Source organism: Onychostoma macrolepis, chromosome 09 (genome assembly GCF_012432095.1).
Source record: "Onychostoma macrolepis isolate SWU-2019 chromosome 09, ASM1243209v1, whole genome shotgun sequence".
Classification (NCBI taxonomy): Eukaryota; Metazoa; Chordata; class Actinopteri; order Cypriniformes; family Cyprinidae; genus Onychostoma; species Onychostoma macrolepis.
The window spans coordinates 26,860,960-26,921,907 of NC_081163.1; the positions used below are offsets into that span (position 1 = coordinate 26,860,960).

The 60,948-nt window shown below is 36.5% G+C and overlaps 2 protein-coding genes across 2 annotated transcripts; one reads left to right on the plus strand and one right to left on the minus strand.

The window, feature by feature from the left end:
• The first annotated feature begins 33,819 nt into the window (after window positions 1-33,819).
• On the plus strand, window positions 33,820-44,850 carry hnrnpa3 (heterogeneous nuclear ribonucleoprotein A3). The gene is made up of 11 exons (XM_058786466.1): window positions 33,820-33,910; window positions 35,069-35,191; window positions 37,437-37,583; window positions 38,186-38,396; window positions 38,812-38,901; window positions 39,051-39,128; window positions 39,256-39,309; window positions 39,419-39,550; window positions 40,810-40,950; window positions 41,032-41,102; window positions 41,186-44,850. The coding sequence occupies exons 1-10, from the start codon at window positions 33,905-33,907 to the stop codon at window positions 41,082-41,084; spliced, it is 1,035 nt and encodes a 344-aa protein (XP_058642449.1). The 5' UTR covers window positions 33,820-33,904; the 3' UTR covers window positions 41,085-41,102; window positions 41,186-44,850.
• Window positions 44,851-44,992: 142 nt separating this feature from the next.
• nfe2l2a (nfe2 like bZIP transcription factor 2a) lies at window positions 44,993-60,443 on the minus strand. Its single transcript, XM_058786465.1, has 5 exons — window positions 60,248-60,443; window positions 51,481-51,741; window positions 49,459-49,554; window positions 49,196-49,342; window positions 44,993-46,917 (listed from the first exon to the last, which is right to left on the minus strand). The coding sequence occupies exons 1-5, from the start codon at window positions 60,287-60,289 to the stop codon at window positions 45,694-45,696; spliced, it is 1,770 nt and encodes a 589-aa protein (XP_058642448.1). The 5' UTR covers window positions 60,290-60,443; the 3' UTR covers window positions 44,993-45,693.
• Between the last annotated feature and the right edge of the window lie 505 nt (window positions 60,444-60,948).

Here is a 60,948-nt window from a genome sequence, read left to right on the forward strand (position 1 = left end):
AAGAGGTGATTGCATAGTCCCTTTAAGAAAAAGTGTATTTAGTCAAAGAGTGTTTTCAGTTAGGGCTGCCCGTGAGTGGAACTCCATCCCAACTTACATTACAAATTTTAATACTTATGCCTCTTTTAAGTATCACTTAAAAAGTGGTTAATTGAAAGTCAGTATTGTCAACATTAATTTTGCAAATTAAATTCTACTGCCTTCTTGTCTTGTCTGTTTTAGTAGTTAAGATTATTATGTTATATACATAAGGTTGTTTGGTTGAGTACTGATTGAATGATTACTGCTACTGTTACTTATCTGTATGCTTACATTGTCTTTACCTACATATTGATATTATGGATTAGTGATACATTCGTTATTTTGTCTGACAGTTGGATTGTGTATGTGTTTGAGTGAGCTGGTATTGATCTGTTGGTTCTAGGTATAGTATCATTTTTATGCTGATGTTAATTTGTTTTTTAGGAATTGTGTACATTTTTATATGTATTTTGAAGCATGTGTTAATTATGTTTTGATTAATTGTTTTATATTTTTAGGGTGACAATTTTACCATCAGTCCAGGGACTGCAGATGCAAAATAGCCTTCTGGCTAATTCTGGCACATTGTACATTCATGTATTATTGATGTGCATTGTCCCTGTCAAATAAACCTGAAAATAAATAAATAAATAAGATTAACCATACTGCCCCAGTGACAAGCTGTTGTAGTCCTAAATGTAAAATTTCTGCATGTTTTTTTGACAGTAGTTCCCCTGCTGGGAAAAAGAAGAAAAAAGTCCTTAACCAGCCAAAGTTAATCTGTAAACAATTGAAAACACATCTTTTTCTCTACATTTTGGCATTCCATCCACATTGAGACTGATTTTGTCCTGTATAAAACTGAGCATTTTGAAGATGCTCTCCCAAGAGCACATTATATACATGTATGTTATATGTGTTTGTATAATCTTTGTTACATTCCTGTAAAGATGAAAGACGGAAAATCACAGCTGTCCTGTGGCAAAACATGACGGCAGATGCATTTTAGATCATACAACGAGTACAACCTGGACACATCAGTAAGTGGTGAGATGTTTTCTAATAAAATGATCGTGCCAAAAGAATACATACATACTACATAGAACATACTTTTTTAATAGTATTCAAGTATTAATTACTTAATTTTATTTTTATTACTCTTTTAATCAATTAAAAAGCACATTTACAGTGGCATTCATTCAAAAATGTAATTAATGAAGCAACAGCAGTGAAAGACTGTTGCAGAATGCGTAAGGTACAGTGTGTGAAGGAGAGATGTATCCATGTGTGTGTATGAGAGAGTGATGTATTTGTAAGTGATGTTAATGGCACGGCCCTTGGGTCCTGCTGAGAGCTCTATGGAGCCGGTGTGGAGTAAGATAAGCAAATTGCGGGCTGGATCACACTGACTTGTCAAGGTTAAGCAGAGAGACACAGCAGCAGGCTGCAGCTCTGATTGCTGAATTACACACACAGACTCCCTACCTCTCATTCTCTCGCTTTCTTCTCACATACACTGACAGAGAATGGTTCGGCACGGCAATCCACGGGAGCCTAATCTTCACTGGTGGGTGTTATCATTAAAATGAATGTGATTTAGTTGTTCAGGATGTGACGGGGTGCTCAGCGCCTCTGAAATCTCTGCCAGTATATTGAGAGAGAAGTACAATAAAACACACATGTGTGATTAGTGTCAGCAAAGGACTTTATAAAGCTTCATCACACATACCCTTGATAACATTTCATAATACACACACAGACACACAGTAGAGAATTAAACCGGTGCCAGTATTACACTGCAAGAACAGGGTGGATGAAATAATAGAAATACATAAAACCAGGGTAGTCAACAAACTCCAATAATTTAGAATAGAATTTGCTAAAACTGGCCTCCTAATCCACAATATGTAATATATAATATAATAGTTTTCAATCTATGGTACATTTCGTTGTAATGCATTCACTTCGCCTTTATAATGAAAGAAAATTAAATATGCCCACAACAGTCTAACGCCTTTCCCATTATTGGTGTTTTACACGTACATTCATTTTCATACTTTAGCTCTGAATATAAATTCAAACTGCAAATGGCTTTACTTTTGGCAAAAGCCCCATCTGCCAGCCCCATCTGATTTATAAATTTGCTGATGAGAACAGTTTTTCCATTGTTTACTGTTAGGTAGATTCATGTATTAAGTATAATAATACAATTAAGTTAATTATATATATACAGTTGGCTGAGACTGTTGCTACTGCGTGTTTTGAGCTTGAGCTCCGTCAAGTTAATTCCTTATCGTCTATTTTCTATCTTAAGATCAGTTTTATACACTATCATTTTCGTTTCTATAACGTGTGATTATATCCCCTATAGCATTCTACAACAAAAGCAATCAGAGTGCCTTCTTATCACTAGTTTTATTTTGATTTCCTGAGTCTGCTATTAGCTTATAGCCAGTTAGCATCACCGGCGTGGTTGCTGCTAATCTCGCTTACATTGCTAATACTCTATTACACACATTACCATTGTTTCACTGTTACTTGCTTAAATGGCGGATTTGTGTCTACCTCTGAGTGCAGGTGAGGACACGTTCGAGCTGCATTCGGTGCAGCTGAAGCTGGAGGCCGTGGAGAAGCAGATCCGCGACCTGGTGGAGAAGCAGGCCGAGCTGAGAGAGCGGAGAGCGGAGAGCAGATGCTGGAAACATCCCGGGCTGACGCTCATAAGTCCGGGGTAAGTATACAGTGCGCTGCTAACACTCCGATCACCTCTACTCCGTGTGTTTCTCTGCACAGGCCCTGTGCACCCAGGTCGCGATCTTCCCAGGTGTCCTTCACTCCGGCGCCGGGACACCACAGACCCTGGGTGCACCAGCAGCGGAAGACGCGAACCAGGCCCCGGGTGATGACCTCTCCCCCTCCACCGCCTCCAGTCTTCGAGATCTCCACCCGGAACCGCTTCGCTCCCCTCCGCGAGACGGAACGCGACGCTGTGATCGTCGGAGACTCCATCGTCCGGCACATCCGTTCTACGTTAGCTGAAGGTAAAGTGCACACTCACTGTTTCCCCGGTGCTTGTGTTCTCGATGTTTCTGCGCAGATACCCGTGATCCTGAAGGGCGACGAGAGCATCGGCGCTGTCGTGCTGCACGCGAGGGTTAACGACACCAAGCTGCGGCAGACGGAGACACTGAAGAGGGACTTCAGGAGCATGATCGAGACGGTACGCAGTACATCGCCCGCGACGACAATCATCGTGTCAGGTCAACATATAAATTCAATGTAGGATCTAGAAAAAATCTGATCGTGATTAAACCTGAAAAATGCAAAATAAATGAACAAAAACTATTTCTAAAGCTTGGGCTCCTAAACATTAGATCACTCGCACCCAAAGCAGTTATTGTAAATGAAATGATCACAGATAATAGTTTTGATGTACTTTGTTTGACTGAAACCTGGCTTAAACCAAATGATTATATTGGTCTAAATGAGTCTACTCCACCAAGCTACTGTTATAAACATGAGCCCCGTCAGACTGGTCGTGGCGGTGGTGTCGCTACAATATATAGTGATTTTCTCAATGTTACTCAGAAAACAGGATACAGGTTTAACTCATTCGAAATACTTCTACTTAATGTTACACTGTCAGATATGCAAAAGAAATCTCTCCTATCTCTTGCTCTGGCTACTGTGTATAGACCGCCAGGGCCATATACAGAATTCCTAAAAGAATTTGCAGATTTCCTCTCAGATCTATTGGTTAATGTTGATAAAGCGCTAATTGTCGGAGATTTTAACATTCACGTTGATAATACAAATGATGCGTTAGGACTTGCGTTTACTGACCTAATAAACTCTTTTGGAGTCAAGCAAAACGTCACCGGGCCCACTCATCGTTTCAATCATATACTAGATTTAATTACATCGCATGGAATTGATCTTACTGATATAGATATCGTAACTCAAAGTGATGATGTTACTGATCATTTCCTTGTATCGTGCATGCTGCATATTACCGATATTAACTATATGGCTCCGCGTTATCGTCTGGGCAGAACTATTGTTCCAGCCACCAAAGACAGATTCACAAATAACCTGCCTGATTTATCTCAACTGCTCTGTGTACCCATAAATACACGTGAACTAGACGAAATGACTAGGAACATGGGCACTATCTTCTCTAATACATTAGAAGCTGTTGCCCCCCTCAATATGAAAAAGGTTAGAGAAAAACGTACTGCGCCATGGTACAACAGTTATACCCATTCTCTCAAGAAAGAAACTCATAATCTTGAGCGCAAATGGAGAAAAACTAACTTGGAAGCTTTTAGAATTGCGTGGAAAAACTACGGTGGCCGGGAAGTGCAAAACAACATTACAAAGTGTGAAACACTTTTACGAAGCCCGAGACAAATTTACATTTTGGAAAACATTTTTACCTATCATAAAACACAATTACATGGGAAAAACACTTTTACCAAGGACGAAACAAATTTACATTTTAGAAAACAAATTAACAAGACGCAAAACACTTTTACCAGTCCCGAAACAAATTTACAATGACAGATTCTTCACGGAAAGGAATGTACCACACACGGAAGTGACGCGGTGAAAGGTGTTGTTGTTGGTGGCCTTGATAAATTCGTGTTGTGGTTGTGGAGTAAATGCCGTAAATAAAGTTTATGGTGACCGAAAATGGACTGCGGCCAAGGGATGTTTTGTCCGTTTTGTGGCAAACACATGAGCAGCTTAAGGCGGTTTTGCTGTACGTGTGGTCGGTGTTTGGAGTTTCTAAAGGACGCGAACCAGACGGAAACACAGGGGACGTCTCGACAGCCGGACAGTGTTGTGATGTGATGTGTCGTTCGACACCGAGGCTTCGAAGCCTGTATCAAAAAAACGAAGCATCTGGCAGTGAAGCACTGTACCGGAGCTTGATTCATTTTGCCAAAACCACATGATCTGTTACGTCCGATGCTTAGTTTTCGCACACAACCACGTGACTGCTTCGTATTCTGTTTCAAATAACGCGAACCACTTGGGCAGTTTGAAGTGTCACTCACTTCTTTGATAAGAATGAATCAATATACGAATAAATATATGCATGTGTAGTTTTGTGCATGTTCATTTTGTATTAATTCCCGCTTCACAATCACTTCAGCTGACCATTCTGATAATCTTCTTTTATTTTGATCATTGATGCATATCATATATTCTTGCCTATTTTTTCCACAAATTTATTCACTCATTTATTTATATATTGTGTAAAACAATGACTGACATGTAAAAGATTAATTTATATAGCGTTAATACTTTCTTTGTTTTATTTTCATAGCACAAACTGATTTATTATCTGAAACAATCCAAAAATGGCTGGGTTGTCTGAGACGCAAAGGCAGCTATTTCCACCTTTTGACCACAAGTTGTCGTTAGTGTGCATCGTTTTGAAAAGCTTCGAGTAATGAACCTTTTTACGAAACAGTTGAGGGCAAGCCTTGGTGCTTCGCAAAGCTTCATTTTTACATCACTACAAAACGGGCAAAACATCCCTCGTCCGCAGTCCATGTTCGGTCACCATAAACTTTATTTACGGCATTTACTCCACAACCACAACACGAATTTACTGCGCTCACCAACAACAACACCTTTCACCGCGTCACTTCTGGTGTGTGGTACATTCCCTTTCCGTGAAGAATCTGTCATTGTAAATTTGTTTCGGGACTGGTAAAAGTGTTTTGCGTCTTGTAAATTTGTTTCGTCCTTGGTAAAAGTGTTTTTCCCATGTAATTGTGTTTTATGATAGGTAAAAATGTTTTCCAAAATGTAAATTTGTCTCGAGCTTCGTAAAAGTGTTTCACACTTTGTAATGTTGTTTTGCACTTCCCGGCCACCGTAAAAAACAGTATGTCCAGCTATAGACAGGCTCTAAAAGCTGCCAGGGCAGAGCATATCCACAAACTCATAGATAATAACCAAAACAATCCAAGGTTTTTATTTAGCACAGTGGCTAGACTAACAAATAAACAGACGCCACTCAATCTAAATATTCCCTCACAGTTTAATAGTAATGACTTTATGAATTTCTTCACTGATAAAATAGATAACATTAGAAATACAATAACAAATGTAGGTTCTACACCGTCTAGTACTTCAGTTTCATTCACCGCTCCCAAAGAAAAACTGCAGTGCTTTACAACTATAGGACAGGAAGAACTAAATAAACTTATCACTGCATCTAAACCAACAACATGTTTATTAGATCCTGTACCCACTAAACTACTGAAAGAGTTGTTACCTGTAGCAGAAGAACCGCTTCTCAATATTATTAATTCATCGTTATCTTTAGGTCACGTCCCAAAACCATTCAAGCTGGCGGTTATTAAGCCTCTTATTAAGAAACCACAACTAGATTCTAGTGAACCGGCAAATTACAGACCCATTTCAAATCTGCCGTTTATGTCTAAAATTTTAGAAAAAGTTGTGTCTGCTCAATTGTGCTGCTTCTTGCAAAAGAATCTCTATGAAGAATTTCAGTCAGGTTTCAGGCCTCACCATAGCACAGAAACTGCACTTGTTAAAATTACAAATGACTTGCTTCTTGCATCAGACCAAGGCTGCACCTCATTGCTAGTTTTACTTGATCTTAGTGCTGCGTTCAACACTATAGACCAGGGTTCCTCAAATCTTACCCTGGAGGTCCAATCCACTGCAGAGTTTAGCTCCAACCCTGATCAAACTCACCTGTCTGTTATTTTCTAATGATCCTGAAGACATTGATTAGCATGTTCAGGTGTGTTTGATTCGGGTTACAGCTAAACTCTGCAGGAAAGTGGATCTCGAGGTCCAGATTTGAGGAGCCCTGCTATAGACCATGACATACTCATAGATCGATTACAAAACTATACGGGTATTCAAGGGCAGGCTTTAAGATGGTTCAGATCCTACCTATCCGATCGCTACCACTTTGTTTTTCTAAACGGGGAGTCATCTCAACTATCACCAGTAAAGTATGGAGTACCACAAGGATCTGTCCTAGGTCCTCTGCTATTTTCAATATACATGTTGCCCCTTGGTGATATTATTAGAAAATACGGGATTAGTTATCATTGTTATGCTGATGATACTCAACTATATATCTCAACAAGACCAGATGAAACTTCTGAACTATCTAAGCTAATAGATTGTGTTAAAAATGTAAAAGATTGGATGACCAATAATTTCCTCCTATTAAATTCAGATAAGACCGAGATATTACTTATTGGTCCAAAAAACAGTACTCAGAATCTCTTGGATTACAATTTGCAACTAGACGGATGTACTGTTACGTCCTCTAAAGTCAAAAATCTGGGTGTTATATTAGACAGCAACCTGTCCTTTGAAAATCATATTTCCCATGTTACAAAAACAGCATTCTTCCATCTTAGAAACATTGCCAAGCTTCGAAACATGCTACCTGTTTCAGATGCAGAAAAGCTAGTTCATGCATTCATGACCTCTAGACTGGACTATTGTAATGCACTGCTAGCTGGTTGTCCTGCATCTTCAATAAACAAGCTACAGATAGTCCAAAATGCAGCGGCTAGAGTCCTTACCAGGTCAAGAAAATATGATCATATTACCCCAATTTTACAGTCTCTGCACTGGCTACCTATTAAGTTCGGATCAATTACAAAATATTATTACTTGCCTATAAGGCACTAAATGGTTTATCTCCTGCGTACCTAACTAGTCTTCTACCACGCTACAATCCAACCCGCTCCCTAAGGTCGCAAAATTCTGGACTTTTGGTAGTACCTAGGATAGCAAAGTCCACTAAAGGAGGTAGAGCTTTTTCACATTTGGCACCCAAACTCTGGAATAGCCTTCCTGATAACGTTCGGGGTTCAGACACACTCTCTCTGTTTAAATCTAGATTAAAGACACATCTCTTTAGCCAAGCATTCACATAATGCATCTTATAATCTTGTACTGCATCTGATCAAATGTACATTATAATTCTTTAGATTGGGTTGAACAAATCATTTTTGCTTGAATAGAACAGCAGCTACGCTAATTATGTCTCTATCTGTTTCTCTGATTCTGGCACGGGATTAACATCCCGTGGTAACTAGGAATTACTGAAGCGTCAGTCTGGATCCAACCCTTAAAAAGATCCGAGATGACCAAACACCTGAGAAGAGATGATGGCAACACCTCAGAGGACCACGGAGGATGCCAACCCTCAGACAACACATAATTACCAAGTTAAGTCTGTCATAACTTAAATATATAGGGTTTCTTCTGTGTGTATGTGTATGTATATATATAGTAGAAACTTAATTTCCTGTAAAGCTGCTTTGCAACGATTGTATCGTAAAAAGCGCTATACAAATAAACTTGAATTGAATTGAATTGAACAGTTCATTTTGTCTGTTGCCTTTCTTGCTATCCTATTATAAACAGAGAAGTAAATAAATAAAAACCCTAATAAAGAGTATGCCATTCTTTGTCTTCTAAAACAGATATTGTGTTTGTTAAATCTGTTCAGCTATGCCTGGCAATTTGAATATAGTAAACTCATTGTCATGTTCAAGAAACCAGTTTGAGATGATTTGAGCTTTGTGACATGCTGTGTTATCCTGCTGGAAGTAGCCATCACAAGATGGGTAAACTGTGGTCATAAAGGGATGGACATGGTCAGCAACGATACTCAGGTAGCCTGTGGTGTTTAAACGATGTCCAGTTGGTACTAAGAGTCCCAAAGTGTGCAGAAAAATCCCCTCATTACACCACCAGCAGCAGCCTGAATTATTGATAACAGGCAGGATAGATCCATGCTTTCGATGTTTGCTCCAAATTCTGAATGTTGCAGCAGAAATTGAGACTCATGAGAGCAGGCAACCTTTTCAATCTTCTATTGTCCAGTTTTTGCAAGCCTGAGCCTCAGTTTCCTATTCTTAGCTGGCAGGAGTGGCACCCGGTGTGCTCTTCTGCTGCTGTAGCTCATCTGTTTCAAAGTTTGATGTGTCATGCATTCAGAGATGCTTTTCTGCATACCTTGATTGTAATGAGTGGTTATTTGAGTTACTGTTGCCTTTCTATCAGCTCAAACCAGTCTGGTCATTCTCCTCTGACCACTTTCATGGGATTTTCGCCCACAGCTCACTGGATACTTTTCTCTATTTTGGAGCATTTTCTGTAAATCCTAGAGATGGTTGTGAGTGAAAAGCCCAGTTTCTGAAATACTCAGTCCAGCCCATCTGGCACTAACAACCAAGTCACTTAAACCAATTTTCTTTCCCATCCTGATGCTTTGAACTTCAGCAGATTGTCTTGACCATGTTTATGTGCCTAAATGCATTGAGTTGCTGCCATGTGATTGGTTGATTAGTTATATGCATTAACAAGCCGTTGAAGAGTTTTATCTAATAAGTGGCCAGAGTGTATAGATTCATATGTGCCATATGTTGCGCTGTTTATTATTCCCTTTTACAGCTTAAATCCCATCAAGACACTGTGAATTATTAAAAAAGAACCATTTCAAAAGAATGATCTACTCATGGATTGGGCATTACTATTACAGAAGAAATAATCACATTTACGTTTATCCATTTAGCATATACTTTCATCCAAAGCGACTTAAAGTGATAATAAGAAGAACAAAAGCAATTCAAGGAGCCAACACTATCCATAATATAAAATGCCAGGTTTATTAGACAACTAGATTAGAAATCAAGCTGTAAACTACTCGTTTATTTATTCAGCAGACAGTAAAGGGGCATAATTGTTATGAGGAAATCATGCAAGCACCTCATTCTGTAAAGCAGACTCATATTCCCCAGCCGCTCTGACCATGCGGGGCAATCATCAAACCAAACGGCTCTCATGAGGCGGCTGCCAATAGAGTATGGATTCCCAACCAACTGAAACAGTTACCAACCCATTATTGGTGACTGTATTTTTCCAATCAATGCTGTAAAAAAGCAACTACATATATTTCAGTTTATGGGACCTTTTACTAAAAATATGAATTACTTGAAACTTCATAAAAATCAGGTTAGACCAATGGAATCCCCCCAATGTTGTCCCAACTAGTCAAATATTTAGTATCAAACTGACTAATATTGTTGAAATGTTAAGGGTTTGTGAGTTCCCAGTCTACACTGCAGGTTGAATATACTGTAATAGGATTATTGTATTGCTATTTGCTGACTTTGTTGTTGTTGTTGTTTTGGCATTATTGTTAATTATTTGTGTTGTGATGCTAAGAGGTCATCTTTTACAGTTGTTAATTGTCATTCTTCTTCATGCTTGTGTGTTGAGGTCAATGGTCTCCATAAACTACATCCCAAAAATCTTTGCTTTGTAAGGGGATTGTGCATACACTGTAAAAAAAAATAAAAAATTGAGCCAACTTAAAATTTTAAGGCAACCAGCTTCAGCAGATTTTTGACTTATTTTGACTTTGATTTTAAACTTATTTTTGTGGGAGATTCTCAAATTTTTGTTGTATAAACTTAAAACGTCAAGTTGAGAACTAAAAAATCTGCTGAAGCTGGTTGCCTTAAAAGTTGGCTCAACTTTTTTTTTTTTTTTTACAGTGTAGTTAACTTCACATATCCTATAAAACTATATATACATATGTAACTACATAAACTACCAAAATTATGCATCAATTTATTGCGTTAACTGAAAATTTGCTAAACAAGAAATCTGTAGTTGCCTTGATGAATTTATTGGCTGAATGAGGAATTTTGCATTGAGTAAACAAACTCATTCAAACTGACAAAGTTGTTTTACTATTTAGGACGATTCTTAAGACAGAAAAATTTAAAACCCAATAGCCCTGATATACTTCAAGCAAAATCAAAGAACGAACTGGTGTGACATAATTTCAAGCAAGTCAGGCCAAAACAAAGTTTGCTTGGAATTTGTTTCGTAAGTTCAACACGAAAAAGTTTGGTCCCGGCTGCTAAACACCTTCAAACTACCATTGACTAAAAATAAAGATCCTTTATTGGCATATATGGTTCCATTAAGAACCTTTAGCACCCATTAAACCTTACCAAGGTTCTTAAAAATGATAAAGGGGTTCTTTAGATTTTTTAAATGTTCTCCACACCAATTAAAAAATGGTCTTTTAAGCATGAAAGGTTCTTCGAGGAACCTAAAATGGTTCTTCTATGGCATCCTCTATTTTTAAGATTGTTGGTCTATCAATTACTCTGCTTCATTTCTTCTGTTCAGGCCGTTGAGGTCAGACATCCAGGTCAAAACATGAAAACACTGGAGAGCTGCTTTTTAGTAGAAATTAAAGCTATAATTCTAATTGAAAGCAACATTGAAAGCAACACTGACACTGTTTTTCTTGTTTAATAATGTATAGCTAATTGCTTTAAAGAAATGTGTTGTATAAAGTGTTATATATATTGCAGAGCTTCTGAAAACATATTGACTTGCAACAGCATAAAATAAGATGTTAGGAGTATTATTCTTTCAAGCAGACACAACGCAAATTAAAGGTTTTCTGTGCAAGTGAGAAAAAATGCAAAGGATACTATATGCACATGCATCCTTCCTTCCTCTGTTTTTGTCTCTCTCTGCCCTCTCCCAACCCCTCCCTAGCTCTCCCTCTCTCTCACTCTCCCTAGTGTTATCAGTCTCTTCTCCAGCAGCACAGCTGTGTGCTGATTTAAAAGGTTAACAGACTAGTCAGCAATTACACTGCACTGTGCAGTAAAACACAATTACATTACAGCTGAGGACAAATGCCAGGCACTCCGTTCAGAAGAGAGAGAGAGAGAGAGAAGATGCAGACAGTCTACAATGCCACTAAACCACAATACTTCTTTGTGTTTCTGCCGAGACTCAATTTTTCGCATCTATACATTGTGTATCTACAATCTAAAATGATTTATTTGTTTTGGTAAGTTTTGTCAGAGATTCAGCTTTCTAAAATCTGAAGAATCTGAAGAACATCTTAATTTTAATTTGTTACATTTATATAGAGCTTTTTCTGGGTACTCAAAGCGCTTTACATGAAAACCAACTTAAGGTATTACCTGGTCACCTAGTCTGGCCAACGCTTGGAAAAGAAAAGAACTACTCTTGCTAAAAGTATACAGGGAAGCTGGTTTGGCTGGTCTGTTTAAAATGGTTTATAGGGTCTGGAGCATTTGTTAGACCAGAAGGCCTACTGCCTAAACAAGAAAACCACCGTAAGCTGGTTTAAGTGGTATTTTAAGCAGGATGGGGGTACAACAAAATGTGTCGCAAGTGTGTTCAGATTGGATTGCAGATTCAATATTTCATTATATTGTTTGTTGATGCTTGAAATCCAATAAAAAATCTAAATCCTGAAGCAAAACCAGTTGAGAACCACTAATCTAAAGCTTGTCACGCACACAGCATTCACCTCTAACCACTAACACTCAACAAATCACAACTCAGACAAGCAGCTTCAGAGCTTCAGAGTCCTGCATGCGTGTTCAGCGTTGTATTAAAGCGTGTGTAATTTACTAGACCAGTGGGCACCAGGATGGAACAAGCACGGCACGGCGATCTGGAGTGTGTCTGCTGAAGGTCTGTGTGGTTTCAAAGATCGTTCATGAAAGAGGAGAGAGGCTGTTCATTAGGGAATCTTTCCTGTGTGAGAGCTGCGGTCTCAGCGGCTGATTTATGATTCGCCACGGCTCTGCTCATGCTAAGCTAACAATGCTCATTAAAAAGAGGATGTCATCACTCTGCGACACCGCGGGAGTCATACGTGTCACATGCATCCTCAATACAGCGAACTGCTGACCAATACCGTCCACAACATCCTGTAAATCTGTCATCACGGCCACAGCCACGGAAACACACTCACTCACACACACACACACACACAGGGAGAGACTATAGAGGATCACAGGTTAATGTGGAGCTGTTTGCTGGTGTTTAGTTTAGTATTAGAGGATTTTATGTGTTCACAGTTATTTGTATGTGTGTCTGAATTATTGTTTTTGGTACTTTAACTGTGTGTGTGTGGCATGGATGTAATCAAATTCTCAAGATTTATAGGATCAAATGCAAAACAAAAAGGGATAATATAGAAATGGAAATTATGTCATCATTTACTTCCCTCATATCTTTCCAAACCTGTATGACTTTATTTTAACTTATGGGCAAAAACAATAAAAATATTCGTCATATCTTCTTTTCTGCTCTACATAAGAAAAAGGTTTGGAACAACAGTACACTTCAGCATACATCTTTAAAAAGAGTACTAATCATGGAAATGATATACTTCAAAATAATACTTAGGTACTTAAGTCATTGTAATGTCAATTACAAAATTAATTGTGTTTTAGTGATTTTTGACCCAGACTTAACATCTTTTTTATGTCATTTCATTATTATGTCTATTGTCTTTGAAATATGGTTAAAAAAATTTTTTAAAAGTAATGTAATTGTAATTTCGAATAGCGCATTTCAGTTAAAATTATAATCAAGTACTTTGCATCCGCTTTAATAAGTTAGCACATCAAAATAAGTGTACTTAAGTGTACTTATAAGTGTACTTCATGACAAAAGGTTATTAAAGGATAATGATTTAACTTTTAATTTTACATTATAACAAAATGCACTTTTTAAAATTGTACTTAAGTGTGTTAAGAAACCTAGTCATGAAAGTGATCTCTTCACTTAAGTGGCATTTTAGTTCATTAATGTTATTTATTGTATAGCTACTTTTAAGACCTGATACAAGTGTACATTCAGTACAACTAAGTGCACTTTTTTAACAAGAAAAAGAAGTAAACCCCATTTTAACAGACCACTGTTCTAAATATTGTCTAGTGGTTATGGCTCTGATGTGTGGGTTGAATTTTGGGGACAAAATTGTAATGTTTCCTTATAGCAATAATGTTAAAAGAAAACAAGTAGTATTAGAGTTTGGGTTAGTCTGTGGTAATTAAAATGAGTGTTATTTGGAAAGACTAACTGTATGCCTTCATCTAGACAGCTAAGTGATCGTGTGTGAGTGTTTGGTTTCTCTCTTGTTCATGGTTGGAGGTTTGGGCTCTGGGCTCTGAGCAGACCTGCTGCTGTACACTCAACAGATAAGCAGCACAGGACAAGATAAGAGAGCACTGCCAGCCCACTCACACACACTCACTCACACACACTGAAAAACGAGACCCGACAGACAGGCTAAACCCTTTCTGCCCCTTCAAGAACTGGGCTGTGTTTCCCAAAAGTAAGCCTAAGTAGATCATTGAACCGTTGCCACCAATGATCTCTACGATCAACTTAGCTCACGATGCTTTTGTGAAACGCCGCACTGGTCTAATCCTCCGAACAGGTTCATCATCTGGTGGAAATCAGCTCAACAAACCAAGGCCAAAACCACATATTTCAGATTGGTAATAATCGTTCATAGAAAAACATTTTCTGCAAATAAATTTTCTTTTAAGTTTACAGACATTTTCTTTAACCCTAAAACACAATGCAAGACGGAATTCAAAATACAAGCCCTATTTTTATGGACTTTGCTTGGAGTATGCGGTGAGAACACACATTTTCAGCTTGTATTTTTGCCAGCTTCATGTCATTCTAAACCAGTATGATTTTATTTTTTCGATGAAACAATATTTGACAAGGTCTTCTTACCAAGTTATAAAGGTGAAAACTGACACATAACTGCTGCAATTATGTTGCAATCGGTAACAAAAGAGAGAGAGAACCACATGGCCATTGTGTCAGATGAACCGCTTTTATGGCACTGTTAAGAGGTCACTGTCTGTAGCTACATGTTCATACAATGTATGGAAACAAAAGTCATGCAGAGTGATTAAATAAAGGTGAGTAAATGATGACAATTTCATTTTTGGATGAACTATTCAAAACTGCTTACACCAGAACTCCTGAATTGTACACCATAGAGAGAATATTACACTGCAAACCACAGACTAACTGAAGCTATAAATTATAATGTTCTACACAACAAGGTCTAAATAAAAGTAAAACAGAATAAATAACCATGGACACCCATTTTGCATACCAATGACAAGCTTTGGCTTTATAGTCATTGTTTTGTTTTGTTTTTTCTTCTAAACCTGCACTTCTTCTTCTTCTTTCTCTGTAGTTGCTTAGGAATCCAGAAAAAAAGAAACAGAAAGAAAGAGAAAAGTTGAGCGAGCCCCAGCCACATGTGTTGTGTGCTGGATGAGAATTGGGGGGGAAATCAATTCAGATGCTAATGAGAGCGTCTCTAATTTATTAGCTGCTGAGGAATGCGTGTTACATTAATTTCAACTGTAAACAATTATTTCACCTGAAGATTTATGAGTATGTGGGGCGGCAGCGATGCACACACAAAGCAGCTTTTCATAACGCCTTCAAAGCGTGTTACTTTTAGATAAGATTAGCTTCCCATTTTCAATAAGCCTCAAAGGTTTTTGAGCGTAATATTGGAGTCCATCTATTACTGTCAAACACTCGGACTCTACGAGTCTGTTCAAACCAATGTGTATTTCCTCGTGTCTACTATTGCAGGCGAACCTCTGAGGTACAATAAGACTTTCATGAATGAAAAATTGATTCTTAATTTCATGTGCAATGGTAAGCTTCTTAAACGATAGAGATGCATTCTCTTCGTACTGTAAGCTCTGGCCACCCGTGTTTTGTGGAGCTGGTGTGAACACGCTGCCCTCCACTGATTACCACAGGAACTGCATTTCCACAAAACACAATTGAGCACGCCATTTTGATCGGTATCACCTTTCGGGGATGTCTAATGAAGGATTATAATTATGGCTTGACATGATCGTAAATCTCTCTATTCGGCCAGCTAAGAATGAAGATGATTAGAAATTTACATAAGTGAATATTTCTCCTAGTAGGTTTACGGTAGAAAGTCCATTTCTGGATGGGCACATAGAAAAATCTTATATTTCCGTTTGGGGGAATAAATTTATTAACTAATTTAAAAAAAAAAAATAAAAACTTCATTCAAAAGCAGGGCATTGCCACACAAAATGGAGTTTCAGTAGTAAACACAGATTTGAGAATAATGTTTTAAAATCAAATCTGCATTCAAAATGTAGCTCTAGACTATTTAAGGGTTTGGTTACACTTTATTTTAAGGTGTCCTTGTTACAGTGTAATTATACATTTAAGTAGGCCTACTGAGTAATAGACCTATTAATTAACTACATGTAGCCTACTTACTATATGGTTAGGGTTAGGATTAGAGTTTGATTTAGGGTTACTTAGACTACATGTAATTATGCATAATTTATTATCATAATGTACAGTACATGTAACATGTGTAACAAGGGCACCTTAAAATAAAGTGCTGTCAAGGGTTTTTCTGTGAAATTTAAATGTTAAAGCGATTATAGAACAAAAAATTGTCATTTGAAATAGCCCAGTACGAGGTTTTCATCTGTTTACAACCAAGTATTTGTGTAATTGGACTTTTGACTCAAAACTTGTGTCAACTACTCTGTATGGTTTAATTAATCTTACATATGGATTAATATTGTGTTTTATTTGTGTTTTGATTTGCTGCATAGCCATGATCTACTTCTATCTGAATGCGATGCAGATGACTAATGACATTTGTTTAGGTGAAACATGATGACTCAGTAAGTGTCAGTGGGACGGTGTTAAACGGCTGCTCGCTGTTAGCTTGTGTAATGTGTAGATTTTAGGAATCTGAGAGGAGGCAGGTGTTTGTGCTTTATAAAGAAGCTTTGCTGAAGAGGCTGTTTGCTCCGCGTGACACGGTGGGTCCACAGAACCATTTCCTAAACCAAGCAGTCTCCTTCCCTTTACTGCCCTCATCAGTCCTGCTCGAGCACGAGGCTGCAGCCTCCCCTGCCGTCGCTAAAAGATGAATGTCTGTTATTGTTTGTGTGATGACAGAGTGTTTCAATCAGGTCCTGTGTAGGGCTAGAGCGCTGAGTCAGTTCCTCTTCCATCGATCCATCACATGGCCTGCAGCCGGCAGGTGTAGTTGCTTTCTCCCTGGGGACGCAGGAAACACCTGCCCTGCCCAGATCTCCTCGCCATGATGATCGCTAGAGCTCTGCGCTCCTGTTCAACGGCACAGCGGCCGCAAACTGTCAGGACAGCACTTTCCTACTCATTTGTTGTGCTTGTACAGGTATTAAGAGAGTGAGGCGGGATCAGGTAATTTCAGACTGAGCTGCCCGGCCCTCGCCTGGGGACCCTCAATCTAGCTCCACCATGCAGCTTTATAGGGGTCCTTCCTTTCTATTATGCAGTACCTTTTGAACTCTGTAGTGTTTTAAAAAATTAATAGGTCTATGCTTCTGCAAGGAAGTGTATCAATTTAGTGGTATATTTAAATTTTACCAAATTTTCCTAATTTTATCAAACTGTTTAAAAGTGAGTATAAACCAACTAACACCAAAGAACTCATAAAATCGATTGTCAATACTTACTGGATTATCTACAAGGTTGGGCAGTAACTAGTGTTGTGGCAATTTGTCAATAAAATTTCAACAAAGACATGAGGCAAAAAGTATTTTGAAGATTTATTTTCTTGCAAGAGAATAGATTGGCTGCACAGAGTATGACAAAGAGAGATATGTTGACTCAAATCTGGATGCTTCCAATCATGCTGCATATTCACAAATGTGTCCATTTAATGTATCTACAGTAACTATGTCCCCTAGATGCATACCTAAGTATTTAATGCAAATTATCCTCTAAGAAGCTAGGTCCAAAATAACTTTTCACACTTGTCTTGCACACACTCACACATCAATTAGATGTCCTGTTATCTCTCAGCTCATGGAAAACTCAAGCAGGTTAATCAAGCATTTAGAAAGGCCAAGAACACTCTTTGGTAGAGCAAATAAAGCTAATAATAATAATTAATATAAAAAATTAAATTTCCTCCACACTAGTTACAGTAATAACATAACTTTTCGCAGTAACTAGTAGAGTTACTAATTACTTATAAGATTTCAGTAATAATATTACAGTTACTGTTGCTTAGTTACTTTCGATGCCTCAACCCCTACTGATTTAAAGTCCAACAATCCAATAATTCCTAGATTTATTTTCATAATTTTCACAACTTGCACAGGCACATGAAGTCACCGGTGCAGCAGGCATATGGAATATGAAAAAGCTTACATTCATCGGATGAAAATATTGCCATTGCATTGATTTTGTCAGGAGAAAAGATGATCTTTAAGTTGTGGCATTATTTTACTCTGGCAGTACATGGCTTGCCCACCCATATCCCTCTGATCCCGATATAAATTGTATAGAAACTTTTTTTAGAGAATGAAACATTTTCTTATGAACTATATGATTTCTTTTGATAAAATACATCATGATAAAATACAATTAGCTTCAAGCGAAACATGACAATTAATGAGATTAATACAACACTTTTACTTAAACGTCACTATAAATCACCACTGAGTGTTTGCAATAACTTCTGACTGCAATCCAGTGTGGATGTTGGTCAAATGATGAGGCAGAAATATATTGTTAGTAGCATTTTAGAAAAATTTGGTAAAATATGTGATCTTTTTTAATTGTTTAGAGAAACAGCCCTTTAAAATGCTATGGAGAAAGTTGAGCAGTATCTAAAAAAGGCAAATAAACTAAAAAGACTGATGAAAAGAAGAGAAAACAGTCTTGAACCAGCACTGACATATATTAAAATCTCTAATCTCTATAATTAGAATACTCATGACCACCATTTCTAAAATTTATGACATTTTATTGTAGGCTTATTTATTGTGTAAAATTAAGTCTAACTTGTTGTAGAATTTATATTAAATAATCTGTTAAGGAAATAGATTTGTCCCTATAGATTATATTACAACTGGCATGTTGTAGCTATTGGTTCTAAATGTGCAGGCGGTTGTTTCTTCATAGCAAATGTTATATTGATTAATTAAAAAAAGTCTTCATTGCCTAAATTAATTTTTTGAATTATCATTTACTTAAAAATTTTAAGGCAACAGGTTTCCTCAATTTTTTTAAGTTAAGTCAACTTATCACTTTTTACAGTGTAATGATTAATAGGCTAGTCTTATTATAACAAATGCTACAGTTAAAAACTATGCTACATGGCCTTCAGATATTCCAAAAAAATGGCATAGATTAAATCATTAGGAGCCGGATGAACTGTTAAGGAGTAAGAAATAAACAATATCAATATAAGAAAATGTTAAGTTAGATTGACTTCCCATGGTATGTTGAATTAGAACATTCTGTCAAACTATAGCCTATAAGTGCCTTAATAATATAAAATGCATTATATGTATATATATATATATATATATATATATATATATATATATATATATATATATCCTAAGTAAACAAGTAATTGTTAACTATGATGTTACTTTATTGCAGTTATGTTATCAACCAACTTTGCATAGATGATAGCACAAAAGACCATTTCACAAAAATAAATATATAAGCAAACAAACAAATAAATAAACCTTATGAGTGAGCATGACCCGGGACTCCATAAAAACAGTCCACACTTCAACCCCCCAATGTTCAAACCAAAACTACACCCCTGGATATAACACATGTTTTGAGTAACTAGCCCAACACTGATTATTTAATACTGTAATTATGTTGTTTTCCCACGAAAATGATCAAATTTTTCTGAAGGATGGTGTTATAGAGTGCTGTTGTATTTTTGTAAGCCAAAATCTGGAAACGAATGAGCATTTTAGCATTTCCAAGTTCCATTGTCCTGAAGTCAATAGGTTTTTTAAATAGGCTTTTTGGTTAAATGCCTGAAATAAGATCTGTTGTTAGCTCAAGTGCAATATATTTTAACATTTTATTCTACAACATAAAATACATCAGTAATACCCCCGTGTTTTTTTTTAAAGCTTTCACTTGTCTTGAAAAAGGCGCCTGTTAAACAAGTGGTTAAATGGGACTACAGAGGTTGTCGAGGACATTAAACATCTTTACACTGATCAGATAAATGCATCTACTCACTAGTCGCTTTCACAGCCTCGTTGAGTTTATAATCACATTTGCAAAGCTTTTAACTAAAACTTTCAGGCAAAATGTTTTTAAATAAAGGCTGAAATAGTTGGTGGAAGTTTAATGGTGGTGACGTTTAAGTCATGTGACTATGGTGTAGTTTGTTTATAGTAGAATTGGGGCTCTTGGATTTAGGACTCGGACTGCATTTATGAATTATTCAATGAACTCAGGTGGACTCGTATTCAAACTTGACACAGACTCAGACATTTTGGAGTTTTTCAGATGTACAGACGAATGCAAGTCGTGAACCATGAAAGATAAAAAGTAAGTAAAAACAATATTAAGATAAAAAGACCTTAATATTATGTTTAGCCTTTTACTCCTGTGATTGTATTTAGACTTCAAAGTTCATGAAAGTTATATAAATTTGTAAAGATTATCATGCATAAGAATCATAAACTGTTTTTGGTCACAAAGCTTATTTTATGCAATAATCCAAAAGCCAGTTGAAGAATCCTGTCAGCTTTTTGTCTACAAAAATACATAAACGCTGCATCACACATTTAAGGAACTGGCTTTAGTTAAAGGATTTTCACAAAATAGTAACAGGATAGAAAGAGATACTGAGGAAAACTGAGAAGTGAGGTTGTATGGAAACACGTATATGGAGATTATGGGTCATGTTTTATGCAAATTGCTAACTGCAGGTTAGTGGTCTCCGATTTACATGAATTCAAATTTATTAATATTAGAATAGAGTTAGGAACAAAAAACATGTTTATTTATTGAAATCCAATTAGAGAGGTGAAGAAGAAACACCTGTAATATTTCTTAATAAATGAGTAGTTTTCATTCTAGAAGCTAGTGTGCCAGGAGACATGGCAAAAATGAAAAAAATTCAAACCAAAGTAATAAAATTACTTAAAATCCCCCATATTTGCTTAACTTTGATAAAGACAACAACCTAATATGATTTAAAGATTGAGTGTTTAATATTTTATCCAATATATTAAAGCATACGATGGGGACATAAAAAGTGTTTTGCATAAAATGAATGACCCATAACGCCCTGGAGATTAACACACACAACCCTGCTCACTTATCACAATCAGAGATGATTTTACTTGACAATGACTTCCTAAATGAATAGCCAAGCAAAGTAATTACATCTGAGAGCAGGGATGCAGGAAGCACGATAGAAGGGTGCGTGTGCGGACTGGGGGCGAGGAAACGCGATTGAGGCTCCCTGCAGTCGACAGAGCTTTATTACAGCGCAGTATTGATGTCCCCTTCACAAACATCAATAGTGCCGCTCCATCTCCACACGCCGCTATCTTCAGCGACAAACTGTGTGGTCTGCCTTTAAAAAGGACGGCCCTCTAGCTATGACTGAATTATCATTTTTAGACATTTCTGTTTGTGCAACATTTTCTTTTACAGTTATTAATCATGTCTTCGTCAGTCTGCGAGAAGCCTGTAGCATTTATTAGTCCCAGAGCTTTGTTGTGCGTCTCTGTGTTCACGGCCCGTGGAGCAAGCTCATTATCTGCCACAGTCACTGAGAAGGCTTCAAGGCGTCAATACACTCCAACACCGCAATAGAGTATATAAAAAACAATTTGGTTTATATTCAGAATTATGTCAGTCCCCTTGACAGTGAATCTAAGGCTATACTGTTTCATAATGAAAGCTCTGGAAGGGTCTTGAGATTTGAATGCTTTATGTTCACACAACGTACTTCACACACATTTATAGACTGATCAACCATCTGACTGATTTGTTTAGATTTGAGTGGAAAATTATATCAGCACACAAAGGAATAATTTGCTTCACAGACTTAGAAAGCCAAACGGGATCGTTTTTACAGTATGTCAAGAATAACATTAGCCGTTTTCCAAAAGCTGAGCTGCCTACAGTATTTTAGACATCGTAGATGCACTGGCTTTTCCAAATGGTAAAAGTAACATTAAGACAGTAATTCATCACTTTTTTTTTACTCAAATACTCCCCACTGTCCAACACAATATTTGAAGGCCTTCTTATATAGTATTATCACCATAATATACATATTATTATACAGTAATCACATATATATATCTAATTATATTTTATGTAGTATGTATAAATTAGGTCACACTTTAGTTTGGGGACCAATTCTCACTATTAACTAACTAGGCCCCTGCTTGAGAACCACTGCTTTAAGACGCCTCATTTTGGCCAAATTCTAAAGTAGCATTGCATAGATCCTTCATGGAAAGTCAATCCAAAGGGGCATGTGAATTTTTCATCCATGAGAAAAATGTAGACTAAATCTAGTTACTTTTCATAAACTGTAGTGTTCATACAAAGCCAATAAAAATGAGTGTTTGCGCATAATTTGTGTGTGCTATCTATTTTTATACTCAATGGTGTAACAAAATGTTTGCTTAGCAACATGCTAATGTTAAACTCTGTTGGAATCAACTGTAAGCCAAGTCTCTTTTGTCTCCTTTCAGTTATGAAGTGCCCTTAAAAGGCAGCTGCCTATGCAGGCAGTTGACAGCAAGGTTTTGGAACTGAACTAGTAAGTAAGCAGTCCAGTATTTAGTCAATGGTCTGTTCGTTCATGCTAAACACTATCCACACTGCTATAAACACCGACAGCTGAAAGATTCGTGTGGAGCTCATCGTTGTGGGCTTTTGGCCTGAGAAGCACCATGCAGAGCTGTTTACGAGATTCTGGGACCAAGAACATGCTTCTGCTGTTTGAATTTCCATAAACTCTCCAAGCTATTCAGATGTGTGATTTAATACCCACTGTTTAGCCAGATGGCACTGGACATATTTCAATGCATAATTCACATTTTATTTGTATCAATAGAAAATGTAGGCTAATATAAATTTGGTAGCTGCCAAGCAGTTGCTGTTTTCAACAGATTACATGACAGGCTTCTCTTGCTGTGCTATATTTTCATTTCATGACATGGCAAAAATAAACAAACATCGATTAATATTATTTCTTATAGCCAATTTGAGGAAATATAGGAAAGTCTGGCTAGTTATCACTCTGGTAAGTTGCTACAATCTATTTTTGTGATTGAATGAATTTGTAATTTAATCTCCAATTCTAAATTTCCAATATATTCATATTTTGTAATAGCTGTTGGGTAAGTGAACACAATGACATGTTCAGAAAAGAGTCTACTATGATGAAGGAACACACACACACACATGCATACCTGTACAGCTGGGTATATTTACAAACTGTTGTCCATTACTGATTTGGTAATGTATTCTGACTACTTTCTAGATTATCAAACTTGGTTTTAAATTTACCATTAAATGTATATTGACATAAAACAACAAAGAGAAACAAAATATTTTCTTTCTTTTTTTTGATACCAACATCATAAAATGCGTTAAACATTACATTAGTGAGTTGATAAAAAGCGAATAATTAATTAAATTAGGAAAATGTAAAATAAAAATCATTTAAACATTTGAACACTAAATATATAAATATTTTATTTGTTTACCTGCATGTCAGAGTGACCATTAAACTGTAAACATGTGAATGTGATGTTAAATTATTTACAATATTAACTTCCTCAGAGATATTTCAAGTAAATATTTTATTTAAGGGGTTTGGCTGCCAAAAACGTTTATGAACAAACATTAATAAACATGAAAATAGTAATGACATTACACACAAGTCTTCCAGGTTTTAAATGTTTAGAAAAAAATAATAATAATAATAAAGAATAATAAATTTTATGAGCATTTTAAAATGTAATATGCCTACTCTAATTACAAGTACTTCATTTTGGAATTTGATTATGTAATCCAGATTATATGTAATCAGTTAGCACTATAGGCCTAGGGGGGTAAATTAGGCTAAATTTGATTAAAATATAACTACTTTTTTGAATTTAGTCGTTTTTAGTATATCTAGTAATTTAATAGTTTGATTATTGGCTTAAATACGTGACTATAAAGAAATTAAATTTAAAAATTACAATTTTAAAAATAAACCTAGCCTGAAATATTCAAGTGTGGCAACAAGCCTTCTCCCCTCCACATCCCAATAGGCTATTTATTTCAAAAAGCATAGCCATATAAATTGTAAGAATTCAAATATAAATGTGTGCCAGGCATGGAAAAAGCCCAATGCAAAGCCTCCGAGATCCGTCTGAATAACAGCCCCGATTCTATTTTTGTTGGGTGTGATTTACGTCCAGTTTCCTCCATGCGCTGTCTGAGGAAACAGATGCGCGGGATTGTGCCTTTCCTCAATTCCTGGGAGAGGGATTCTGGCCCAGACCGACTCAAGCTCTCGTGAGAGAGGGTGGTAAACGCTACTTATATTGACTCTTTGGTTCCCTGTCTGCAATTTCCTTCTGGTTTCCACTTGCGTATGTCCGCGTGGGCCGGGCCTTTATGTCGCTCGGGCTTCCCCCGTTCAGCGCGGATCCTCGCGGTCATTTCCCAGGGCAAGGTCAACACTCAGCCCCAGCCCTGATCGCTGTAGGGCCCCGCGACTTCAGCTCCGCCGCTGGACACGGCGGCCCTTTGATCAGGGGGATGGAGGTCTGTCGGCTCAAGCGCATTGCGATCTGCTCTGAACGCTTATCAGTCACTGTGCTAATGAGCTGAGCGGAGACGTCTTGAGATTGTGTGGTGCAGCTCAGAGGCTGCAAACAAGTTTAACTGTAGGCTAATTTAAAACATTGTTGAAAGACGGCAGATTTGGGGTCGTTTACAGAACACATCAGTTCATTCAACACAGAAATAAATTAATTTACATTTTTTAATCACACTAAAGAATAAAAAAAAATACAATTTAAATGTTTAAATTCTTACACAACGAGGATAACAATTATATATCGCACACATGGTAAGCAACAGTTTTGTTTGTTTGTTTGTTTGTTTGTTTGTTTGTTTGTTTGTTTGTCAGTCACCCACGCTACACAATTCCGTTTTATTAAAGACTATGACATCTTGAGAGGTTTTAAATCAGATAGTGGGATAAAAGTAAAGTTGGAATTGATTATCTGCTATGAAAAGGAAATTGAATGAATACACGACGTCAATAAAAAAAAAGAAGAGAAAAAGAAAAAATAGATTTACTGGCAGCTGATGCATTGTTGTGTCATAAATAAATGGTCAATGATTCTTCATGATGTGTGGAGCTTTTCGTGGATAAGAGCGCCATCTACGGGATGTTTTAAAAATGCAACAATGAGGATGCACAAACATTCGATGTTAGGTAAATCACTGTGGCTGTTAACAATAATCCTAGACTCGACTAGACATTTTTTTTTTTTTTTTGCCGTTTTTCCTCGTGTGGAAATCCTTTGCTTTGCGATAAATGCATGCTTCCTTTAGCAATGATTTATTTTTAAAAATGTGAAAAATCATTTGTTATTGTAACACAAGCCATCAGACAATTCGTTAAATAAGAGACGTAGGCCTATTTACCTCTTTTATAATTTATTTAACCTAGAAACCTACACAGGTCTCTGAGATACAAACATTCTAGTGTATGAATTCCAAATCACATGTTGCTGAAATTATGTCATTATTATACAATTGTTCAAAAAAAAAAAAAAAGCATATAGCCTACAGAGATGCTTCTAAAAATATGGCAGGGGTTCATTTAATTATTTAATTTCTTGGGTATGAACATTTATGCAGCTTTCATCCTCAGACAGCACTAATATAATAATGGCTGCTGACTGTGCACAGGTCTTCAGAACTGCTTCCTAAAGGATATGTTTGTGAACTTTGTAATGGAGGAATATAACTTAATAACATACTTTTTTGGATTACATTGGTTGCACATAATGTTCAAGAACAAATGCATATTTCTATGTGTAGAATTTCTGACTGCTGGGTTGCATGTACTGAGTACTGTAATCTTGAATTACTTGAGCTCGACCTACAGCTCCACCTACTGGTCATAATGAGTATACATTTAGTGGACTGAATGTGTAAACGGAGAAATGTGACCTTTCCTCTACCTTTTTTGCACTATAAGATTCTCTTTATTTGCACATGGCTGCACACATTGGCTAATATTTTTAAAAAGTAAAATATTTTAAAATGTAATTTATTCTACATTTATGCTACAAATATGGGTGAACTAAAGGTATTACATGCTGGTGTTTTGCTGAAAAACAAGTTTTTATTATTTTATATTAGTGCTTTTCATGCAAGGATATACTGGAGAATAAAAGAGAATAACTAATAGATTTGCTGAAGATCAGCATTTTTTTTTTTTTTTTTACACAGAGCACATCATTTTCTCTAAAAGTGGTTGTGATGTTACCAAAGAAAAAAAAATGTTCATTAATGTGCTATGAAAAGATCAACAGCGTTCAGTCCAGCAGCAGACCGTTGCTGACAGACGCATCCTCCTCCAGGGAGATTTATTTTGAAGACTTGCTGACCGCAGCTGCTGTCACACAGAGCCAGTCTTACATAATTCATTTATTTTTAAGAGGATATAAAACTTTGGTTAATTATTGCCTTAAGTGCTGTCTTAAAACCCAGAGAAGATCACGCACTCTGTCTGTCTGAGCTGTGAGTGACGTCATGGGACTTCAGGTCAAACCTGTGATAAGCCTCTTGGTTTATATATTTAGCATTTTTTAAATTCTTTTTTGCTAGTTTAAATGACCGCCCATGAGTTCAAATTTTAAAAATACAACACCTGCAGGATGTAGTTTTATGGTGATTATTTCAGCATAAATGTTATGAAAAGCAAATCATTTACACTGAACCGCTGCAACTGTAAAATGACTTTTTAAAGCCCCTCACTCGGTTTTACAGGGGTCCTCATTCAGGCAATTATTTCATGAGTTAGAAAACATTCAGTCAGCAGCTCAGGGCCTTTGGGACCTGAAGCATGTGATGAGGTTATGAAGCAATCAGCCTTATGATTGTGTGTGTGGGAGCCCTGGTTTATTGAGAAGGTGTGTGTGTGTGTGTGTGTGTGTGTGTGCACGTGTGGGATTTGATACATCCATTGTCAGGCGCCTGTCGACTCTAAACTTTAACAGAAAGGTGTATGATCAACAGCTGAGCAGCGGATCTGACAAAGTGTCTCAGCAAGTCGACACGCTCAAGACATCAATCATACTACATCTGTACAGCTCAGATACTGAACAACACACACCTGCCCTATAAATGTGCCCAATGACCAGCCCACAGACCAGCGCTGCATTGTGTGTGGGGAGATCTCAAAGACCCAATGGATCAATGTCACAACATACTCAGGAGTAAATGGAGTAAAAATTGTCATCCCTCCTGACAAAAACCGCAAAAAGACTCAGAGAGTCACGTAAAATCAAATAAAGGTCCATTTTGGCAGTATGTTTTTTTTCTGGAGATGCAAAGCTCTTGATGTTTCATTAGAGGCTCTTCAGATCAATGTATTAAGTTCTTTAAAGAAAAAAAAACTCTTAAAAGGTTATTCTGTTCAAATGTTACACCTTTGTAAATTATGTACTCCTAAAAGGAGCATTATTACCTCAAAGGTAAATGTTAGTTATTAAAGTATTAGTACTTAACAGTATTATACCCTTTTTCTGTTTGTAAACATTGTGACGTTTTTCTGTGGGCGGAGCTTAGCTGGAGGCAGAAAGATTCGCCGGACTGCTTCACTAACGCTAGCTATGAAGTTTGTTAGCTTGTTTTTTGTTTTTGTTTTTTAACAATAATTGGAGAAATTCCTTACAATAATAAATTACCTACATATGTAAGGTCACTCGCTGTCCAGGACCGCGATCGTTATTTGAAAAGGTTAACTTTAACGGGCGAAACCAGATTGTCCGACCCGCTCACACTTTTACTCAAAGGATGGACGATCAGACAGAATTACCTCCGGTTGAGTGACTCACATCTAACATCTAGTCATGAAGATGTATATGCTTCAATTTCAATAGGCAACTATTTTTACAGTTACATTATTATTCCAGCCACAATTAATCACAACAATGTATATACAATTACAAATGATTACATAAATCGTCAGTTTGTTGTTTTACACACATGCACACAGACATTATTTCATACACGACATAGTGGTGAGATGCATAAGAAATCTTTAGACGCGTCCATAACAACAAAAAACAATACTTTATATGTATAAAATATACTATTTTTTGACCAGTTTCTGTCCAGTCCGCTCGTTTTATCGCGTTTAACCACAGCTGTCGTCGGTTTTTGTCTGGCAGAGGCAGCAGGTATGCATTAAAATTTCAAATTGAAGCCTCTACTACATCGATTCTGGCACCCAACATCACAACAAGATGATATTTTAAACTCCTTGTGTAGCCGAATCTGTTCTGGTTTGAATTGGCCGCCTGCAGTTTTCGCTTTTTTTTTTTTTTCTTTTTTTTTTTTAATTAATGCTTGAACAGACAGTACAAGAAGAACATAGCCAAGGGATCACATACAAATTGACAGCTTTTGTATCTGTATTTCTGAGAGTGTGGCGTCAGACCACAAAACCGTTTTCATTCTAATTGAAACTTTTACTTTTTAAGAGGAATCTCAAACCACATGGAGCACCTGATAGGTAAGAAGATGCATTCAAGCATGTCATAATTGCTACATGACAACCTGGGAAACATCAATGTTTTTCTGTGGTAACATAACGCACAAAGAATGTGTGTAATTTGAGTAAACAATAGACAAAACCAGCAATACAAAACCACAAAGGACAAGAATGCTTTTGAATCGCTTTTGAAGACTGAATATCATAATTATGGTAATTCGACCTGATCTCACAGGAAAACATAACTATATTGCGGTTGGGACTTCATACGAAATCATACAAAAGAGTTAGCATGAAGGTTAACCCCTAAACATAACAATCACTGGAGTGCAATCAGATAAGACTTTATTTTATCCCCAAGGGGAAATTTAGATGTTCCAGCTGCATGGATAAGACAGATCAGTTATTCATACAAATTTTTCACCAATTCACCAAAACACCATTTTTTCAGAATTGCCATGAGACTGTCTTAGTAATTCCAACATAACCTGAACACATCCATCATTAGCACTGAATATTAGCATATATGTGCAGAATACTAATGCTTGATATTTAAAAAGTAATAATAATAATAATACATTTTAAATTGCATAGACCATAATCAGGTTAGACGCCATATTGAATTTCACATGGATGAAAGCAAAGCAGTGCAGGAAAGACTTGCAGTCTTTGTAATGGCACGTACAGGTACTAGATCATATAATTTTCACAACTCACAACTTTCAAAACTGTTTTATGGAGTTTTTGTCCAACTTTTTTCTTTTTTTTTTCTTTTCAGAAAGACATTTTGTCAGTGGAACAATCAGTACAATCCATTGAACGCACTTTATACTTCTGTCCCTCACAGCCTTGTTTTCATTCCTGTTAAAAATTAAATTGGCATCCCCTGACTAAGGGCCATATGTAACAATAATGTTTCAAACAATAGTGTACTACACTACTGTCAGATGATCTCATCACACTGTATGTTCAACTCAAGGACAACTATTATTTTGACGTTTTCATCCAATTTTGTGTATATATTTTCTCTAAATTCAGTTAAGAGTCAAAAATGGGAAAAGATGTTAAAAATACTGGTTGATTAAGTGTTACTTCCAAAATGGAAAGTCAAGTTGCATACCTTGCAAATGTAGTGTGGCATATGGGTATTCCATGTATACAAAAATGTATACTATGGAATACAAAAATGTAAAAATAATAAGAGTAGACCTAGTGATTCCATTCCAAACATAACGAAATGGCTGCTGCCTTTTGATAATGTGTGTGTGTGTGTGTGTGTGTGTGTGGATACAGCTTTTTAAAAAGGTGTTATTCAACCCTTGAGGACTGGAGACCTAACCGTGCATCAGCTGAGCTCAGACACATTGCATTTCTCTCGGCTTGAATGACACAGTTTTACAGCATTGAATGTGCTGTTTACAATCAGAATAAATCAGATTATCGCACACAGACATTAGATACAACGATCCAAGAGGCTCATTAAAGGTCACAGTGTTCAGCAGAACATAATGTCACCCTGTCCAAAAGCTTTTAGCTGTTTAATTAAGAAACAAATGAGCTGGAACTAACATGCATTTACCAGTCCAGCATTAGCGTCACTGTTGTGAAGAGAGATAAAGAGAGAGAAACCCTTTGTTTCGTCTCCTCTTTTAACTATAACCAAATATGAAATGCTTCTCTAATAAATCTGAAGCAGACATCTGCCAATAAATAAAAGTGCTCTAATATTGGAAGTGAGAGTGGCTGTTTTATTATGGTACTATTTCATCTGTCACATTGAGGTAATGATGATACACATTATAACCATCTCATAAAACTCCTATAAATCAGCATAGGCCCTGCATTCACGCTTCTGCCAGATAGCTTTTTACCAAGGCCATTTACGTCGATTTATTCAACTATTAAAAGTAGGATGCTGCTTACATGTTAATTTTATTTAATGACTTCTGTCATATTCATAGATCTCCTACTCCAGGCTGCATTTTCAACAAACACGCCAGAGTGTTTTGGTTTTGAAGTGCATTAATGGCCAGCAGGTGGCGCAGCCTACTCTATTTCCGTGGCCTTTTCATAATAACTCGTGCGTAAAACCAGTCTGACTGCATCGTTTTCCATCTACCGAGAGCACAGATCAGCTTTATGAATAAGTCTCTACACGACAGGCGCAAACTGGTTCTTTGATTGTGGATGATATGTCATGCAAACATGATAATGGTTAACTGCATATGAATAGGCCCTCACTTTCTCATTCCTAATTATAGCATCAGATTATGTAGCATTTCATGATATCAAGTGGCATTTGTATTGAAGAAAGACATCAGGCAAACCTTCCAGAAGATGAGGTTTGTTAGTTTTAAAATGATAAAACAATGAATATAGCTAATGTTCAAAATGAACATTCACAAATAAGTTGTGTTTGTTAAACATTTTGGATCATTTTCAGTTAAAGTGACAAACTGCATCTAACTCTGAGGGAAACCCTTAACATAAAATCACCTTAAGACCAGTGTGAAATAATGAGTGGCCTATATGGTCTATATAGGCCAATAGGGGGTTCTTTGGGGGGTTGTTTACAGTAATTTGTAATGGCTATGAATCACAGTGTTGATACACAAACAAACACTGCACTGTTTACACTCATCACAGCTGCAGTGTCTTGTTTAAGTTGCATCACCTCAATTATAGTGCAGTTAAATTATCATCAACAAGATAAGGCAAACAGAAGTCAAGATGGTTCAGTACACTGTCAGAGATGTTTAATAATTTTATGTTATACTACCAGCTCAGATTCTTACATTATAGCCTACTGAAGCATTTTTACAGGCAGGAAATTCACATGGGTATAACATGCTCACATTCCAAGCAGTGCTCCAAAAATGTTCACCATCCAGCCTTTCCAGAAAAAGATGACTAGGATCACATACAAACTTTAACCAAAAAAAGTTTTAATTTTCCAATCGACCTGAATGCCTCCATTGGATTGATGGGTGAGTGAGTGAGTGAATGAATGAATGAATGAATAATAAATAAATGTTTAGATACATGTTCCTAGTTCAGATTTAGGCTATTTAATTTTGGCAGTTTATTGAAATTTATTTCAGGTACAAGTTTCAAGCAATGAACAAATTTGTAAAAATTTCAAGAGAATACACACAAGTACTGTGTGGATGAGAAGGATCTACTTAAAAGCTCTGAAAAATTGATTTGCTAGGCTATTTCAGGTCTGTTGAACCACCATCCATTGGCCTGAGCCAGACACAGAGACAACAAGCACAGCTGATCCAAATGCAAGTGGCTGATATCTTAAAAAACAAAAAAAAAAAAAAAAACAGTTTGCCAGATCACTTGACCCTAATAATATATAGGTATCCACTTTATATTAAATTATATAAGTGTATTCATAAGCGCCAAACCTACATATATATATATATATATATATATATGTATATATATATGAGTTTATTTGTAAGAACAGTTAGCTGTTTTTTTGTTTTGTTTTTTCATATACATATGAAGAGTATACTTCATATTCAAATATATGTATGTGTGTGTGTATATATATGTGTGTGTATATATATATATATATATATATATACATATATATACAGGTGCTGGTCATATAATTAGAATATCATCAAAAAGTTTATTTATTTCACCAATTCCATTCAAAAAGTGAAACTTGTATATTATATTCATTCATTACACACAGACTGATATATTTAAAATGTTTATTTCTTTTAATTTTGATGATTAGAGCTTAGAGCTCATGAAAGTCAAAAATCAGTATCTCAAAATATTAGAATATGACTTAAGACCAATACAAAGAAAGGATTTTTAGAAATCTTGGCCAACTGAAAAGTATGAAAATGAAAAGTATGAGCATGTACAGCACTCAATACTTAGTTGGGGCTCCTTTTGCCTGAATTACTGCAGCAATGCGGCGTGGCATGGAGTCGATCAGTCTGTGGCACTGTTCAGGTGTTATGAGAGCCCAGGTTGCTCTGATAGTGGCCTTCAGCTCATCTGCATTGTTGGGTCTGGTGTCTCTCATCTTCCTCTTGACAATACCCCATATATTCTCTATGGGGTTCAGGTCAGGCGAGTTTGCTGGCCAATCAAGCACAGTAACACTATGGTCATTGAACCAGCTTTTGGTATCTTTGGCAGTGTGGGCAGGTGCCAAGTCCTGCTGGAAAATGAAATCAGCATCTCCATAAAGCTTGTCAACAGAAGGAAGCATGAAGTGCTCTAAAATTTCCTGGTAGATGGCTGCGTTGACTGTGGACTTCAGAAAACACAGTGGACCAACACCAGCAGATGACATGGCAGCCCAAATCATCACTGACTGTGGAAACTTTACACTGGACTTCAAGCAACATGGATTCTGTGCCTCTCCACTCTTCCTTCAGACTCTGGGACCTTGATTTCCAAATGAAATGTAAAATTTACTTTCATCTGAAAAGAGGACTTTGGACCACTGAGCAACAGTCCAGTTCTTTTTCTCCACAGCCCAGGTAAGATGCTTCTGACGTTGTATCTGGTTCAGAAGTGGCTTGGTAGCCCTTTTCCTGAAGACGTCTGAGCGTGGTGACTCTTGATGCACTGACTCCAGCTTCAGTTCTCTCCTTGTGAAGCTCTCACAAGTGTTTGAATCGGCTTTGCTTGACAGTATTCTCAAGCTTGCGGTCATCCCTGTTGCTTGTGCACCTTTTCCTACCCAAATGCTTCCTTCCAGTCAACTTTGCATTTAATATGCTTTGATACAGCACTCTGTAAACAGCCACATCTTTCAGTAATGACCTTCTGTGACTTACCCTCTTTGTGGAGGGTGTCAATGTTCGTCTTCTGGATCATTGCCAAGTCAGCAGTCTTCCCCATTATTGTGGTTTCAAAGAACAAGAGATACCCAGAATTTATACTGTAGGGATGGTCATTTATTCAAACTCAAATGTAAATATTCTAATATTTTGAGATACTGATTTTTGACTTTAATGAGCTGTAAGCTCTAATCATCAAAATTAAAAGAAATAAACATTTGAAATATATCAGTCTGTGTAATGAATGAATATAATATACAAGTTTCACTTTTTGAATGGAATTAGTGAAATAAATCAACTTTTTGATGATATTCTAATTATATGACCAGCACCTGTGTGTATATATATATATATATATATATGTGTGTGTGTGTGTGTGTGTGTGTGTATATGTGTATGTATATATATATATATATATATATATATATATATTATTCATTTTTATTTATTTTGTTATATCAAGTGAACTATATATGAACTATATCCGGAAGTGTCCTGCAGCGCCTCTAATGGCTGGAGTGTGACATCACACGTGCAGACCAAGGGGCGCAAAAACTGCAGCATGGAGGTACTGCTTATCAATATTTCTGATATTATACGGAGTTTGCGTAACAGTTTGTGTTAACGGTATCCACAGTAATAGATATCTTATGTCAGGGTATTACACTGGCTTTGTGTTAAGAGTGCTGCATTCTGCTGTCATGATAAACTGAGTGTCTGTAACCGAGTAACGTTACAGAGCAGATACTGTATGCATGCTGTTCAGGCGGATATATTAAAATTTTCAAATGAAACGAGTCCCTAGGTCTTACATTTAACGTTATTCTCTTGCACACCTTGTGTGCCAAGAATGAACGCGTCGCAGTTTCTGAACGAGCTGCTATGTTTTGGTTAACTTAGATATGGGCTTGTTGTTGACCAGCCATAACAAAATATTAAGCCTATCTTTTGTAAACATGTCAGTATAAAATACAAATACGGGGATTTAATGTTTTACTTGTAATATGAACACTAATAATATGGGGGAAACACTGAAAAGAAATCTAAAATGGCGCATGGAATATTCTAGACGCTTATCAGCAGCCGCCGGTTGTCTCCAGTCGTCTCCTCGTGAATTTAGTTTTTGTTTTGGAGAATCGCGGGTGTAGTCGTTGGAAATTCCTGGACAGATACCCACTTTATTCCTTTAGATGTCATTCGATATTAGAAACCTACGACCACCGGCTAAAATACCGATCTTACTATGGCATTGGTTTAGCTCATGAATATTAAAATAGGCTATGCTGACGTTGCGCCATAGTGTTTCTGGAACATCCAATCACGTACCCTAATTAATATTCATAAGCCTAGCCTTAAAGTTAGCCAGCTGACTAGCGCCCAACTTTTAGCATCAGTCTTTCAGCCAATCAGGAGGGATTGGTGAGCTAACGTCACTGAGTCTAATGAATAATATATATTATCCACCGAATTTGGCAAAAGCATGGCCGGATGTCATCCATCAATCTGGAGAAACACCCACACAGAGAAAACAAACCAGCTCTGCGGTTTGAAAGCTGTAATCAATGAACCTGTCATTATCAGCTTTATACAATTCATTTAATAGCTTTAGAGTGTTATAACACAGAAGGCATGTCCTAAGGGGTCAGTTTTATCATTCTAATGACGCATATTTCTAAAGAGTCAAAAGTTCAAGTCTGATTATTAATTGTGTGTTTTATGTGAACAGGGTCGTGACAGTAAGGAGCCGGAGCAGCTCAGGAAGCTGTTTATTGGTGGACTCAGCTTTGAGACCACAGAGGACAGTTTGCGAGCTCACTTTGAGCAATGGGGCAAACTCACTGACTGTGTGGTGAGAGACCATCAGATCTCAATCAGGATTTGATTTATAGTTAATTGTAATTGTTTTGCAATGTGTCTGCATCAGGAACAGACAGCTAGAAGCCACCTTTAATATTAATAATAATAAATGTCAATAATATTCAAAAAGTACCAGGGTATTCTGTGAAGCATCTTGGAGTGCCATAAAAATGTATGCATATCTAATGCTATTGCCACAGTATTGAGAAGGAATAATTAACAACGAACCACTGAATTATGGAAAATCAGTTCAATCACAGCCATGCTGATATTTAATATTGTGGCCACATACAACCCTCTTGCTCCTGTGATATTGCTTAAAGAAAATAATTCACCCAAAAAATTTAAATTTGCTGATAATGTACTCACCCTGAAGGCATCCAAGATGTAGATGAGTTTGTTTCTTCATGTGAACATATTTGGAGAAATTTAGCTTTAGCCTACATCATTTGCTCACTCAGTGGCGGTTTTAGGCATGGGCGAATAAATCGCGCTATTCGCGCGTAGTTGGACGCTTGAACATTTTGAGTTTACTCTCTTCATTCGTGTGTGAAATTCGCTTCACAACAGACGCAAATTCGCGTCAAGGAGGGGCTTCTGCCAGGCGGCTACACTGGTCCAATCACAAATAACTTTTTTTTTTTTTTTTAATAACTATTTTTACTATACTATTGTGAGTTTATTTGCAATAGGATGTAATTAGAATGAATGTACAAATGTTTGCCATAAGTAGCCTATTCTAGTCTTAACATAGAAATATCATTTTTATGTAACAAATAGGCTATAAATTATGATTTACTATGTTGTGCACAAAGTAACACACCAAGCAAGATCCTTTTTATTCCTGTTTCTATAAAAGTACGAAGATATATCGTACAGCTCCGGGTATCCACATACAGCGACGATGATTTTGATCCACTTAGTGGGATAAAGTCAGTCACACCTTGACTTTCTTCCAAATAACGCACATTTCATTCATAATATTAAAACACAGGCCTATAATTTGCACGTTTTTGTTTTTTTCTGAATTGTGTGAAATGGCTAATAAAAATAGGTAATAGAAAACGATTATGTGGAGGTGAATTGGTTTAGTCTTGACTTCTGGTCGTGAGTGACAGTGTTGGGGGATGGGAAATCTGTTGATTGTCGAGTGCCAAATAAACACAGCGATGGAGAAAAAAAGGTCAAAGCCTGATTGTGAAACATTCTGATTGTACATATTTTTGCCACTTTTATGTATATAGAGTATATTTATTTAAGTTCTGATAACTTATACTGTTTTGTGCAGAATTGTGTTTTTCAAATGTTCTGTTGAATGATTTGTGCAATTGAGAAATATAAGCTTGTCTAACACTTAAATTGTTATAGTAAAACATGGCTGTTTGTGCAAAATTTTGTGTGGTTTTTTTTTTTTCTCGGATGGGTGGGGGGGCGCCTAGAGAGTAATTCAGTGTAGAACCACCACTGTGCTCACTAATGTATTCTCTGCAGTGAATGGGTACCGTCAGAATGAGAGTCCAAACAGTCCATTTATTAACATCTTGTGAAACGAAAAGCTGCGTGTTTTTGAGAAACAAATCTACCATTAAGACGTTTTTAACTTCAAACCATCACTTCTGGCCAAAATATGAGTTCGTAATCCATAATAACGCTTACTCCAGTGAAAAAGTCCATCCCCTGTTGTCCTCTCACATCAAAATCCACTATCATATTTGTTTAGAATTGATATCACTTGTAAACAGTGTTTGATCTGTGCATATTTCTCTCCTGATTTATCTGTAAACAAGGTTTAAGTTAAAAACACCTTGATGGATTTGTTTCTTACAAACACACAGCTTTTCACTTCACAAGATGTTAATTGGATGGACTGGAGTGGTGTGGATTATTGTGATGTTTTTATCAGCTCTTTGGACTCTCATTCTGACGGCACCCATTCACTGCAGAGGATCTATTGGTGAGCAAGTGATGTAATGCTACATTTCTACAAATCTGTTCCCATGAAGAAACAATACAAACTTATCTACATCTTGGATAGGCTGAGGGAATTTTCATAAAATTTCTTTTTGGGTGAACTATTCCTTTAAATAAGTAACACCTAAGAACATCTGTAGGTCAGCCAATCAGGATTAATCAGACAAACAGTCAGTAAGAGCTGTTAATGCATATAGATATAATAATAAAAGCAATAAAAAAAAAAACTGTTGATGATAATACTATCAATGATTATCTTTCCTCAGGTAATGAGAGATCCAGCTAACAAGCGCTCACGAGGTTTCGGCTTTGTGACATATTCCTGTGTAGCAGAGGTTGATGCTGCTATGGCAGCGCGGCCACACAAAGTGGACGGTCGAGTCGTTGAGCCCAAACGGGCCGTTTCCCGAGAGGTGCAGTAACATACATTTAAACCAGACAGCTCCACAATGGGTAGTTGACATATACTGTGTAGTGACTGAAGTTTCCTGGACTGTGACGTGCTTTATGGAAAATGCTTTGTAATAGCATTTTTGTAATTCTTTTATCATTATTACATGTGCAGTTTTTATGCATATATTAATTGTGAAAATAATTGTACTAATTTCAGATACCACACTCCAGGATGGCTTAAGCAAATTAAAAAGAAAAAAAGTAAATAAAATTGAAAAATGTGGCTGGGTTTTTTTTTTTTTTTTTGAAAATTCAGAGGAAAAAATTCTGAATATTCTGAGACAAAAAATCTGAATTGCAGGATATAAACTTGCCATTCTGTGGGGGGGAAAAATGTCTGATATAAATTGTGTGCAAGAAACTCACAATTCTGAGAAAGTTTATGTTGTGCAATGTTAACTCATTTCTCAGAATTGTGAGTTAACATCTAAAAAAGATAAGAAAATATTTGATTCAATGGCTTCCATACAAACCTTTTCTTAATTTACTCTTAAAATGAAGGTACATTTAATCAAGATGAAAAATTAAATTAAAATGAAATGAATTTTCTTTGATTATGCAGGACTCTAATAAACCTGGAGCCCATCTGACAGTGAAAAAGATCTTTGTGGGTGGAATCAAGGAGGACACAGAGGAGTATCATATCAGAGAGTACTTTGAGCGCTATGGGAAGATTGAGACTATCGATATAATGGAGGAGCGTTCAACTGGGAAAAAGAGAGGATTCTGCTTCGTCACCTTTGATGATCATGATACTGTGGATAAAATTGTTGGTGAGCTTATATGGAAACCATTCACTTTTAGCTGCTAGCCAGACACTGACTGACTACAGCAGAATCGTTTTTTATGGGTAAATGACGTGTCCTCATCTAGGCGATTCTTTTATAGTTATTATGAATGCAGCTTTTATGAACTTGTTCAATAAAAAAAATATTAAAATGCTTGCAAGATACTGTTTAAGTGATTGCAAAAAATTATTCAAATTAAATCCCAATGAAAGATTAAAATAAACAAGTTACCTTATAAATTGATAATTTTCACATAAAATCATGATACTGATATGTAAAAGTTCATGGACACGGTATGTATCATCTAACCTGATTATGATAGAACAGCAAGAAATACTAGTTTACACAGGTTTTATTCAGTAGCTGAGGAAACAGATTTCTGTTTTTCCTTTTTCATCAGCACAAAAATATCACACAATCAACTCACATAACTGTGAAGTAAGAAAAGCACTACCAAAACAGGAGATGCAAGCTGTTTCTAATCAGAGATGTAAGTAACATGTTTCATATCTAACTGCCTTTCTGATTCTCATTTTAAAATTTTTATAATTAGGTTGTTACTGTAATATTCAAGTTGTTGTAGGTAATAATATATGACATGTTGCTTTTGGATAATCGTGTGCTTTATTTGATTGTCAGACCGTGGTGGAGGTGGAGGTGGAGGCAATTTCATGGGCAGAGGAGGAGGAAACTTTGGAGGTGGCGACTTTGGCCGAGGTAAGATGATATGCGATCCTGTATATCTGATCCTGTTTGTGTCGATTACATCTACAGTTTGTACAGCAGCACCTCAGGTGTGAATAATGCTGTGGTAAAAACACTGTGAATGTTGTATCTTTCACAGGAGGGCATGGAGGAGGCCGGGGTGGCTATGGGGGAGATGGATACAATGGATTTGGTGGGGACAATATATGTATTTTTCCTGTCATGAAGTCAATCATTTCATGAAGCTCAGACTGAAATTATCAGTGCTGAAGTACATGTTTATGATGTGTGTCTGGCATTAGGTGGTAACTATGGTGGGGGTCCTGGCTTTGGAGGTGGTCGTGAAGGATATGGTGGAAGTCCTGGATATGGTAACCAAGGCGGAGGAGGCTTTGGAGGATATGACAACTACAATGATGGAGGAAATTTTGGAGGTACAATTTAATTTAAGTGAAGCCAAATACTTGACAGGTGGTTGGAGGGGTGGGGTTTAAAAGAAGAGGTCTCAGTGATGTCATCCAAAAAGGAAATCGTTTCAGACGCAGAGCAAGTTTTTAGTAAAGATGATGAAAGAAAACTTTATTTGTAGCAACATGGGCCAGTGAATCATTAAATTGAATCTTTACTTTATGTTGATTAAATTGAAAAAATAAATAAATAAATGTTTAACGTTTTTGAAAGAACTCTCTTATGCTCACCAAGGGTGCAATTAATGAATCATAAATTTACATTTACATTTATGCATTTAGCAGACGCTTTTATCCAAAGCGACTTACATTGCATTCAAGTTACAGTTTTTACATTTTATCAGCTCTTGCTTTCCCTGGGAGTCGAACCCATGATCTTGGCGTTGCTAGCGCCATGCTCTACTATTTGAGCTACAGGAAAGCCCTGCAGTGAAAGTTCTGAAATATTATTGTAACTTAAAATAACTGTATTCTAATTGAATATATTTTAAAATGTAATTTATTTCTGTGATGCAAAGCTGAGTTTTCAGCATCATTACTGCAGTCTTCAGTGTCACATGATGCTTCAGAAATCATTCTAATATAATGATTTGTTGATTCGCCAGTTTCTTATCGATTTTTAAAACAGTTCAGTTGCTTAATATTTTTGTGGAATCTGTGATACATTTATTTTCATAATTTTTTTGATGAATAGGAAGTTCAAAAGAACAGAAATTATTTGAAATAGAAATCTAAACAATGTAAAAGTCTTTAGGGTCACTTTTGATCAATTTTGATTTCTCTAAAAATAGAATATTTATATAATATAACAATAAACAAAAAATTAAAGGATTAGTTCACCCAAAAATGAAAATAAGTCAATTTTTTACTCACCCTCAAAGTATCCTAGATGTATATGACTTTCTTCTTTCTACTTTCTTGCTCTTCCAAGTGATAGAATGGGAGTAGGCGGCTGGGTTTTTTTTTCAACAGTCCAAAAGTAGTCAAATAAAGTGCATCCATCCATAATAAACAGTTCCTGACTTCTTTTAGACGGTTGAAACACCCGCCCATGCCATTATAAAGCTTGGAAGAGCAAGGACAGTTTTTAATATAACTCCGATTGGATTCATGTGAAAGAAGAAAGTCATATACACCTAGGATGCTTTGAGAGTGAGTAAAACATGGGCTAATTTTCATTTTTGGCGGAACTAACCCTTTAACCCAAATTTGTACCTGCATCGCAGGTAACTTTGGCGGTGGTGGTGGTGGATGCGGCAGCGGAGGTGGAAATTACAACAATTTTGGGAATTATGCAGGACAACAGTCCAACTACGGCCCCATGAAGGGAAACAACTTTGGAGGAAGAAACTCAGGACCTTACGGAGGTACAGAAAATCCAGTATACTGCATCAAACGTGAAACCACTGCGTGTGAGCCTGATCATGTGTTATGATTGTTATATTTAGGTGGATATGGCTCTGGCGGCGGTGGCGGTGGCTATGGGTCCAGAAGATATTAACAGATCTGTTTGTCTGTGGTAAGTTCAGCACCGCCTCAAGAGACTCCACAGACATTTAACACGGGATGACTTGTGATGTTTACCCTGTGTCTGTTCAACAGGCCTCAGATCCAGAGTTAGATGAGAGGAGTGGGAAGGAAAGGAAAGATTACTGAGAAAGTGTGCGAGGGGCCAAGATCTGCCAGTTATAGGTCTTGCTAACGTTAGTGTAGTCAGACGCTCCACAACTTGTGTGTGCTAGTGGATGTACATTCCTTCACCTGCTTGACTTTTCTGTGCTTTTCACCTATCCTCAACCCCTTGTGAGCATTTTTGAGAGTGCCACCAAACACTGTAGTCAGAACAGTCCTAAATATTATTTGGTGTGAGTAAACAATATGTTGTGGCCTTAAGTATATTATTTGGAGAAAACAGGACTTGTGTTTATTTCTTTGATTTGAAGACAGTGATGTCACGTGTATTTTTATATATTGTGAGTATGCAGTACATGTGTTGTTCATGAAGCTCTGAATGGTAAACAGAGTAGATTTTGTCAGATCTGAGGGCATGTAACATGTTAAACCTGTAAAGAGAGAAGTCTAGATTGTTGAACTATTTTTGACAAATGAAAAAAGAAACCAGCTGAAATAAAGTTGTGTAGTAACTTGCCTAATGAAGTTTAGTGCGTCATTGAGTCTGAAGTGGCAAGTGCCGCTGTCCTGAGCGCGTGTTGTTGTGAATGAGAGTAGAAAGGCCTCCAAGCCCAGACAGATGAACAGTTATGGGCTCTCAGACTGGCAGGTCGATCCCAGCCTCGACTGGACCAGGCAGCCAGTGTGTCTCCAGAAAGCTAGCATCTGTTTCGGTGAGACTAGCTGTACCCGAAGGAAGGAAGGCTAGCGGAAAGCCCATGAGTATGAGGGTTTGAGACAGACAGAAGAAGAGGAAGAAAGAGTCATAGGAGCAGGTAAGAGTAACTCTTCTGCTTAATTTACAGATGGGAAAAGCAGCGCCTGATCTACAGTAAGTGGCTGAAAGTCTTTTATGACACGTTTTCAGCGATGGTTCTGGGTAAGATTAATGTGTGCAAAATATATGTGGATTTGTTAAAGATATCCTCCTGCAGAGATTGAGAAACTGCATTCAACTCAATTATTACACATTGTGTGTGGCATAATCTCACTAAAACTGACATTTCACCTTTCAAAAAAATTGGAAATGCTTATATTTATATAAATTGTTTTACACATATTTGTATATATTTAGTCATTTTTATTTATATAATTATTTATTTATTTGTGGTGCAACAGAATTATGATGATAATTAGGCACAATTCCCCCAATTCTCATTACCATAATTAAAAAGTCTAATTCTCATTACTGTGATGTGGGTAAAGAATTATATTTGAAATTAGTAAATTGTTTAGGCATCATATTGTTCTGCTTTTATGCTGATTGTAATTGCATTACGATTTTAAAAATATTTTGAATTGAAATTGTACGTAACACGGTTTTGAGGCATGGTCACATTAGCGAAACTTAAATTATGGTCACAATTTCCTTTTTTGGGGGGCAAATTTTACCTGGCAAAATCCAGTAATTTTAATAGAAATTCACTCGATCTGGAATTTGGCATGAGGGCGAAAGATTTTCCCACACAGATTTCGCAAAGGGTTCAGGTTGGTCAAGTGGATTTGGTGCTGTGCCCAAACGGAAATCTGCTTGGTTTGAATGTGACTAATGTGTGAGCTGTGCTTCATACATCTCTAGACTAATGACAATAGACAAAAGACCTTTTTTCCTGCGAAATTTTGCTACTATGAACACACCTCTAGGTGAAATTCCACAAGCAAAGAAAGTTCATTGTCAATAGTGTAGCGGTGAATGAGACAGCACTTTCCAATCCAAGCAGCCTTATATTGGTCCACGCAGAGAATTTGCGTGTCAAAAGTATAACAAAATCAAATCCACTTGGGGAACACGTGAAATTTCCAATCAGGCAGATTCCTGTTGAGATGACTGAATTTTGTTGTACAAATGTAAATGTGTCAGAAGTAGGCTACTGATAATTTAATGAATCATTATTGAGAATATTGTGAATTACAAAACTAAGTGAAAAGTCTGGGCATATTATGGTAATACGAATTTAGATTTAAGAACTCATTTAAAGAATTTAGTGCCAGATTAGTGCAAACCGTCATTTGGCATTGAAATAGAGTCTGAAATTTTCACGTATTCCTCATCCTTTCCTATCAAAATGCATTCTACGAATACGAAAACGCAGAAAATCGAACCTGATCCGAATTTTTTTTATGACGGACGAAACGAAAGTTTCGGAGGCAGTGTGTAAACGTGATTGACACGATGTGAGGTCGTATTTATTTTTTAACGCGCAAAAATTTCAGACTCGGTGTGCAATGGCCTGTAGGCCTACTAAATTTGCCTATTTTTTTTTTTTTGTCATTAAAAGCATTGATTCTGGATGTTCATAACATGACAGGTTCTGACTAGGTATACTCTTTAGTATACATTTTTTGTGGGAGGATGTTCATTCAGGGTAAATCCATGTATATTTACACATATTGTATAGTCATAAAGCATCACTCATAATGTCAGAATGAATAAGTGTGATAGCATTGCCAAATGTTGATTTTGTTTAATAAAAACATTTGAAACCCCCAAGAATGTTTAATTTACTGTGTTTGAGTTGTTTCTGTGTGAGTGCAGGGCCTTTTCTTCTCACGCAATGCTTATCTTACTCCAAAACCTGTCATGGGGACTTTGTTCCCTTGACACTGAATCAAGGTCACGAGCATTGGTAAATGTTTAAGATAATGTTGTCCTAGATAAGTCACATGCTTTCACTCTGACGACCGACTTAAAACTGAAGAAATTAAACATTTAGTCTACAACCCTAACATTTACTGTAACATTGCTCATTTATATAACTGGGCTCTAGGTTGAGTCTGTCGACAGAAGAGAATGCATGGCAGTTTAATGCTGATATAAGACTGAACAAACGAAGCTTTCATTGAGCCACTTTCACCTGATTTTTATCATACATTAAGCTTCATATAGTGAAAAGATCCTACATTGTGACGTGTAAGTGCAGGTCTGTCAACAGGTTGGCCCTGTTGGTGTAGCGTAACTTGCTGACAACGGAGAGCTACTGTAGTGTGCAAAGGAGAAGGTTTGGTGTGTTCAAAGGTGGTGTGTGTGGGTGAAAGTGGCTGGCAGTGCAAACAACTCTCTTTACTGGTGTACTTTGTCCAGCGGGGCTTTAATGAAGGCATGTCTAACATTGGCCCGCAGCCAAACAATTCAGCTCCGTTGCATAACACCGGGAGACGGGCTGGTCGCTTGAAGAAGATTCAGTTGAAACCTGTTTAGAAAAGGCCTTTCACCCTCAAAGGCTTATGATTTGGTAAATCTCATGAATTGGGGTAGGTTTTGTGAGTATGTAATGATGGTGGATAGCCAAAATAGAAAATCTGTTTCCAAGAAAACTAACAATTTGAGCCCAAAACCTCAAATAACGAACAACTTTTTCCCAATGATTATGATGTCATGGCATATAATATACAGTGGCCTCAATAAGATTTTGGACTCTTAAGCTACACTTTAACTAGATTAGTCACTGCATTAGAAAAAAATAGACCAAGTGGTATCTGCAAATAAATACTGCTTTTTTCACTTTTTGGCCTCACATTTCTTCATTATTTTTGCTCAGTGTCTTCATTTTGAGCAGTATAATTACTGTTGTAAAATATAGGCCACTTCTTTTTATATTTTGTATGTAGTGATTGTTTACCAAAGTTGATTTTGATGCTACTTCTTTATTCATTCTTGTCAATATCCACTTCCTGGATATCCACTTTTGCTGACCCACTCCATCAACAAACCAACTCCCACTTAAGACTGCATTAGACTTTGCTGGTTTAAATATGTATTTATTATATAAAGCCTTAAAGTCAAGAGATAAAATAGCAATAGAATAGTAAATTAAGATATAAAAACTGACATAAGTGCAGACTTGAAATGATCACAACCATTTTTAGCATACTAAAATGTGATCTATTTCTATATATACAGTACATTTGTTCCTATCTCAATAGCAAATAAAGTATAAATGTATTTACAAACCATATAGGTAAAAGAATCTCAGAGAAAATATAAAGGAGTACAAAATCCAACGGAGGTTAAGAATATTAGGAAAGTAGAATACGCAAAACGTATATAATAGTTCTGCCATTTCAACAGTTGATGTATAAGCAAAAATACGCTCCTATTTAGTTGTTTCCTTTGCGTAAAACGTACACCGTGTCCTAACCAGTCGCGATGGATTTAGCGATATTCTCAACAATACATGCGACTAAACTGCCAAATAGGAACATATTTGATGATGCTTAATGTACAATAACGTGCAGCCAGATTTTGGACCGATGAGATTTCATTGTGGGCGGGGCTTCCCACCACATTATTCTGTGGCTGGTCAGGACAAACACACTGACGTGGGAAGAGCCTTTGTCGCTTTATTGTGTCATGCCTGGTTAGGACACAGTGTTAGCAAGAGAAAAGCAGTACCAAAAAACAGAAGCAAGTGTGGAAGGACAGAGTAGAAGGAACAGAGCTAGTTGTTCTTTACGAGAGTCTTTTTAAGGCGAGGAACAAGGAAAACGGTGCCATCCGCAGTGTGCTGAAGGGAGTATTCGCTGGGCGAGAAGGGCTTGCCGTGCTCGTCTCGAAGCATACCGAAGACCTCTTGATACAAGGTACTCAACTGCTGCTTCATCTCTCTCAGACTGGAGCTACGCTCGCTCTTCTCCTTTGTCAAACGCTCCTTCTCCTCTTTGAGCGAGTCCAGCTCGTACTCCAGGCCGACAATGTTCTCCATCTTCCTCTTGCGGCAGTTCTGTGCCGCAACCTTGTTCTTGCCCCGACGGCGGATGTCTCTGACGAGGGCGAGTTGGGCCTCATTGAGCTGGTGTTTGGACATCATCTCATTGAAGTCATCCACAGGCAGATTGATGATCTTGTCCACAGTAAATGGGATCTGCAAGGATTTTGCTCTCTGTTCGTCACGGGAGAGCCGCGCCTCAGAGCGTTTCTTCTGCTTGTCTTTGGTAAAGGGAGGTTTGGAGTGGCCGCTGGCCTCTGCCGGCTCTATCTTTGGGTTCTTCGCTTTCATCTCCTGTTGGTCTGCCAGAGGTTTCTCCGAGAGAGATCCCTGCGCTCCGTCATTAAGATAAACCAGCGGGAATATCTCGGTATAATCTGACTCCATGCCTTCCGGACTATTGTCCATCTCTTCAGAGTCGGAGTCGCTAAAACCGAAGGATCCATCTCCGTTCAAGGACTTCCCCGGAGAGCTCATGTGAGGACTGGAATCCAGCGACAAGCCGGAATCAGAATCTGGGAATTCAGCCATAGGCTCTGGTTTTCCTGAGCTGAAGCTTCCAGGAGAGAAGCTATGCAGATCCATGGGGTTCACAGGAGGATCGCTGGAGATCTCCGCCAACTGGCTGACCATATTTCCTCCATCGGATGCGAGAGGATCGCTGTTCACTTTAACCTCCATCTCAGGATAAAACAGCTCATTGAATTCTTCAGGTCTAAACTCGGCTCCCACATCCGGGACATTCAGACTCATCTGGCTGAGGTTGGGTGACGCCATAGTGTTGAAGGATCCATTGTATGTGTTGATGTATTCAGGAGGACAAACCTCTGTCTGCACCAACGAGAGATGGTCCATCCCTGGCAGGTATTGGCTGTAGTTTGGGTCCTGTGTTTCTGCGGAGGGTTTCATAAGTCCATCCATATCCAACGACTCCTGCATCTGCATGTTGAGGCACTGCTAAAAATTCAAAAGAACAGCATGTGAACATTGTAATCCAAAGTGAAGACACACACTATGAGACAAACAATATAAGTCTACTATTAAAGGAGAAGTTCACTTCCAGAAAAAAACTGCCTGATAATTTACTCATCCCCATGTCATCCAAGATGTTCATGTCTGCCTTCAGTCACAAAGAAATTAAGCTTTTTGAGAAAATCATTCCAGGATTTTTCTCCATTTATTGGGCTTCAATTGGGGATCAATGGTTTGAAGGTCCAAATTGCAGTTTCAGTGTAGCTTCAAAGGGCTCTAAACGATCCCAACCGAGGAATAAGGGTCTTATCTAGCGAAACAATCAGTCATTTTCTAAAAAGGTAAGCATTTATATACTTTTTAACCACAAATGCTCGTCTTGCCTTAGCTCTGTGATGCACGTCCGCAAATTCATGCATTACGTAATCACATTGTATAAAAGGTGGGGTAGGGCAAAAAAAAAACTTCAAAATCGTCCCACATCGTTGTTTTAACTTTTTTTTTTTTTGATTTAGTCTTTGTTCATTCGATTTGTAAACACTGGGTCGGTACTTCTGCCTACGTCACACATGACTTTTCCAACATAATTATGTAATGCGTGAAGTTGTGGACGCAGAGCTAGTGCAAGACAAGCATTTGTGGTTAAAAAGTATATATATATATATATATATATTTATTTATTTTTAAATGTGCGATTGTTTCACTAGATAAGACACTTATTCCTCAGCTGTGATTGTTTAGAGCCCTTCGAAGCTGCATTGGAACTGCAATTTGGACCCTCAACCCATTGGCCACCATTGAAGTCCACTATATGGAGGAAAATCCTGGAATGTTTTCCTCAAAAACCTCAAATTTCTTTTCGAACATCTTGGATGACATGGGGCTGAGTAAATTATCAGGAAATTTTCATTCTGGAAGTGAACTTCTCCTTTAGGACTCTTTCACATTGTCTGGCAAGTTACAGCTGTTTGAACTTCGAGTGTTTCCACGCTTGACCTGCTCAGTAACGTAGCAGCTTGATGCTTCTCTCCACAGAGTTCAATGCACTGGGGAATGCTGACATGAGTCATATGACAGGACCTTAACTTTAAACCTTTTTGTTATGAACCAGCTTCCATGTGTACTCAGGTAAAAAAAAAAAAAGGTTAAATTCAAACAAAAACAAATGAAGTATACATCCCGAGTTGTTCGTCAAACCACAGCATGAGCTCAGAGAGGGTCATTTGTTTGTTGCTCAGCAACAAGGTTGTTTGCGACTTTCTAAACCACAGGTGGTATGAATCAGAGTACACACAGGAGCACCTCACAACCTCTCTCTCTAAAAACCATTTTAAAGCAGTTCACATCAAAATGAAAATGCTATTATCATTTACTAGCCATCATGTTATTCCAAACCCATAAGTGTTACCCATAATGAAACCTGAGAGATTTCTGTCGCTCCACTGAAAGTCCACACAACCCAAACTTTGATGCATAAAACGTACTAGGAGTTTGAGCACAGTTGCACTATTTGATGTGCTCTACATATGTGCGATGATGAATGTTTATATGTGAATAAATTAAATCTGTTCATCAGCAGGCATGTCTCCTCAGACTTAGATTAAACCAATTCATATGGATTACTTTTACAATTTCTTTATGAACATTTTGAAGCATCAAAGTTATAGTGGAATGGATTGTCATTGGAGAGACAGAAATCTCTCAGTTTCATTAAAAATATTTTTATGATTCAAAGATGAGCAAACGTAGAGTAAACGGTGACAGAATTTTCATTTTGGAGTGTATTATCCTAAAATAGGTGCCATGTTGAGGTGATTATAAGGTGTTGAAAAGTGTTTGTAGAGCTAGTGGCATCTTATCTGGCCACTTGCCAAGCATTAAATGTAAGTATAAATTGGCTTGAGTGTGTAAATAAGCCTGTTCTTGTGCATCTTCTAACAACTTATACCAACTTTTTTCTAACAACTTTTTTAAGTGGAAGTTTTGCCATCAGAAGTTTGTCTACTAGGCTGAATAAATGTTTTGTTTGTTTGTTTTTTCAGAAGAGAAAATATTAGAAACAATTAAAAAAAAATTGTAATATTAAAATCTTTTTAAATATGTGATATAATTTTTTTTATATAATTTACATATAAAATAAAATATGATATATATTTAATATATTTATATATTTTTTATATCTAATAATATTTTGTTGTCCATGTTTATTATGGACTCTGCACTGATTATAGCATGTTAATGAGGTCTGGTTGAGGGTTCATACCTGCAACTCTGGGAGTGAAAGCAACTCCATCCAGGCCTGATCCAGAGAGCCTGGCAGCAAAGGATTCTGGGTAAACGCTGGGATGTCCGGGGGCATCATAAGATCTGTGGAAGGAGGAACGGAGGCATCCAAGCAAGGCGGCGCCGACTGCACAGACAACAGAGAAGAGAGAGACAATTAGACTGAAGTGCAGTGACACGTATAGGTGTTATGTTGCCATGAGGTGTGGGGTGATATATGGGTGACATGTAGGCCATAATTACCTCAGCTGGCTCATCTAGTGGAAAAGTCTCCGCCAGGAGCTGCATGCACTCATCAAATGACATGGCATCACCATCATGTTCTGCAAAAGCTCCATTCTGCACGTACACAGTCAAATACATTCTAATAAAGCCACTGCATTGACACACAGAGCAGGAAACATATATGTAAATGCAGATTCTACGACTGGACTGACTGAGTTTTCAAAGCAACCTTTGACTTACAATTATGAACAAAGGATGTCTATGATTTCATGTACTGATTTGAACAGGATCGGGATCTGTGAAAGTGTTTGTGTAGGCGTGGGTGTGTTCTGAATTTTAATTTCTGTAAATTGAATTGCATGTGCTCTGAATGATATTATGAATTAGATTAAATTAATAGTTTAATTATTGCTATTGAACTAATTTTGCTTTTTAATAATAGAATTAACTTGATTCTCCAACAATGCTCAGACTTGCCAAAGTCTGCAGGATTTTAATGTGATCTCAAATCTCAAACATTTCTCATCATTCTCTTTCTTCTAGGATCTAATGGTGTACACTAAGCCATCATTTTAGAGCTGTAAACTCTTCCTTGGCTGGAATCTTTATTTGAAATTGGAACATAATATATGCTTTAAATCGAACATAAAAGCAAACATTTTGTGACTTGCAATTCAAAAATCTGATTTATCTACTAAAAAACTATTTGACTTATGCATCTTCTAACAACTTTTACCACAATGGAAAATTTGCCATCAGAGGTTTACCTACACCGTAAAAAAAAAAAAAAAGTTGAGCCAACTTAAAATTTTAAGGCAACCAGCTTCAGCAGATTTTTGAGTTTTCTTAACTTGTCGTTTTAAGTTTATACAACAAAAAATTGAGAATCTCCCACAAAAATAAGTTGAGCAAACTCAAAAATCTGCTGAAGCAGTGTAGGATGCCAAAAATTTTACCAGATGTACACAAATTAAATTTAATTAAATTCAAATAAATTCAATTGAATTAATAGTCTTATTAATGCTTTTTTAACTAATTTTATTTAATAATGGAATTAAGTTATACAATTTTGTCTCAAACTATGCTCGGACTTGCCAAAGTCTGCCATCAAAAGTCATAGATTTGAATGTGACCTTGAATATTTCTGGATCAAATGGAAAATTTGTCATCAGAAGTTTGTCTAGGATGAATAAATTTCTCATCATTCATCGTCAAACTTCTACTCTATGTCAACAATTGTGTCACATATTAATTTCTCTTAAGGGCTTTCTTAGAAACAAATTTCTGCTTTAAGACTTCTGAAAGTGCACAAGTAACAAAAGTTTCCTCCAGGCTGGGTTAACCGAATAAAATGTATTAAATTTGCTCAATCATTTCCCCAAAATTAAGCATGTTCACTTCGTACAGGACTGAAATCACGTAGTACATCTGCAAAACAAATTCACATAACCTCCTCAGGGAAAACGAGGTCTTTAGTGTCCTATCAATTTAGTGTCGAGTTTATTTGCTGTCGTAGAACTGCGCTTGCAATGAAGCCTGAGCACCTGAGTTCCAGTAATTATGCCATAGTAGCGGTTCCCAAGCAACTGAGCAGCTGCACCCTGTAATATGAGGGGAGGGTGTGTGTGTGTATACCTGGTATTTATCACGTTATGGGCACCAAATATCCACACAAGGATAGTAATACCAGTAAATGTTGGCCTTGTGGGGACATTTTTTAGGTCCCCATAAGGTAATAAGCTTATAAATCATACAGAATGAAAATCTAAAAATGCAGAAAGTTTCCTGTAAGGGGTAGGTTTAGGTGTAGGATTGGTGTAGGGTGATGGAAAAAACAGTTTGCACAGTATAAAAACCATTACGCCTATTGAATGTCCCATAAAACATGGAAACCCAATGTGTGTGTGTGTGTGTGTGTGTGTGTGTATCTGTGTGTCTCTCTCTGTGTATGTGTGTGAGACAGATCTCAGATCCGCTCTCCTGTTGCCCTGGCATCGATATGCACACTCACACCTCTCTTCCTGCGACCGGACGGTGTACCTGTGTGATTTGGGCACTGGTCACGCTGTCCTGCGTCAGCGGGGCGCTCCGCGGCACAAACTCCCCGGTCTCCTCATCCAGCTGGAGTTGAGCGAGCAGCGCTTTCTCCTGCTCCTGCTGCCGCTGCTGCCGCTTCTCCTCTTCCTTCTCACGCTGCAGACGTAACTCCACCTCCTTCTGTCTGTAGCTGAAATCAAACACCTCCCTCCCTGCTCCCAGATCCACGTCCTGCCTCCACAGTATATCTATCAGATCCATATCCTGGAGAAACACAGCAGAGATGAAGATGAGAGGAGGAGCTGGCCGCACCCTGCCTGTCGAGGAGGGATTACACGCCTGTCCCGCCTCAGATAAGCACTCGATGCATCGTCAGCTATGAATAATACATGCCGCTTCTCCTTTTTCACCCCATCTCTGGGAACTACCAGATCACCCACCCACGCAAACACACGCTGTTAGTGTTACTATAAATGCTAGTGTCAGATTTAAAGGTCAGTTCAATTCAAAAAGCACAGTGGCTGGAAAAAATGAATGCTGCAAACTTCGTATTTCTGTGAGTGAAGCTTTCATAGGTTGTTTGTAGGAAGTTGACGTGTCCTGTAGTGTGACATGATTGATATCTAAAACAATAGTTAACAGAATTGTTTTAATTACTTTAGCAATATTATGCATGCTCATGTTATTTGATAGATTGCATGGTATTATTTGGTCTTTGAAAAATGAATTTGCCACACCGCAATTTCTGTACATTTAAAGTTATGTAATATAGATGCATTCATTTAATTTAATTTAATTTAATAATTTAATTTGTAATATTTTTAAACATTTGAATTAAATTTAATAATTTAATTTATAATATTTTTAAATGTAAATAAATATATGAATATTATTTTTAATAAATTTTATGAATACTAATTTTCTTTTTCTTTTTAAAATGAAATGCAAGCAGTACATATTTTACAGTTTTTCTTGCTTAAGTTTCTCGTTCTCCCGAGAAAAAGACTCATCTTAAATGTGAAAAAAATCTTAAATGTGTGTTCGATATAGTTTTAAAAGGGATGCTCACATTATTTGACAGACTACATGGATATTTATTTTTAGAAAAATTTATTTGTCTCTCTGCAGGGCCATTTGAATAAAACTACTGACGGCAAAAAGAGGAGGTTTGCTCTGAAAAATTAATGTTATGTGCTCTAATTAATTTAATTTAATTATTTAATTAAACTTTTAAAGGTTTTATTAATATTACGAGTATTTATTTATTGTATTAATTTTTTTATTTTATTTTTTTTTAAATAAAAAAATATATTTTTTCCATCCAAATCACCCACCCAACCTCCTGAGAAGTTTTATAAGTTTTAGTTTTAGATGAGATGCTATTATTTGACAGGCTATATGAGATAACTATCTGATAAAATGATTTTGTCACCCTGCAGGACCATTTACAATTAACTAATGAATCCAAATGTGTTGGTGACCAGCAGTGATGGGAATAACGGCGTTACTAACGGCGTTATTTTTTTCAGTAACGAGTAATCAAACGAATTACTGTTTCCCACGTTACAACGCCGTTACCGTTACTGGCAATAAAATGTGGCGTTACTATATTATATTATTAGAATTTAATTTTTCAGTTCATCTCAATGCATGCGCAGTGTAGCTGTATTTGACGTACCATAAACTCTAGTGTGAAGGCGCACGGCTCGCCGTCGCTCTCTCTCACGGACACGAACACAAACAAAGATACAGAGCAAGAGAGTCTTTCATAACATGCAGAAGTGACGCGCTACATGTAAACGATATTCTTTGTTGTATTTTCCTGTCAAAATAACGGAGTTCCTTTGGAATTCTTCAGTTTAAGAACTGCCGGGTTCTCTTGTAGTGGGCGGAACTAATGCGCAAACGACAATCTCATTGGCTGGCGCTCACCTATTATCGTCCCTGTTTTGATTTCAGCAAATCAATTCGAGCGAACGCAGACAACGTGATTAATATTCATGAACCCAGCAGCTCATTAATCCTTAGTGCGTTTAATATTGATGACAAATATCCATTCATACTTGGTTATTCTAATTACTAAAGTTCTATCATCATATAATATTAAATTATAATAATATTATATTATAATGCTTTACTGACTGATACTAAGTGTCAGTAGATACATAGTGTAGATTAATGTACAATGTTTTATAATTGATTCTCTTTAGTGTCCATTTCATTAATTTAACATATTTAATATTGGGGGCATCCAAAGTTATTTGACATTTGAACATTTTTTAAAAGTAACGCAATAGTTACTTTCCCTGGTAATTAGTTACTTTTATAATGATGTAACTCAGTTACTAACTCAGTTACTATTTGTGAGAAGTAACTAGTAACTATAACTAATTACTTTTTTAAAGTAACGTGCCCAACACTGGTGACCAGTTAGAGCACCTAAAATTTTTCTAAACTCTTGTTGATTAAAAAAGACAGTCGTGGTCGTCGTGTTATATATGAAATCAAATACAATTTATATTATGTTAAACTATTTATATAGCTCTCTACTGGTTACCACACTTCTTTGTAACTGCATAGCACACACTGGAATTTTATGTTTTGTGGTAAAACACGCCATGTTTTCACCACTTCCTAGAGAAGTGTCCTGCAGAGATCTGGAGGAGTACACAGCGGCTCTGACCAATCAGCAGTGCAGCATGAAACGCCACCCGCCATGTTGCTTTAACTACAGAGATCAGGGTGTTTGTCAAAAACAAGGACAGAGGACAAGAAATATAGTTTGTGGCCTTGTCGCAGACATGTTGACGTGACCTTGGTAGACCAACATAAATAATAAGAAGCAGATTTAGATGTGCACATCCAACAAGATGCATTAGGCTGTCCTTTTTCTTTAGTAATGCTTCTATTATGTGCATTGGTGGGCAGTTTTTAGTTTTTAAGATACATGAGTACATTTTTCAAATTTCTGTGCCCTGTCAGTTTTATCGCTATTGTCATTTTTCTTTCATTCCAAAGCATAATATCATGTTTTTGTTTTTTTTTAACTCCGCAACATTTTGAAATATATTGTTCCTCATTATTTGGAACTGAAAAAAACTTAAACGGATAGTTTAGTATATCGATGTTTAATGTTTTCATAGTTGTATGACAATACTTTTTTCTTATTTGCAGATGAAAACAGACTCAACGGCATGCACTAATCTTCCTCCATGACTATCTAGAATAATAAACAAGTTTTACTTTTAATACTTCAGGACATTGAATATCAAGTGCAGGTACTTTTATTCAAGTAAAATGGACAAGGAGCACATATATTTCTACTGTACTATTATTCATTGGTCAAAAAGGGTCATTTTTTTTCAGCTAATAACTAAGAGTGCTAAACTCGTTCAGTGATGAGTCCAACGGTGCTGAAGCAATACTGAAATTTCCAGGCATGTAAAAAGAGGCTACGAAAGTCTGGTGTGTTATTACTGTAAGAAATTACCTAGAAGTCAATGCATTTCAGCATCTCAAGCGTTTTGAAACAGCCAGATAAACGAATGTGCCCAAAACACCAGGAAAACAACTCGAAAACAAAGCACAGTTCTGATTCCAGTTTCATAAACAGCGTCTAATCAGAATCAGATACTCAGATATTTGTGATAGATGATATATTTGGCCATTTTCAGATTCTTGCCATCAGCCATAACAGCTCCGAAATCTTCTGAAAGATGAAATAAAATAGAGTGAAATAAATTATAAATGGTCTATCTTCTATGGAGGTCCGTTTCCGTCACTGAATAAAAAAAAAAAAAATAAAATAAAAAAAGGTAATTGCGACTTTTTATCTGACTTTGTTTTCTCGCAATTTCGACACACCAGCAGATGAGGCATTTATAAATGCTGGTAATTCAAATTCTTCCCAGGCTGAGTGACAAAAATGTTTATGAAACCTTGACCTTGGTCTTTTCTTGATTGATAGTTGCAGGAACTAAGTATGGAGATATGCCTTACTTAGTTTTTAACCTCCTCTAGCATTTATTTACACAGTGAAAGCTTTGCACAAACCTTCTGCAGCGCTGCATTTATCTGTTTATGAGGTCAGAAAAACCATGTCGAGCATGTGACTCGAGATCTGTAGAAAATCAGCTTCCTATAGTTTCAGATCACAAGGCCCAGGGGACTAAACAGAGAAGAAGTGTGTACTGACAACAGAGGAACTGCACACTTTAAAAGGAAGTTATTCTGTTTTGCAATTCTGAATCAGCCGTCAGCATTGACATCAGAGTTCAGTAGATGCTACACTTTAACTAAATATGGCAACAAAAATTTATTTTTGACAAAAGGATTGTTTCTCATTATTATCATCATCATCATTAATCAGTTGTTTTCTGCTTTAGTATTTATTATTATTATTATTATTATTAGTCAGTTGTTTTCTTCTTTAGTTATTACTATTATTATTATTATTATTATTGCCAGCACATAAATTCTTAGTCAATTTAATTTATTTAAATTATATAAAATTATAAATTATATAAAAACACATAAATTACAAATTTATTTAAAAAATGTTTTATAAAAATACAATGATACAAATGTTTATTTTTGACCAAAGGACTGTTTATGAATTTTCAATTCATTATTATTATTATTATTATTACTAGTCAAATGTTTTCTTCTTTTGTGTTTATTATTATTATTATTATTATTATATAATTTTGCCAGCACATAAATTCTTATGATTCTTACAATTTGTTTTATTTAAACACGTTAAAAATGTTTTATAACAATATAATGATACAAGTGTTTATTTTTGACTAAAGGACTGTTTCTGAATTTTTAATTTATTGAATTTATTAATACTATTATTATTATTATTAGTCAATTGTTTTCATCTTTAGTATTATTTTTATTTGTTATTATTATTATTAATAATAACATTAATAATAATACATTTACATTTAGTCATTTAGCAGACGCTTTCATCCAAAGCGACTTACAAATGAGGACAATAGATGCAATCAAAATCAACAAAAGAGCAATGATATGCAAGTGCTATAACAAGTCTCAGTTAGCTTAACGCAGTACACATAGCAAGGTTTTTATATATATATATATATATATATATATATATATAATTCTACCAGTGCATACATTCTTAGTCAACTGAATTTTTATAAACATATAAATTATAGATGTATTTAAAAGATGTTTTATAACAATATGATATGACTGATTTCACAAACAAGGTCTAGAGACTAATCGAGTGCATGAGATCCTGGCTTCACAGAGGCCTCCAGACAGCAACATGGAGCGACATGCCCGTCTCGCTCTGAGTCACACACATCCTCTCCAGCTCCAGATAACAGACGGGGAGGAGCCACAGAGATGATGAAACATCTAAACAACTGCTAAATGGGCCCCTCTCACGAGAAGATGGCCCGGACCCTCTCCTCTAGCATGAGCAGAAGCGCTCTCTTCCTCCTCGGAGCAGAATGAACAATGAATGTGTGTTTCCGACTGTTTAGATCGGATGTTTTGTTTGAGCCTCTTGCTGTCAAAACATATTCTGTTGTTTATGAGTGCATTACAAAAAGCATATGTTGTCAATTCAATGATACAAAACAGGTATATTATATTATACAGGTAGTATTAGTATTATTATTTTCTGTTTTATTCTTATTCTTTCTTCTGTGAAACACTAAACAAGGTGTTTGGCAGTTAGTTTGAGCTTTTGTTAACCATGCGAAGGGATAAAATAAAATAAAATAAAATAATAAAAAATTTAATTAAATTAAATAAATAAAATGACATTGGAAGTTGTACACTATACAGGTATTTTAAGTCTTTTGAAGCCATATTATCCTCTTTTCTTGTAAAATTATATTTGGGTTATTATTGTAAATAAATTATCATATTATTATACATATTATAAATAAAAGATATTTCATTACTTGATGTAAAACATTTCTCGTTTTCAAGTAATAAATTAAAAACTACCACTATATAGACATTTGAAAATGCATATAAAAATGACAAAAAACAACAACAAAATGACTAACAATTGAACTAAAATGAAAACAGAAAATATAAAAATGTAATCTATTTTAAAATATTAACAAAAACATACATCATAGCACAGGAATGATACTAAATTAACACTGTGCACAAGTTTTAGTGTTTCATGAAAAAAAAAAAAAGGAAGAAAACAATATGGATCTGAATGACATAAGGGTGAGTAAATGAGGGGGAAAATAATCACCATTTGTTGGTGAACTATTCCTTTAAAGCAAAAGGAAGAATATCTGGTAAACATGATATTTTTGTGAGTGTTTTTGATCTGATGTAAGCAGGCATGTGCTCTGTCTGCTGATGATGTAAGTTTGCATATCGCTCATTATGTATTAAACATCTGCGTAGTGAAAATATCAGTGAATGTGAGTCTAATCAGAGCAGGAAGAGTAATGCACATATGTTTGTGCATCCATTAGCCAATAGATGGGCATGTATTTAGAAGTGAAATGTATATCCAGGACACACCTAACTACATAATTCATGCTCAAAGTGTTATCATTAGCCAGGTTAAAGGAAACGAGAAACAAGAGCTGGATATTAAAACTGCAAAGTTTCCTGATAAAGAAGAGATTATTTTTCACGCCTGTCTCACTTCCTGTTCCTCTAGACTGCGGGAATGTGGAATATACCATTGGAGGAACAAGAGAACTCCTTGTTCTCTAATTTTTTTCGCTGCACGGTTGAGGCAGGTGATACCGCACGTAATCAGCATCAAAACCGGTTCACCAAACCCTCGTATTATTACACTCTCTAAACTAATAATAAACTAGTTCTTTTGTCAGATGATAGGCTAAAACAGGGTCGTCATACTGTCCTGGGCCCTGGGGCGAGAGGGGCTCGATTTAAATGGCCCTGATTTAAATCCCAATAAAAATGACTGAGGCCTAAACTGTTTATATATAAAGATTGAGTGTGAGTAACTTTATTAATTATTAAACAAAGGAGAAGAAAACATTATTACAAGCATTTAAACATTTGTTACTCATAAAAATGATTTAAATCTCGTTCCCTTCAACATATTTAAATGTGTACTTTGGGCATCAGCGCACACATTTAAGTTTTAGGAGCACTTGATAATTTTTATTAATAACACTGACAAACTTGATTACGTTATATACTGCTAAACAGATCATTAAGTAGCCTAAAGCATGTGGCACAATAATTAATTTGGTGTCACGTTGCTTTAAAGCGTTACTTGCGTGTTTTATAAATTCTCATCTAACATACAATTAATCTAGCATGAAAGCTGTGAGTCTTAAACGTGCCAAATATCTGTATCCCCCAATAAAATGGGGATTTTGGCCTGTCACACCTATATTTACAACTGTATTTTACTATTAACACGTAATCATACAACGTCATTATTCTGACATGATCTATAGTAAATGGTATGTATATAGTAAAATGAATATTCATTTTAATGTAATTTATAGGACATATGTTAATAAACAACAAGGCCCTTAATTTAGGCTGTTGTTACCCATTCTGATGCGTGTATGTGTCTTTATTATTATTATTTTAATTATTTTTTTATTTGTTTTGTATTTTCAATGCAGGCTTGCAAAAACTCCAAGAGATATAGAAAACAAAAGAAAAGAAAATAGCTTAAAAGCTTTAGTTTGACCTTTTATGATTAACAATCACATTTTCTCATATTTTCTGAAGGTCAAGTGCTTCCATCCCTGACTTCTTTTTTTTTTTTTAAGTAAGAAATTTAGGTTTTGTACCCTATTCAGGTTCCCATTCAAATAATGAAAAGCGTCATAAAACCTTGATTCATATATTTCCATGCATCACTTCTAAATGTGAATGCACCACTGATCTCTTCTGTTATATTTCTCGATGTCTTAATACTGAAAGTTTTTTAATGTATTTAACCTGAACCCCAGGTCCTTATTTCAGTTAGATACACAGAATTACATTAGTTGTGATAGAGACTAATCACATAAAGCCGAGGATCGCTTCTTTACGTCAGGATACGAGGCTAAAGTAAACAGCACATTCCAGATTGGAGCCGCCTGCTATTGTGCAAGGCGCCGGTGAGTGCGCATGCGCAGACGCGTCTGCTGTGGGAAACACGCGAAAACATCAAAGCTCAACGACACACGCATCTCATGACAGAAGTTCAGCCGTGAGCTGCTTCGCGTCGCGGTACTAGCCATTACGCACTGTGGTCATTTATATTTACCTTTCTTTTGATATTTCGTCCTTCCTTTCGTTCTTAGGACGGCCCAAGTTCAATGACTATGCAGAATTTTGAGTGAAAAGGAGAGTCGCGAGAAAATGGGATAACGTGAGGAAACGCCTCCTTTAACTCGGACTATATATTAATGATATATATTAAAATATATAATATACGAACGACTTCGCCACTACAACCACGTCATAAATTATAATAAAAGATAATTATCATCTTGAAACTTTAAAATCAGGAATAATACGCAAGGCTAGGCTATTAAAAAGTCACTTGGAAGTGAGCGGTGTGTAACGTATAAGGCTGTGATCTAGTAACACACATGTCTATGGCATAAGCAATAAATACATCTGAATACATATGTCCCACATTACCGGTTCAAAGGGCAAAATGATGTAACATCATAGTACAATTGGGAAAACGTTTTAATTTTAGTATCATTTTAATACTATTAAAAGCGAAACATTATTATAACATAAGTGACGCAATTAATTATTATTAAATATTATTTACCTGTTGGCTTGGATGCATTTTAGGCAATTCAATCTCCATCATGCTGAGAGATAATCTCTCTTTTTCCGTTGTAACTCCTAATGTGATTTCTTTCTTTGTAATCCTTCACAGCGAAATAAAATCAGGCTTAAAATAAATACGTCAGATTGTCGTTGCTAGACGATGTACTTCTGAAGGAAATGCTGTCTGTAGAGTTAAGAAAATTTACGGAAAGCCCCAGTCATTTGATAGCCCCGCCCACACTCGCGCTGACCAATAGAAAGCGCTTGCTGAGCTGTTGCGTTATACGCCCCTTTTACTTTCCCACTCAAACCTCCTGAACATGAACAGAGCTGAACCTTTTTCCTTTATTTTAACAATAAATTTATATAAATCTATACTTTATTTACATATTTATTTCTATCTGGAAAAAAAGAAGAAAAAAAAGCAAGAAAGCGGTTTGGTGAATAGCATATACTTTCTTATTTTAACATAAATGTTCTAACTAAATATTCAAAGCTTATCTTAACAGATGAGTTTTTAAGGGTTCAAAAATATTTTTTGCTATTTTTTAAATAATAAACGACTTCTGTGACAATAGATTCCTAGCAAACACATAACATGAGGTGCTGATCTAGATGGAGCAGATTGCTGCACCTGCTTTGGACTCAAAACGATAGGCCTGTTTCTGTGTCAGGTGACTTTTCTTAATCCTTAGTTAA

Excerpts from the sequence above, each read along its gene's own strand:
- hnrnpa3 (XM_058786466.1), top strand. Across the intron at positions 37,584-38,185 it reads AACGGGCCGTTTCCCGAGAG|GACTCTAATAAACCTGGAGC; the intron begins GTGCAGTAACAT and ends TTGATTATGCAG. Across the intron at positions 38,397-38,811 it reads TACTGTGGATAAAATTGTTG|CACAAAAATATCACACAATC; the intron begins GTGAGCTTATAT and ends CTTTTTCATCAG.
- nfe2l2a (XM_058786465.1), bottom strand. The coding sequence starts at position 60,289 with ATGATGGAGATTGAATTGCCTAAAATGCATCCAAGCCAACAG. Across the intron at positions 49,555-51,480 it reads CCAGTGCCCAAATCACACAG|AATGGAGCTTTTGCAGAACA; the intron begins GTACACCGTCCG and ends GTGTACGTGCAG. Across the intron at positions 49,343-49,458 it reads CACTAGATGAGCCAGCTGAG|TCGGCGCCGCCTTGCTTGGA; the intron begins GTAATTATGGCC and ends TTGTCTGTGCAG.